This window comes from Cupressus sempervirens, chromosome 7 (assembly GCF_028749045.1).
Source record: "Cupressus sempervirens isolate cs-2001-9-10 chromosome 7, ASM2874904v1, whole genome shotgun sequence".
NCBI classification, from domain to species: Eukaryota; Viridiplantae; Streptophyta; class Pinopsida; order Cupressales; family Cupressaceae; genus Cupressus; species Cupressus sempervirens.
This window is the reverse complement of record NC_143124.1, coordinates 817599584-817671672: the sequence shown is the minus strand read 5'-3', so window position 1 is coordinate 817671672 and position 72089 is coordinate 817599584.

Here is a 72089-nt window from a genome sequence, read left to right as displayed (position 1 = left end):
CAGGGCTTATTGGAGTATGCCTATCTATTCTATAGTCATGGTTCCATATTCATACTTGGGAAAAATGATCTCTTTATCAAGGCTCACATATCCATATTGTATAACTTTGTCTACCTTTGATGAACTTGGGTGTGGCACTAAGATTTGCAAAGGAATTGCATCTATGCTTGGCTTCTAAAGAGTGTGAGTAGAAAGAGTGCTAGATACTGTTAAGGTTACCAAGGCTTGGATAGAAACTTACTCCTTCACCTTAGGTGTTAGTTCTTCCTCTTTAGGATTTCCCTATTCTACCACAATGACTTGGCTTGCACCTTGATCTTATGTTGTAGGTGCAGATAAATCTATCAGGCTAGTTTCTTGTTGTTCTACAATAGCAACTTGTGTTTCCACTATGCTCGTCTCTGCTATATCAATCTTGGAAATTGTATCGACCTTATAAGATGTATTTTCTAGTATTTGGACCAAAGGTTGTACATTAGTGACTGGACGGATTATAGAAGGTGTTCTTGTGGATTCACCTTTTTCCTTGTAGTATCAGTCACAATCTTATGTAGTTCATCCATACTGACCAATACAAGATTATTACAAAGTTTTTCCTATAATTTGGACTGATCTAATATCTTCTTGAGGTCTTCCTCAATAAGGGGATTGATGTTATGTTCTATGACATCAAAAAAATCCTTAACAGTTACTATTTTAGTATCCATACTAGTTATACATTGAGGACTGACAATCAACAATTGTGTGTCTTGCACACTTTGTTCTTATGCTTCTCTTATTCAACTATTCCCTTGTCATCTATTTTCATTTTTTTTCCTCCCTCAACTATATCATAATTTTTATCATCTTTTGTATCATCCTTCACTTCAATGGGTTCTTCCTCACCTTCCTTTGTTGTAGTCAACCCATAAGTTTCCACATCTGAGTGGTCTTCTTAACTACATCCTCAATGTTGGGTTTCAAAATGCTAAAGGCTTTATATTTAGTTGCAAAACTTACATACTTCTTTATAGCCTTAGCAATCTATGCCTTAGTTAGTTTAGAGATCACTTGTCCTAGTGAGGTTTCTCTAATTTGTCTCTCTAAGTTCAGACAATAGTGCCATTTTTTCTTAGCTCTGTCATATAAATTCTTTCCCATAGAGTTGGTAAGTTCTAGTGGAGTAGTCTTGAATTTTTCCATCATGGCATATATGGCTTCCTCCACTTGGTTTTTCTCCACTTTACCCAAATTATCAAAATCTATATGTGTAAATCTTGATAAGTCTACACTATTCTTAACATTTTCACATAAATTTTCTAAGTCTAAAAGAGGATTATGACTACCATCTTAAATTGGTTGTTGTCATCTGATTATGTTTTCTCTTCATTGGACTTAGCTTGTGCCACATATTTCCTTCTTGGTTTCTTCTATACTGGACCTCATTGTTCTATTGGTTTGGTCTTTTCTTTGGCCTTTTGAGTTGTTGCACATGTACTAGCTCTTATAGTAGGTCCAGTAGACTTGGCTTGTCTTGGTTTTGTAGTTTTCTTAGCCCTTGCCATAGATTGTTCCTTGGCCTTTCTATTCTTTGTATCAATGGGTGTAGGTGCTTCCTCAACACCTTCAACTACTTCAATCTCCTCCTCTTCTAGCTGATCTTCACCCATACCTTGAGTTAATGTAAGAGGTGCTTGTGTCTAAGAGTCTTCTTCCTCTTCATCCTCTTCTTCTTCTTGTTCTTCCTCCTACTTGACACACTCTCCAAATTTGGCCTTTAGTTTCTTCACTATCTTCTCCTTTTTCTTCATACCGGAGGCAATCTTCAATTCCATGGTAATTTTGGGCTTGACCATTTCATAGTTTCCAAATACCTTTGAACTTTTGTCCACCTCTTCTATAAGTAATACAATAATATTTGTAAAAGCTTCATCCACATTTATTTCATAACCTAAGGGTCTCAACCATCTCACCCTTGGTGTAGCAGCTTGTACAAAAGTATAGTAAACATCCACTAGAAAACATACATCATCATAGTGTTTCTCTACTAGTGACACTAGTATTCTCAACCTCTTCTTCATTGGCTACTTGAAGTATTCAAAATAACTTGTGATTAGAGAATCAAAATTCACACCTAATTGTTCAATATATTCACCAATTGGTACTACCACTGATCTATTTGTTTTCCATCCCATAGTGCCAAATGAAGGGAATGTGTTTTGAATGTAAAAGAATATGCATATCAATATAGAACCAAATCTACATTGTGCACTCTTTGTCTTTCTGATTGCTCCAAGGTTCTCCATCAATTGTTGAAGTTGAGGCTCTGCAAGATCATATGTGTGATCTTTCTTAACAATATTGTATTCAACATTCATAGCTATACAAGGCACACTATTTGATATACTAGATTGATAGACCTTGTGTGATATGAGCCTTACAACAAACTCTATCAATGGATCAGTGATTGTATCAATAGTCATACCTCTCATGTTCCATACAGCTCCGGTATTATTTTCATCACCTCCTTTGAATCACTTCTTGGTATCTTAGGCCGATCTAGGGTTGGGTAACTAGTAGCCCTAAGGATTATTCTCTTAGTAATTTTGATAGGTCCATTATCCAGCCATAATGAACAATTATGAATTTAGCTAAGCACTATCCTTATCCATTCTATTTTAAACATGTTTGGAAAATCTAGGGCTCATGTCAAACCTTTCCTCTCAATGATTTTGAACTCTTCCTTCAAGACACCATTATCACATAATTTGTTGTATGCTTTCATGATCTCCATATCACCAATGCTTCCTATCCTACAATTGTAGCATTTTCTTACATCTTGTACCATTAAAACATTCGGAGGTATCATAGTTAATGCTCTAGAAGGATCTTTCTTATAAGTGATATCAGGAATAGCTTTGAAAATGTGTTTCTTGACGTCATTACTCACTAAATGAACATTCAAAACTTCATTTCCATCTACATTCTTCAATCTTGATACCATAATGTGAAACTAGGGTTTGTGAAATTGTAAATTGTGTAGCTCAACTCTTGATAAATACTTTATGAGATGTGACAAACTGGTGATGAATTTTTGCTCAAACCTTCTACAATCACTTTGAATGTATTTCTAGATTGGCTTTTGCTCTCCTTTCTCTTTCTCAAATTTGAAATGATGTCAAACAAGATAAATTGATCAAATACCCTTTGAAAACCCTACAATAAATGTTAAGTTCTTACACATCTGTAAGCTCAGTATCAACCAATTTTAGGTTCACACGGCATCCATTACCATTCCACTTACTCAAAAACCACTATGAGCTTGGCATCAACTGGTTCATTTGTTAGCTCAACATCTTTTAGCATTCCACTTGACACACATAGGAAATACTTCATGCACAAGGAAACATTTTATGCTCAATAGTAATATGAAAAAATTAAAGATTTATCTTGGATTTCTAATAGCATCTTGCATCTTTATTCATGCTAATGTAATCTTTTTTAGTACTAACTCTGTTAGAACAAATGTATTATATGGCTTTTAAATATCACTACCACATACCTCTTGATTGCCTACTTTGATGAGTTGTGATCACTTGTTCCATTGGGCGAAGTGATCCCTTCTCCATTTGATGTTCTGCAATCATCTTTCTCCTTCCATGTCTTGTTTCATTTATAACATTTTCAACATATACCTTGCCTTTTCCTTTATCAAATTCACAACTTGATGCATTTGACCTTGTTGAACAAGACCTACTAATGTGACTAGTCTTCAAACAACTAAAACATGTGGTTTAACTCAACCACCTTTTGTAGTCACCTCTGAAGTGTGTCCTAATACAATTCTCATGAACATGTCCATATTCTTGACAATAATAATAGATATATCTTGTATTATAATCCTAGTTATAAGAGTTTCCATTGTTCCTTACCTTTGTTTTCCTATTTGATGACCATATGGGTTTGGATCTACACTCAAAAGCTCTATGTCTATACTTCTGATAGTTGTAAAAATATCCTTCATATCTTTGTGTATGCATGGTCTTGGTTCTACATTCATGTGCTTGATGACCTTTCTTATTGCACTTATGGCAATGAACCATGCTCTTAGGCTTGACATTCTAATTTGCAGTCTTGCTCCTACACACATTAGCAGTATGTCCTTTCTTACCACAATTATGACTAGTAGGTTTGGAATTCTTACCTTTGTTGTTCCTTTCTTTAGCACTTTTGGATGACTCTCCTTCTTCAATTCTTGTGTATTCCAATCCTAATGTGTCATTATTAGATCTAGGGCATCTCAACAACTGCTCAAAGTATTTAATGGCTTCACTTGGTCTATTGAAACTTTTAGAAAATTCCTTTTCTCTTTTTAGATCATTTTTGTACTGTTCATTCTATAATGTCAACATAGTTATCTCAATGTCCTTTAGATTTAGTTCATAATTGACATTCATCATTTGACTTAGAGTATCCAATTGCACGTTGGAAATCTTGGTTAGTTATGTTGACTTCTCTTCTAGTCTCTTGGCCAAAATTCTTCTATCTTCTTTAATCATTTCCTTGTCTTCCATGGATTTTTTTTTCTATTCAATCACCTCACATAGTAATATGGCTTGTGATTCTTGCTCTAACTTGAGATTTCTGATTTCCTCAGCTTGGGCTCTATTATTTTCCATTAGATCTACAACTATTACATCAAATTCATTGGAGTCTCCATCTACGAATACCTTAGTAGTTTCTATCCCTCTATATTGCATGTCATTCTCTACAATAGCAATTTCATTCCTTCTCTTCAATGATTTCTTTAGTTCTTCTCTTTCTTCAATTAGTTCATTTAGAATGAGATGTATTTCAATCTCCTAATTCTCAATATTCTCTCCCAACTTGAAGACTTCCATTTCAAGATCTTTCCTCAAAGATGCAAAGCTTCTCTTTAATAGAACAAGGCTCTAATACCAATTGTTGGAATTACAATAGTAAAGGTAAACTTTTGGGGAGGGTGAATCAATAGTTTAAATTTGGACCCATAAAAATTTCACCATACATCCATCTCATGTATTCAGTGAGTAAACTGAAATAACATGTAAAGCACATACATCTAAATAATGTAGTCAATTAAAAAATCACACACATAACACCAAATATGATTACCTAGAAACCCTCCAAGTGGGAAGGTAAAATAAGGGTGGGGATGACACCCACAAATCTTCACTATTGCCATAATAAAGTGTATCCAATGAAGGTTATAATTTTTTTATCATGAGACATGATCTACCCTATTAAAGGCTTACAAAGACTATTAGGTTTCACCTTGTTAGAGGATTTCAACACCCTGTTATAAGTGTGCCTTGATAAAGGACTTTAACTTAGAACTAAGCAAGCACCCCATTAAAGGATTTCAATATAGCATGTTAGGACTACTCTGTTGAGAGATTTTGACTGAAATCACTTGTTAGAATGTCTTAGCATTGATCTTGTGATCAGCACTTCTTTTCCTAATGATAGATGACCACTAAAAACTTATCTTATTGATCCTTCTTCATCAAATGTCTCTTCGTTGTATCCTTTTCCTTTCCTCTATTCTACTCTAACTAATTCTACAATGTTGTCTCACTTCATAACTCCTTGGTCACCATGAAGGCTCTATTTTCACATTAAAACTTCTCTCTTCACTCCTTCAACATTCATTCTTTGAGAGTTTATGGTTTTTCCTCCTTAAGAAGACTTAGGTGACTTAGGGTTAGGTATAAATCTATGGCTGAGATTCATCCAATTTACCACTTAATTCTTCTCTTTTTTTGATAGGATGCATTGAATTGCATTGGGAATCCAAATTGATATTTGTCTTTATCTCCAAAATATCATAATTGATCCTTAAGTTGGCTCAAAAAAGGTTCACATAGTTTTTTGTTCCATTACAAACAAATATTTTAAAACTGTTTCACTTAGCATCTAAAGTCTTTGATGCTTAGCATACACTAATCTTTCTATTGTGACTCAGTATTTGTATCACTTAGCATCCACTATTTACTCAGCACATGAGTGGCTTGGCACTCACTATGTACTTGTCATGTACTATAATATATATGTTATGCTCAACATGTGCTACTTGTTTGACATGAGCTAAGTAAATAACTTAAGTGTGTTGACACTCACTTGTCAAAACCAATATGAGATCAACAATCATTCTTAATGTTCTAAGAGATGGTGCTAAACAAGTTACCATCATGTTAAATTTGTGCCTTTGCTTCTACAACACTAAACATGTTAGTAAATTCTTTATCAAATGACTTCAACACTACATGTGCCCTTTGTTCTAGATCTGCTTCTATGTGTTGTACTACCAGAGTACTATGTAATCTATCAGTAAACTCCATCAACATCTTCTGGAGGTTTTTTATGTATATCAGCAATTTTAGTATGCTAATAGAAACCAAATTTAAATAAAGTTTCTACAAACTAAACAAAATCCATAAACTTCAAGATAGACTAAGATGAGCTCTCAATTGAGAATATGAGCCATTAATGGGCTCTCTTCAATGAGAATCTCTCTTGTTGAGTAGCTTTGTCTAAATAGATAGGATGTATGCTCAAGCTTTATGCTTCAAAAGGGGCTTCAAATAGAGTTGGAATTTGGGTGTGAGTGTATGGTTTTGATGTAAAATGGCTTCTTAAAATGGCATTATGACTTTACTTCATGGATTGTGTTGTTTTGCAAAGGGGAAGGATCCAATTTATAGGTAAGAGACTTGAGGGATCCAATGTACTTTCTAAAGGTTTTTAGGTGTATACATTTTTCCCCTCTTTGATGTGATGCCACAAGTGGCATGGCATCAAAGATAAAAAAATAAGATGCCCAAGGATAGAGCAGAAGAGGAGAGAATGGATTGTGAGATGCCCCCTCAAGAAGGTGGCGGGGAGAGAAAGCAAGGCTCGACAACTTCTTGAAATGTACAAGAATCTTGGCGGGTGGGAGGACGAAGAGTGGCTTAAGAGAAGAGGTTTAGTTAGCTCAAACTCTCACTATGGGAGAATGATAAAGGAGAATTGGAGGCACAAGAGGAAGCAAGCTTAAGATCTCAGGGATTGCAGAGGATGAAGGAGCGGAGCACTATAAAAAGGAATCCAAGATAGGGAGATGGATGATGGGATGATAAAGCTGATGCAACAGGATTTCAAAGAGTCAGATTGGCGAAAGATGGGTTTCAGAGATCCCTAGGACTAGGATTGTGGATCTTGAAAGTTGAGGCTTTGTGGATTGATTTGGATTGGTGGATCCCTAAGACTAGGATTGTGGATCCCTAAAGCTAAAGGTGAGGAGTGAGTCAAAGAGATACTAATGCATAAGCTAGCGTAGGAGAGATGGATGCTGGATATGGATGGGGGATAATGGAGATGAAGGAAAACCATTGAAGCTTTTTGAGCGGGGGGATACTTCAAAGAGAAGTACCACCATGTAGTTGAGCACTAGATTTGCTATAGGACTATTGGTTAATTTCCAAGGTTACCAAGAACATCAAGGCCTTTTCACCAACTACCCAGAGGATTGATGAACTGACTCAAAAAAAACATGCAAGGATTTCCCCAGTATCACACATGAATCTCGAAAGAATCAGAGTGGAACCAACACTAGGTAACCCACAACCAAAAAATAAAAACAAACAAAAGACTTGATCAAGACCCTACGCCCAGATTGCCCCATTCGTAGTATACCATGATATGGAAGATCTGGTAACTTTGAGGAGGGAACCAAAAGATTGTTTGGAAAAGATACTTCAAGACCCAAAAGGGAAGATTCCAAATCAAAAGAAAGTGAAAATCCAAAAGAGAAACATTTTCCAACGAGATGGGTAGGATGAGGTACTAACAGACCAAGATTAGACATGAGGAAAGCTATATCCTATAAGGATCTATTGGAGAGCACCTAAGCTGGTGGATCTGGATGAGTGATGCATCTAGCAAGCTGAACTAAGAAGGATAACACTTTGGTGATAGGAGATCTAGCAAAAGGATGCATTGGGATAGCTAACCAAGATGTGCGATGTGTGCAAGATGCTGATCAAGGAGGAACTAACACAAAAGCTGGATAGATACAATTGTACTAAGCTAAAGAGGATGTACAAGCTGATGGACCAAGATATTTACAAGTTGAAGCTGACCAAGATAGTTATAAGTAGGAAAAAGCTCAGGATGATAGGATAGCAGGATGGTTCGATGTTGTGCAAGATGCGAAAGCTAAGGGTGGGGTGATAGAAAAAGATATGGATTTGGCAGGATGCATCCAATGATGATGAGAGATTTTTTGACCAAGGATAGCTAGAGGAGCAGGATGAGATGGCTGGATAGGATGGTAGATAGCTAGGATTATGATGGATATAAAGAGATGACATTGGGTTTGCATGAGGATAGCCTAGAGCTAGATACCAATGACAAGGGAGGATGGACAAGACAAGATCTCCAAAGAATATAGTGCCCCCCATTAGAAGATAACATGCCGAAGGAGGTCTTATGATTTATTTGATAGGATTTAAGCTAGGATGGAAAAAGGTGAAGGGGCTAGGGAGATGGAGGGAGATGGATGATAGTTGGGATGGTTGGTTGAAGCTGCAGGAGATAAATTGATGGTGTGAGATGGAAGATGGAGGGTGGAGGATAGGTGGATAGATTGGAAGATGGAGTTGGATGTCAAGAGATGACCAAAAGCATGAGGGTGATAGGCTAAGTTGGGGATGGCGGGATTACGCATGATGCTTGCTTGCCAAGTTTTCATCATGGTACTTGTCCAAGGTGCTTGAATTGCCAAGTTTTCAATAGTGGATGCTTTCTTTTTTTTCTTTTTTTTTGACTTTTTGACTTTGGACTTAGCTGGAATGATTTTGGCTTTCTTTAGCTATTTTGGCTTTTTTTTGGGATTTTTCACTGGCTGTTCGAATGTTCAATTTTGTTGCTAGCTGTTGGTACACCGGATGTGTGATTTATGCAATAGATTGGATTAGATGGGATTGATGGTAGGAGATGGAGGGATGAAAACATTGAAAAGGAGCATGAGATGGGGATGCTTGCAAGAGCAACATTGGCACATGTTGGGACGAGTGTGAAAAGAGCATATGGGGGATAGATGGTAGATGCGAGCGTGATGGAGGATTTATGGAAGTGTGCTTAGGGATATAGGCACCCAAAATGGAGTTAGGAGATGGGGACATGAGTCACTGGATGGAGGATTAGCAATGGTGGATGCCATTATGCATTGGATTTCAAATTTTTTCTTTGGGATCCACATGGTTTTGGATTTTCTTTTCATAGGCTTTTGCATTATTTTGGATTCTTTGATTGGATTTTTCCTTTTTGGAGTATGTCTTTAGAATAGACATATGATTGCCTAGGATGTGGATTTTTAGCTTTATGCATTTTGAAGTTGGCATTTAAATTGTTGTGATAAGCTTTGGGAAGATGGTTAGGAGAAGCTTTGTGAGATGGAGAGGATATGGGAGAGCGTGTAGGGGGATGATGATGGATGATGTGCCTTGATATGTACCTTTGTTGATCTTGCATAGGAATGGAGGGAATAGGATTTGAATGATGGCTGATAGGAGGATGGTAGATTTTGGGACATAGGTACCCAAAATGGATTTAGCAGATGAAGGGGGGATATGGTAGGTTGTTTTAGGTTGCAAAGATGGTGGAGGGGGGATGACATAATATTTCTTAAAGGAGTGAAGGGAGGCTGGCATGGGGGGTTTGGAGATAGGCTTGGTTTGGGGGTGTGGTGTACCAACACCTTTAGATGGTGAGCCTTTGGATACATATCCAAGACCATGAAATCCTAGATTTTTTTGTGCAATAATAGGCTTTCTGATTCCTTGCTCTTGTGGTCCTAAACCTTGACCTTGATAATGCCATTGATTGAGCATTTGAACTAGCTGAGGATACTTTTTGCTTGCAGAAAATGGTGGAAGTGCTTTATCAGATGTACTCCAATAGAGAGATACTATTCTTAATTCTTTTGCTAAGAGGAGGCCACTATGGATGAATTTAAGTGAACCAAGAGGGTATATTATAGATGGTGAAAGAGCTTGGATAGGTGGTAAGATGGAAGCATGGAGTGGAGGAGATGGTAGGACAGGATCTTGATTTAGCTCATGGGATGAAAAGATATCCTGCAGTAGAGGAGGTATGGCTTGAGGTTTTGGAGATGGAGGGGATAGTGATGGCACTATGGATGGAAGACATGGTACAATAATATCTTCATTTATGCTTTGGGGGATGTCAACATGCTTTTGGGCAGGATCTTGATAGGATTGGTTTGGAGTGGATCGTGCGATAGGAGGTGAAGGGATGGACTCTTCAAAGACAACGGATGGATAGATGAGATATTCAGTAGTGGAGATGGGTGAGTAGAAGATGGATGTATAAGGGTCATTATGGGAGATTTGGGAAATGCTTGGAGGTGATGTGGATAGGATTTGGAGGGTTTTGATAGATGGTGGAATTTTGATGCTTGCGGGAAGTGGAAGGATTTTAAGCAATTTGATGGATGGTATGGGGATGATAGCTATGAGAGATGGAGATGATATTGTAGATGGGGAAGATTCATTACTGACTACTTCACATGGTTGGATTAGATGACATTGCTTATCGACTACTGGAGGTGACTTTTCTTGTATTTCCTCTAAGAGATTCCTTGGAGACTCATGTGTCAGAGGTGGAGGTGGATTGACAGGAATAGCTAGTGTGATGGGGGTGGAAGATTGGAAGCTTGGTTGATTGGGTGATGGAGGAGAAGCTGGGATATCAGATGGCATGACTAGATAGTTTGGAAGAATGCATGGGTTTTATGGGATGCTTGGGGGAATGTTTCTAAGGCTTTCAATATACCCATCATAGTCAACCAAATTCTCATCATCATTGGAATAGGAGGTGGCAGGAGCAAGGACAATACAACCGAACACATCATGATAGGGTTGGGATTTCATGTTTTGATGATGAGTCGGATGGGGATGGGGTCTTGCATATGGATGAACATGGAAGCTCGTGGTTGGATTTGGATTAAGCGCAGATTTTGGATTGGCTGATGAAGGATTTCCTAGGGAGAGTCAAAGCTATATGATAGACCTAAGGAGGATTGGCTGGAGATTTTTGGCTTTCCTATGGATGGAAGACTTCAAGGGCATGCTGTCAAAAAGTGAGAGTTTTGCTTTCCTATGCTTTGGATTGGTGGAGATTGTGTCAACTTAAGGATAGACTAATGATCCTATGGGCATGACACAAGATTGACCACTTGTGGATCCCAACCTTTAGCTCAAGGTGATGAGGGATAACAAGTGACAAAGCTAGATTACCCTAGACAAAGCTTTGTCAAAGGGATAACCTTGGTGAGGCTGGTGGATTGGTCGGATTGATTGGATAGCAAATTCTAGCAGAATGACAACAACTCTCTAAAGGCTTGGGTGTGATTTTGGATTGGGTTGCTAGCTAGCTAGGGGGGATGATTTGGAGAGACTTTGGATTTGGGATTGTTCTAAAGCAAGGAACTAGATGGATTTGGTTGTAGCGGGGGAGCTTGGATGATTTTATGATGAGGTAGTGACTATGCTAAGTATGCTTTGAGCTAGGAGATTTCTACTTTTTTTGGATTTTGACCAAAGTTGGCAAACATTCATTCAAAAGCTATGAACAAACAAGCAGACAAAATTTTGGAGCAAGCACGTCAAACACACCAACATCCTAGGAAGGTTTCTACAAGGATGAAATTTTTTATAGCTAGGGAGTCCTCGATATATGCAAGGTACGTGAGGCCCAAATCTGTAGATGAAACTAAAAAGATGTCACACAACTGAGAGGAGCGGTAACCCACTTCTCCTCTTTCACTTCTCAAGGGTATAAAGTTCCTTGAGGCTTAGCCTGAGTGACAAAATCTTGATTCCAAGAGAGGTGTCCTTGGATTCACCTCCCAATTTTTATACTCTGTCAAAACACTAGAGTTGAGGTCGTCCCAAGGGCTGATGAAATCCCCAAGCAAGCCTCCTAAAAAGTGTAAAACAAGACCACATACATGATCTTGGGCTTTAAAAGACACACGTTTATTCCAATTGATGGTTTAGATTTTGTAAGCATTGATTGAAGACACTTGTGATTATGGCAAACAATGTTCATTCCAATTTGACAGCATCATCAGCATAATGAAAGTCGAGAGATCGTCAACATAAGAAATGCGAGCGTCATTGAAAATGCGTCCAAACTATGCAATGTTCATTGATTGTTAGGCATTCAAGATTGAGTGTGAGTTTATTTTAAGCCCAAAACAAAGATATGTGAAACTCGATTGCTAAGCGCGCGCCTGGAGGCCCTCCACGTCAAGATTTGTCCAATTTTTAATGCCCAAATGAAGTGTGAGCGAGATTAATGCGCATTCAAGGAATTTTCTAACTTAGAAAAACCACTAAAGACCCCAAGTGAGTGGAGTTTGATCTTTGTGGAGCACTTAACACCCTCTTAGGTAGACCCATCCCCATAGATGGCTCTGAGATTGCAACCAATAGTTAAATTGATGGGTAATTAAAGAGGGTGAGTCCAACTAAAAACTTACTCAAAGTGTCTTTATTAGTTTTTATAACTTAGAAGATTTCAAAAATGTGGATTCTTTTTATGCCCCAAAAGATGATTATTTGATCTATGGCATTCAAGATTGGATTTGTTGTTTTAATCATGCATTCATAAAAAAACAAACTTGATTCTAATCCATGGCACTCAAGAGTGATTTTAGCAACATGCATTCAAAGACAAGTGATTAAACATCCAAGTTTTTTTCCTTTGAGCATTCAAGATTGAGATTTTGTGTGTTGTTTTAAGAACTTTGAAGTGCTTTATTTTAACCTTAGATCATTCAAGATTTTTTTGGACTCAAAAGTGAAAATGAATCTTTGGACTTTGGTTTTCATTCAAGATTTTGTGTTCTAGTTTTCATGTTTTAAACCCAAAAATGATATTCCTAGATTGTTTTGATGCATGAAAAACCTAAGAAACATTCAAGATTTTGCAACAAGACATTTGTTTGGAACAAATAACAAAGCTTTTAGGACAATTTTTGGCAACCATTTAGGACTCTTAGTTTTCATGAGATTTTTAAAAGAACTTTAAAATATTTGCAAATGAGGTTCATTTTATCCTTGATTGATGCTTTGAGTTTGATTTAGCTTTTAGTGTGCACTTAGTGTTGATTGTGAACCTTTTGAAATGGAAACTTGAAATTCTTTTTAAATTCCCAAAAATGAAGTGTTCTTAACTTTGCATGAATGCATCTAAAACCTTGATGTTGCAAGGATGCAAATGATTGGATTGGTTTAGTTTCACTTGTTAAAAGATATTTTATCTTTTGCAAATTTTTAATTTTTTAATGGATTTAAGTATGATTTGGGGGTTCATTTTAAGCACTAAAAAGAAGTGTGTATGATTTTTCTTCCTTAAAAAAAAAATGGCCAAGATCTCCCACAAGAAGAAGAAGAAGAAGTAGATGGAATAAGAAGAATATAGACAAGAAGAAGAAGAAGAATTCCAAGTGCTTTGTCCACCTATAAGCTTGAAAAATTTGAAAATACTATGAGATAGACTATGAGTTTCTTTGTCTTCTTCATGCTCATGTGGACCTAAAAAACCAATTTATACAATCCTACCAATCACAAAAACAAGAAAAATTAGCCAAAATTAGCAAATGACATACAAAACTTGACTAAAAAAAGCTAATGAAGATGACCCATGCGGGGTCCCACCGGGCATGCCAAAATGTATATGAGCAATGTTAGTATGCTAATAGAAACCAAATTTAAATAAATTTTCTACAAACTAAAAAAAATTCATAAACTTCAAGATAGACTAAGATGAGCTCTCAATTGAGAATATGAGCCATTAATGGGCTCTCTTCAATGAGAAGCTCTCTTGTTGAGTAGCTATGTCTAAATAGATAGGATGTATGCTCAAGCTTTATGCTTCAAAAAGGGCTTCAAATGGAGTTGGAATTTGGGTGTGAGTGTATGGTTTTGATGTAAAATGGCTTCTTAAAATGGCATTATGACTTTAGTTCATGGATTGTGTTGTTTTGCAAAGGGGAAGGATCAATTTATAGGCAAGAGACTTGAGGGATCCAATGTATTTTCTAAAGGTTTTTAGGTGTCTACATTTTATTGTTCTATTCTTTTGAATAAGCTTTGTCAAGGATGAGATCAAATTAGTTTGATCATCATCATCAGATGTTAAGTTGGTAAGTGAAAGCAACATAGATGAACTAGAAGGTTTAGTGTCATCCTCCCTTTCCTTCTTGGCTACCTCTTTTACTCTTTTCTCTTCTTCTTCTTTCTTTTCTTTTTCTTTTCTTTCATTTTCTTTCTTTTCTTCCTCTATTTTCTTTCTTATTTCTTCTTTTTCTATTATTATTTTTTCCTCCTCTTCCTTTCTTTTCTTCTCATCTTCAAGAAATTTATGCTTGGCCTTCTCCACTTTCTTCTTTTCTTCTTCAAGTAACATCTTTTATTCTTCAATTAGTCTTAGCTTTTTCTTCAATATCCTCATTATTAGGTTCCTTCAAATGGATTACTATCATCAATTTTGATGGTAAAATTGGTCTAATCTATCTTCAAAGTGTCACTTCTCACTAACACTTCCAAGGTTCTGGGTGTTGATGGAGATGTTGTCTTTGATTCTATCAACATCTAGTTTATTGTTGTTGTAGTCTCACTTCTTAATTTATCTTTCTTACCCACCATAAATAGAAATAGTCTTACTTTATTTCTCAAGTAAGGTGTGAGATTATTCAACAATCTCTTAATCTCTTCATCATCATCAGACTTGCAAATAGTTCTTAGCATAGACTTTTGAAGTTCTAAATTTTCTTCTCTTGTTGGTGGTTTCTTCTCAATAAGACTATTATAGACTTTCTAGCTCACTATTCTCTTAATATCTTTTAATTTCAACTTATTGGCTATAATGTATCTCATAGTAGAGATATCAATCTAATTTTTCTCAAAACTGTTATACGAATCATAAAATTTTTTCATCTAAACAAAGTTATCTTCAATAGCAATAGCTAAGTTAATCTTTTCCATCTTCAATTTCTAGGGTTGCTAGGCTTTTCCTATTGATTTCTTTGATGTTGTCACCTTCTCTACTTGCTTGAATTCTTGTTATTATTCTTCTTTATTGCTAGATTTGACAATTGTCAAAAATGTCTTTTGCCTCTTGCCTGGTCTAATGGCTTGTTGTTTGACCCTTTTTTTCTTTATGGTCACTACTTCCACTAATATCTTAGATTTTCTCTTCAGGTCACTAGGTTTCATATCTGACACTTCTACATATGGAATGCTCTATTTTGAAGATGTCTCTGCAGTAAATACTGACAAAGGTTGCACATATAGTATTCCTTGTTTCATGGTTTTCCTAACTGCCTCAAACTCACTCTTAGTCATACATGCCTCTGATAAGGTTTTCTTCATGTTTGACTCTATCTTCTTATGTGATGACTTCTCCAAGGTTGACTAATGAGTTGACTAGGTAATCTCATCATAGGTTCCAAATATGTATTCTACTTTATCCTTATCTAATTTCAGCAATAAATCAATATAACCAATTGCTATATCATCATTCAATTGATAACCCAAGGGATCAAGAAATATTTCCTAAGGTTCTACTGCTTGAATACAGGTATAATTTGTATCAACCATAATGCGAATGTCTTCTTTAAATCTATCTACAATTTCAGGTGCAATTTTGGATCTCTATCTCATTTTATTCTGAAATGTCTTCATTATTAAGTTCCCACTATCCAATATCTTATCTGCAGGATGTCTTCTGCATACTTCTATGATCTTCTCCATTGTAAATCTATCACTTCTTAGTATATCTATGACTAATAAATATAGAAATCTTTTAAGTACATGAAAGAATATGTGATTGATAAGTGATCGAAATCTAAACACACTACTCTTAGTCCTCTTAATGTTTTCTAGGTTCTCATGTAATTTCATTCTTCAAATATCACTAAGAATTACTTTATCCTTCTCTACACATATCTTATATGATGCATAGATGAATCCAGGGGATAATTCATCAATCTTTGAGCTTGCACATACAGAGTAGGAAATGGTTCTACTCAAGAATCTTACATCATCTAGCTTAATGGTGCTAATCACCATAGCCTTTCCATTATACACTGCTTTGGTATAACTCTCAACTATCTTCTTGACCATTTTCTCACCTATAGGTACAATGCATTGTTTACTAAGACTAGTTACCTCATGAATAAGGTTGGTAGAAATATCAATTACACTATCTTGCATCCATAGTTTTCCATCATGTATCCTACTTAATATGATTTGAGTCCATTAATCTATGTCCAATTCATGGTAGAAATGATATTTGAATAGGTTAAGTTCCTTGAAAATTTCAAATCTAGGCTTCACAATCATGTCGTGATTGAAAACTAAGCCCATATCCATGTTTATGTATTCACTCCTAATAGATTCAAATTTACTATTTAGATAGCTCCCTACATCTTCCAAATATACTACATTGTTCAAAGTAATGGATAACACTAAGTTAGGGTTTCCTTCAATAGGTTTTATGGAAACAACCTTCAACTTAGGTCTATCCTCATTCTCAACATTGTGCACTACTGACATATCCATGCTTCTATCGAATATGAACTTTTACTAAATAAATTTGTGGAAAAATGATAAAATACCTTTTCTCAAAAATAGGGTTTTCTTTGAAATCACCTTGACAAGTTTCTTTTGAGTGCTCTTCACTTCATATGTATTCACAACAAAGTGAAAATTAATTTTGTACTCCATTTATTCCATCAACTTGAACTTTCATTAATTACACACTTTGCAAACACAAAAAAAGCTGGCAATTATGTTCTATAATCAAATAACTACTCAAGGTCATCTTTCCAATCTTGAAATTCCATGCAAGGTTTACTATAACCTCCTTCCATCATGTTAATGCTCCTCAAGACATCTCTTCATGAAATTCTCTACAAAACATAGTTTCCATCTTCTACTATAGAATTAACCTTTTCTTTAATACTGATAACTCTTAATTCCTTCATAACTTGTTTAGACAAGCTCCAAATTACAATAGAGCTTAGGTACTATCTAAACTTAACTAGATACACCTTTTCCCAACTTCACTACCTTTAATTCAATCTCAGAATGAAGTTCTCAAATTCTGATGTTGTGAACAAGTTTAATTCAACTTAGTTGAATCAAACTTAACAACTAACTTTGATATTCCCATCTCATCATCATCTAGCTTTTCATTTGAGATATCTACTCCTTTATAAATGCCTTATTAAGTTCTTCACAAATTTCACCGACTACATTTCTTTATTCCTCATGGTCTCTATTAGTTCCAAATTTCCTTTCATGGTTCCTTCCACCATTTTTGACATTCTTTCTATTATTCCTTCTATTCCTAAAGTTTCTTCCATTATTCCTTCTATCTCTGAAGTTTATGTCAATTCTACAATACTTTGTTGTATGTTTGAAGTTGTTGCATAATTGACATACTAGTGCTTTGCTTGTAGGATTTTGTTGATCATTAGGTACATGACAATTCCAAGCAATGTATCCAAAATTGTTACACTTATAACACACAATCTATCTTCTATCTTCATACGATCTTCCTTCTCTCGATGTCCTTTCATTAGATCTTCTTCTATCTACAGGGTTAGTATTTATAGACATTCTACTATTTCTTCTATTATTATCATACTTAGGTTTCCTCTAATCAATTTCTTTATGACCCATACCATGATAATTATGACAATAGAAGTCCTTAAAATTATTAAATGACTTATTTGTACAATCTCTTTTCATATGACCTATTTCATTACATCAAAAACACTTACCTCTAAATTCATACCTAGTTTCCTTAGGAGATTCCTTTTGCTTTGGTTCATCCAAAATTTCAACTTCCTTGTCTTGTCCAACTTCTTTAGGTTTATCAAAAGATTGACTAGATTCAATCTTATAATCAGACTTACCTTTTTCTTTCAGATCTGATCTAATCTCAAGTTTCTTCACAGACATGTTAATTCAATAACCAAGACCAGTCTTACCATAAGTAGATCTCTATAATGAAATTGAATCATCAAGATTTTCTCTACTAGAATAAAGCTTTTGAAGCTATTGCTTGCACTGAGTTAATCCATATTTCACAATAGTGTTGTACTTATGAAGTTGTTCATGATCTTCTTTTAATGTTTCAAATTCATATGTTTTATTTTCCAAACTTTCTCTTAGATCTACATTCTTAGTCTTTAAATTATATTCAACTTTTCTAGGATCATTTCCCAAAGTCAACTTCAGATTTGTAATCTTTAATTCATGCTTCAAGAGCTTCTACTCTGTCTTTAGCTTTGAATAATCATCATCACAAGTTCCAAATTCAGTAGATTCAAGCTTGGATTTGAGATGTTCAATCTTTTTCTTTAATTGTCCAATGTATACTTTGGAGTCTTCATATCTATCCTTCAACTTATCTCTTTCTTCGGTAAGGAGATCAATTTGTTCAACTTCATCTTCAAGATTCTTCATCAAGTGTTCCATATCCATAGGAATCTTAATTAAGTTGTTAATCCTCTTCAAAATAACTATGCTCTAATACCAATTTTTAGCAATAAGAATTACTGAGAGGGGGGTGAATTAGTAATCTACAAACCTTAGTCAACAACTAGATATTATTTCTTACTTTAAACCATGCATAAAAAAGTATTAATGTAATGCTGAATAGCAATAGTAATCATGCACAAAGATAACTCATAACACCATATTTTATTAACTAGGGAAACCCTAGCCAAGAGAAAACCCTGGTGGGGATGATACCCACTAGATAATATAATGATATATAAGTTCCTTGTTAGAGTATGGACCCTATTAGGAGTCAATAAGGAAATTTAGTATAAGCAATCCCTATTAAGAGACTTTGAATCCCTATTAGGAGTTGTAGTACAATAGATGCAAGATGACCCCACTACCCAAACATGAATATAAAATTACCAAAAGACCTCACTACCCAAACAAGTAATCAAACTTTTGGAGTATAGGTACTGTAACTTCTTCCTTGACCAATCTCAAATCTTTAGCTCAATCTCAAAACACAAAATAGCTTTCACAAAACTTCACATATATTGCTTTCATAGTAAGTTAGAATTTCACAATACTCACATAACTTACATTCTTCAATTTAAAATGTCCTTTGCATAAATACCATGTTTATACACAAATTTCTACTAGATTAGCTAAGACTAAAATATGCTTTTCCAACTTAGAGTAAACATCTAGGATGTTAGCCCTAATTATACAAGTAATTATTTTGTAAATAAAATAATCCTTTCCTTTAATTTCACTGTCCTATTTTGCTAAAACATGATTATCTATGTTTTGTATAGTTTGTATTGACTTCCAAGGTTATACACGTCATCACCAACATGTATACTATCTCCATCTAACTTCACTAGTCATAATATGACATTAGAAACAAGTTATAAACAAAATAATACACTATTGTATACCAAATTCTATACTTAGACAATTTTCTAATTCCCAAAAGCTAAGTATCTTTATTTCTAAGGTTTCTTGTAAGCATGTACATAATGTGTTTCCATAAATGACAATAATTACATACATCCATTAACCAATTTTCAACAAGAACATCACCTAAAGAAGAAGGAACCTTCACAAGTTGGGATACAAAAATGAATAAAAATTGGTCAAGACTTATTAACCCACCCCTCTTATATTCAAAAGCTAATGTACAAGCATGTAAACAATCTAAGTGGGTACCCGATTTCGTCCCCGTACAAGAGTTGGTTTAAACTTAACTTTGATGGAGCCTCACAAGGAGACCCTAGAGTAACAAGTCTAGGGAAAATCGTAACTAGCTTATCAAATGATCTAGACCTCTAGGTACCCTCACCAAAAACTTAGCAGAATTGGAAGCTCTCAAGGAAGGCTTGACTATCTATCTAGAACTCTAGATCAAGAAATTAGTAATTGAAGGAGACTCACATATTATTCTGAATTCCCTAAGGAAAAGAAATACTTCAAATTAGAGAATAACCTCTAGGTTGGAATCTATTATTAACCTAGTTGACTCAATCAAAGAGGTAAGTTTCCAACATATATTTAGAGAAGGCAACTTGGCAATTGATCATCTTGAAAATCTAGGAAAAGATGGAATAGACATTAAATTAAGTATCTCAAACCTTTTAAAGGAATAAAATTACTTCTTTATACCTTCCTCACATTTAATAACTATGGTAATTATAGGATCATGAGACTTAAAAGACCCTTGTTAATACCTTTCCCTATAACTTTTAGAATATTTCATATCAATATCTTAATAATAGACCCCTTTGGATATCACTCATATCTCAGTATCATGACCTGACAAATCACCCACCTTACTAGCCCATCCTTTGATGTAATTCGAGGTAAATATTATAGCTTTTGAACATTTTAGATTATCCTAGAATTTTCATGACCCTAATAAGGAAAAAACTTGGCCTTAATAAATTGATTTACTCATTTTTTTTATATGGAATGTTAATCATTTATAGAAATTTCATATACAGACCCATTGGTAGAACCTAAAACATAGCCACATAAGTACTAATACAATATAATTAAAATATTCCTACAACAAGCACATTTATAATTTAAGACAAAACCATGTTAAAATGTAAATCAATAATTTTTATTTTTTTATGAAGCTCTAACATACCATGGTATCATCTAGATGGAAGGATGAATCATTGTATGTCTTAATATGGTAAGACTACTTTTAGCAATACTTGAGTTCATGAGATTTATAAAAAATTGCAATCTCAATTTATTTCCAAACTTAGCATAATAGATCTTAGACCCAAGACTTAATCCTTTCACCTAGTTGGCCTCTCTCATGCAGAGTATATGACTTTCAACCCTTATTCATACTAACATCATACTAACATTGGTTCACTTTAGTTTAAGCCTATAGATTTCTTCCTTGTACTAGCAAAGGCCTAAGCTTGCCCTATTCCACTTTAATTTGAGTAATCACATTTATAAAATTGCCCCTCAGATATTTGGATTTTAGGTTGAGTTAGATCAATTTAGCTAGATACCCACTCATTAGAATAGTAGGGAACTAACTAACTAAAATCTATAACTCCATAGAATCCCCTCCCACCCTGCAGGAGGCCTCACAAATAGGGTGGGAGGGCAATGGCTGATTCGTTGGGGTTTAGCACCAACCCTTGTTCAAAAAATAGTGTCACTTGGAAATTCTAGATGAGGGAGAGAATCCTTCACTGGGCCCCAATAGGCCCTACTACTATTTTCAAGGCAAGGATCTATTTAGGGGGAATTGTATGGCTAGGGGTTCCAGAAGTGCCATAACTCGATAAGGGGTTCATCTAGAATAATCTATTTGAGGGGCCACCATAGAATTGTAGGGGGCACCCTAGAGCACTACTATTCACCAGGGGTCATTGTGGGAGCTTAGGAGAACTATATCTCCCACTGCAGGGGGTGGGAGGACTTATCCTATATCCATGCATGTAGGGGTAAGATTTCCAAATGAATAGTAGGGGCTTGTGCTTGGGAATAGTTATTGTGGGTGGCCCTTCCCACTAAATCCATGTGGTTCAGACTCTGCATGCATGAACCAACAATGATATATAACCCTCTACATACATTAGCAATAGATAAGAACCCTCTACATGAACTAGCAATAGATAAGAACCCTCTGCATGCATGAATCTGCAAGAACAAGCACCACTCTTCATCTAGATCTTGCTTATCATAAGGACCAGAATCATAAGCTGGATCATGATCACTATCTTGATATGGAAATGAAACTACTTAACTGACAGAATCTAAAGAAAGCTAGATCTAAATATCTATTAGGATGCTACTAAAGTGACCCACTTTGGAAGAGCAAGAAAGTAGTTTTGCAGTGGTATGGAACTGGTACTTGAATGGGGAAGGACATATAGAGATGGATCCAGCTAGCCAATACCAAAATAAGGTAAGGGATCTCAATCATGGAGACTAGAATCATAAGCTCCATTCATAACAATCATTAGGGTATGATGGGGAAAATGGATATGCTTGTGGATGTTATGGGTAAAGCACTAGATTTGCTACTAGAGCACATGCCCTTGCTTATGGCTTACCTCATGGCTTTTCTTCTATTGGTGCACCTACCCTTGTGAGGAGATAGAGAGGGGGTACTACTACTGCTAGGTTGTCCCTTCAATTACCTCTTATAGTAGGCTAATCTTATTAGTTTATTTTGGAAGTTTTTATATTCAAGAAGGATTTCCTAGACATCGTTGACCTTCACCATTATATCTCATTAATCTATGGAGGTTTATAGAATAAAATTCCTTTTGTTAATATCTTATGAGATATATCAAGCTAACAATCTAATTTCTAGAATTGTTGTTTGCTAAATTTTGTAGAGTATAAGGAAACATGAAGTTCATGTCGGCAAGACACTACCACCCTGTCACACTAGGAATGAACAAGTGCTCACAAATTACCTTGATGCAATAATCCTCAATTCAGCATGATATTTTCCAATGGTTTTGTATTCAAACAAAAGGAAAATGAATGTTCTGAAACTGGGGTATGCCCCTTTTATTCATGTAATAATAAAGGACTATGGTCTTGAGAAAGATTGGAAATTTTCTTCTCTATTCTTTCTTACCAGTGCCCATCTGAATGGTAGTACTAAAACTTATATTCTTTTTTATAAATATACCTTATAAGGCTATGGTCATTTATCGATCAAAATAATAATAATAATAATATATAGATGTCCAATTGTGTGTTGTCTTTGATGTTACACAAATGTCATACAAGTCATCTGTTAACTCTTACCAAGCTCAGTTGGTTTGCAAGAATATTTACAGTGTCTATTGAGTGTTCTCAAAATTTACCTTGTGCAGATAGTTGTTACCAAGTTTACAAGGCTAACAAAGGAAATTTAGTGTCTACCGAGCTTACTTGGTCATCAAAGGAAAATGTGGCAGAAAATAGTTCTTACCGAGCTCTCATGGTCAATGAAAGAAATTCTATTCTTATTGAGTTCACTTGGCAGCCAATGGATTTTGCAGAATTTGTAGTGTTAACCGAGTTGAGATGGTCAACTCAGGAAATTTTTTCTGAAGCAATGTTTACTGAGCACGGTCGGCCAGTAAAGGAATTTTTTAATTTATGATTTAATGCTTAATTGTTTTAAGTATTATTTCCAGCCGACTATGGTAATGATTATAGATTATTGTAACTTGTAATTGAGTTGACTTGATAATCTGAATGGTATATATAAGAGGTCAAGTTTTGAATTTTAAGTGTGGTGAATTTGATGTGATATGAATGCGGAGGAGGTCTAATTATTGTGAGAATAAATTTTGAAGGATGATCATAGATCATTAAGGAGCAACAAAGCTATATTTGATCAAGGAGGATCTAATGGTGTAGAATAGAGATCTATAATCAAAAAATTTAGTTGCATATTATTCAAGTCATTTCATTATTACTTTCTATCCATTGTAGCAGTGATTCCAAAATCTCTTAATAGAGTTGGTTTGACAGCCATTTTGTAAATCCTCTAACAAGGTGGATAGTTCTACTAAATTGTTCTAAAGACCTCTAACAAGGCCACTCCTAACAGGGTGATTAAATCCTCTAACCAAGTCACACCTAACAGTGTGTTTTGTAACCTTTAATAGGGTTGGCTCCTAACAGGAACCACTTTAGAAGAGTGAAAATTAGTAGCTAGTTACTTGGTGGTTTTTCCCATATTGGGTTTCCATGTTAAATCTAGTGTCTCTTGTGTTCATGTTATTTACTTTTGCATGCATGTTAATAATTGTGAATGCATAAAGATCAGTGACAAGTTAATCTCTCGAGTTATAGCATTTTTGTGAATGTTTACCAAGTGACTATAGTAACTTGTTTGACATCTAAGGGATCTATGGATTTGTTTTTCTGGTAACTAATTCACCCCCACACCTTAGTTACTCCATGTACATTTCCAACAGTACTATGATACTAATATACTATCTAATCATATTTAATACCATATATAATATTATAACAATAAAATTTATTGTTTAATATCTAATAATAAAATTAAAATAAATAATATTCAAATCTCATTATATACTAAATGTAAAACTTATTTAAATATGTTTGTAATACTTTTGGTTTAAAATGTACAATTGGTCTCAAATATCTCAAATGAAATTGTGTATTTGTCAGTACATTTTGGGTACCTGATTTAAACTAGGTACATGATTAGGCTTGGTATTTACCAAACTTGTTTGGTCAACTCAAAAAATGAGTTTGAGCCATGCTTTCTTGACATTCAAACTTTGACTAGCCATCTAACAACATTTTTCATCCAAATTCAATGAAACAAAAAGGGTTTCTTGAGAACACTCTCAAGATTCCATCAATATTATTGTTGTCAAATTATCAGTTTGATAAGTATTCATTAGTTAATTTCTAATGAAGATGTTTGTAAAGTGTCGATTGACATACTAATTGAAAAATAACTATAACTTTCAAATGGTATAACATTTTTGAAATCCAAAATTTGTGTCATAGTCTATGCTTTTCCTAGTATAAGACAAAACAAAAAAAATAAAACTAATTTTGTAAATTTTTTAATTAGCTAAGGTGGTTAGATACAAGAGTTTTTATATTCTAAAATGTTATAGTAGAAATTTCATATTTAATTATTTAATTGGAATAAAAATACCCAAAAATATGTGTCACATTTGAGCATGATTCTACTTCTTATATCTGTAATTTTATTAAAAAATATTATCATTTGATTTTGATTAAGGTGGTCATACATACACCTACTTTTTATTTTTTCCCTAAAATTTTTGTAGTACTACATTAAAATCTAAATATTTTATCAATCAAATAATTTTTCATCTAGATAAGGCCTTCTAGTTTACAAACTACATTCAATTTTCTATAGATTATTTACATACAACTTTTTGATATATAGTTCATAAGTACTTTGAAATAATGTTTCAAATTGGCATGGCCCTAATTTGCTAATTTTTCATTGTCACTCAAGGCCATAGTTTGGTTGACCATGATCCTACATATACCCTAGTGTGGTTTGCTTCTAAATTGACAAGGTATAACTCATTCCCTAAAGTTTCCCATAAGGATTTGTAAAAATCAATGAGGAAACCATCACACCCTAGAGAGATTTGTCTTAAGACATTGAGAATAAAGCTTATGTAAGGTCTTTCCTAGATACAAGATTTTATCATAGAAGACAAATTAGAAAGGAGCGAGATGATTGGAGACACATGCCAAACAATCTAAAAGATGTTGCTAGGAAGCAAGAGTGGGTTCCTAAGTAGTGAATACTTTCTTATAATGAGAAACAAAAATTTGAAGACTATCCATAAGTTTAGTATCGATAAAGTCTAGTTCCTTGATCCTTTTAATCCTTGAATAAGAATTCTTTGGGTGGAATGAAAAAAAATCCTTAATAGTACAATAACCCACTTTGATCTAGTGCAACCATGCCTTAACTTGAGACCCTCTAGTGGTGTAAGTGTCAACAATTTACTTTGCATGATGAATTTCAGCTACCTTAAGTTGTAGCTCATATGAAAAGGAATGATCTACTAGTTTCTCAACAACTGCATGTAATCTTTGGTATTTCTTTCATAGGACTAAGAGTAGAAAAAAGGTAGTTGTTTGCCAAAGAGAAGTAAAAAATGTACAATCTAGAAGAAAGCACAATTAAATACAACTTGATAATTGGGATGATCTTTCTTGAAGGTTCTAAACAAAGAGTGTTAGGATGGTAAAGAAATGATGTGTTAATTCAAAAACTTGGTGAAGAGAAACATGGCTAGCGAACTACTCACTAAATAGAAAATTGAATGGGACAGTGGTTTAACAAAGTCACATATAATAAAGGCATAAAAAATAATTCTTGAAAATTCCTAAAAGATAAAATAATTGAGAAGATAATAACATGATCAAGCCTCTTAACTACTCTATTAGACCTACTCAAAAATCTCACCAAGCAACCCTAGCCACATGTGTGATGAAAATTTTTAAATTGGGGACTGTAAAGGCCCAATTTATTACACAAGTAGAACCAAGATTCCCTCTCACTAGCTATCCAAAAAAATGGTGAAATTATATCATTACCAAAGGCCACTTCAACCAGATCAAAATCACCACACAATAACCAAGTTGTATCCATGAGACAAAATAAAGTTCTTCCAATGTGGAGTAATCAAGTAACAACACCTCCTTTGCTAGCCTCATTCAAATAGGGAAAAAATAAATTGTGAGGCCAAATCACTTTGGAAATAAAAGAGAGAAGAAAGTATGAACCTTGATCTCATGAAAAAAAAAAATTATATTCGAGGAAATGAAAATTGAACATCTTGGGCTAAGTATTTTAAGGGTACGTCAATAAGACCTTAAAGATTCCAAGAAAGAAAATCTACCAAAAACCACCATTTGTTATTTCCCTAGTCCCTTGAGAGGAGAAATTGTTATGAAATAACACATAATTAAAGTTGAATGATAGTTAAAGGTGTCCATGGAATAATTATTTCTTAGTGGTTCCTTCATTGTCAAATTCATTATGCCTTGAAGGGCTACAAGAATGAAAGTAGAGGGAACCAGTAAGCTCCATTGTGATTGAAACTAGACTTATAGAAACTAGAGGTGCTAAGGAAGATGGTGATTGAATTTTTGGTGTATCTAGAGGAGCTAGAACATTGCATATAGATATTGGGTTTCAGACCGCAGTGGCAACATTTTTTGTCAAAGATGAAATTGGAGGAGATGAAGTAATTATTTTTGAAGCATTGGATTTATCCTTATGAACCAAGGTTGTCTAGTTTACCTCATCCTTTGGACTATCTAAGGGATGAGAAGCAGTTAAATCCTTTATTAGGGAAAATCTAGTGAAAAAGCTAGGACTTGGAAACCCAATCCATGAGAACACTTTCAAAAGGAATTCTTCCAACAAAATATCCAATTAGAGTATGGATTTTCAATCTACTCATGAGCTTGATCAAAATAAAAAATTGTAATATGACATTTGATTTAGAAGGCCTGCCTCATGGAATACCTTAGGATTGAGTTTCTTATGATTCCTTCTTAGAGGAGGATAGGACTTCGAAACCCAATCCATGAACACACTTTCAAAAGGAATTCTTCCCACAAAATATCCAATGAGAGTATGGCTTTTCAATCTACTCGTGAGCTTGATCAAAATAAAAATAATTAATATGGCATTTGAGTTAGAATGCCTACCTTGAGGAATACCTTGGGATTGAGTTTCTTATGATTCCTTCTTAGAGGAGGAGCCATCAACACCAGTAGCCGATACTTCAATGATAATATTAGTGAATTTTCCTAGAGTGACAATAGCCATTTTAAAAAAACCAAAATAATCTTGTAGTAAATGTGGAATTTATGACAACCCTAACTGGAGAATCCAATAAAGGGAGGGAACCTAAGAGGCACATGTAGGGAGACATTTAAAACATTTAACCATCGAAAACATCATCTCAATCATTTCAATTTTATTTTTTATTTTGTACCTAGTGAATCTATACTGAATTTGGAAGGGAAATTTTTTTGTTAAGAAAATCATGGTGCCTAAGGTCTCAATTTGATGGATGAATATTGTCTCTAATGAAACGGGGCCTTTTGGGCATCTTGTTAAATCTTGTGCATAGATGGAAAGAGCATTGCATTTTACGTAAACATAGTTTAATATCATAAATGTAATTATATTAATATATTTATTTAATTTTATTTTATTTAGTAATATCTTTCTCGTTGATAATAATAAATAAATTTGACAATCAAGTGAGAGAAAATAAAATGTTTCACTTTGAGAATAATAATTGAGAGTTACTAAATTAGATGAATAAGAACTTTTAAATAACATTTTCCTCTTCATTTCTAGTATTTAAATTTATGTAAGAATGGTATAATACTCCTTGGTTTTTTTGTTATTAATGAAAAATATTTGGTTAATAAATAAACAATAGTAAATAAATACAATAATCAATTGTGAGGCATTAGGTGTTCTGTTTTGACAATGATAGTAGTGAATTAAATTTTTTTTATTTTTTTGGCAAAAGTGTCAACATACTATACTTTATTAATTAACATTATTTGAAAAGCTCAAGGAGCAAATAACTAGAAAGAAAACCCCATGTCCTTTCTTAATACAATATTAATAAAATCTAAGATAAAAGCCTCCACTACAAACAAAACCAAAATTGATCAATGAAAAAGGATCATTGAGCATTCAACAACCCCCAAATTGTGATGGTTCTACAAGAAATCTCCTAGCTCCCTTACAATAGTATAAATTTAGTTCATGGAGCCAAATTGAAAGAATCCAATTATCTAGGTACATTAATGAGTTCTAGCTTTTTGAACATCTTGATTTCTTAATTAACTCATAAATTTTTGTATTGAGATCTTGGGAATTGAACCCAAACTTCATAGATTTAAAACCGATTTTAAATGCATAAATTATTTTTATTTTTGTAATTTTTTAAAAATAACTACTTTACCTTCATCTTTGATATCTAAAATTTGTATAATTTCACCCAATTTTAAAATGTTAATTAATTGTTGGATATGTTTTTTTATTAAGGTAAAAGAAGGGACTTGAAATGCTTTACAACATCATTTCTTGAGGATAGGCATTAAAGAATGACATAGATAGACCTAAGACCCTAAAACATCAAGGTAGGGTGCTAACCTTAAAAGAGATGTATAGCCAACACAACACTAGAGACTAACAAAAACCTAAAATAAAGGCATAGAGAGAACAACAAGAAACAAAAAATAAGCTATTTATTTCAAGGATCTAGTCTACTTCTACTTCTAGTTAATCCATTTTGGTATAAATACTCTTAACATCCTCAATCTAGTTGTTAGTCTTCAATTCTTCTTCTTCATTCTTGCATTACTTCTTTTTCCAAATGCAACAACCTACTTAGAGCCAACATCCAGTATCACCTTCAATCTTCACCACAACCTAATCTTGATTGATTTTCTCTAGATCCTTGACAAAGATCCTCTTGTGTTTTAGATAATCTTTAAGGATCTTAAAGCTCTACTCTCTTATATTCTTCAAGGTACCCTCCAAACTAGGAACCCTGGTATCAATTTCCCCAAATTTCTTATCATAGTCAGTCATCATGGTTATAATTTCCTTCACTACTAGATTAAGGTCCTTGAAATCTTCATGAAAAATCATAATCTTATCCACACTTAAGTCTTTAAGATCTTCAAGCTTTCTAGTAAGGGCCCTTTGTTAAATGTTGATTTATTTCACTTCATGGAACACCCATATGATTATCTTGTAGAAATCCACTAAAACCTCTTTGGTAATTTGGAAAACATCAATGGAAGGTTATTTTTTGTAACAATGTATCTCACTAAGATCTTCTTAGGTGTCCTTGACATTGGCTTCAAATTATTGGGAACTAACTAGGGAAATAGGGACATCCTCCTCAAAGGAAACATTTCACTTTTGTCTATCTCTAGAATGGGCTTTTCTATCCATGTTTATAGCTAAAATAGGTAAAGTGCCATGTGATTTACCCTTGTTTCAACCCACAATAAAAATAGAGGAGCTCTCACTTTTCTATGATTTCTTCATAGGAGGGGAAAATCGTGGGTCAACATAACAATAGTGTCTCAACCATTGTCTTCATTATCACCTTCTTCAGGAAAGTCATCCTCATCCATATTTTTTATATTTTTAAATTCAAGATGGGGCTTACCTCTCTTATTAGAAGTCAATGAGGGAAATGAGGTAGGAGATTCACCTTCCTTTCCTTCAAACATCTCTTCCTCAAAGTCCATGTTGCCAAGAACATGGTGATCAATAGAAGTAGAATTATTTTATTCACAAATTAAAAGCATGAAAACCTCATGGAGAGAAGAATTCCTCCCTAGGTTATTCCTAAAATCTGTTATACTTGTAATCATAGAAAAAAGAAGATAATCTTTGGATATGTTTCATCAATACAAACTCAATTTTATTTAGGGGAAAACTAGATTATATTCAAGAAGTATAGACATAATACAAATAAAAAATATTTACATATGGTCATTTCCAAACTAATATGTACCTCATAAAACTAATCCACTAATGAAGTCTATAAACTAACTATCAACATTCATGGAGGGATAGAGAAAAAATTAGTAGTTATACCCCATCAAGTTGATACCATCCTTCATGATCCTTGTGAATAATATTAAAAAATCATAAGATCTCTCATGACCTAAATCTCTCCAATTGTCAAAACTATACCTTTGAATTCTTTTAGAATCCCACTTAGAAAAGAAAAATAGTTGCAATATTATATTTTATTGAGATATGGACGACAAAAAAATCACCTCAAAGTTTATGATTTTAAGCACATGGTCTATATATTCAATGAATGCAACTAATCTCCAAGAGATCTCTTAGAAATTATTATATTTTGGAATAATAATGAACATGATTGATCTATTATCACATAAGATATTATTTTGTCCCATAAGATAAGTTGTTTTCTGAATTCTTAAGAACTTCATATGATTTCATTTTATTATTAGAATGACATCTCATAAAAAATAAAGAAAATAAAGTGGATCATGCATTTACTATCTTAATGCATGTTCTTAATATCCATGTGTATTAAATTTCCTTTAGAGGGACAATTAATATTAATATGAAAAACTACATTAGGCATAGGAGTTTATTTTCAAGACCTATTAACCTTCATATAAATTTTATTCCTATCACTATATCTATGTTGGATAGATGAAGAAAAACAAAGCACAAAGTTCATGAAAAACTACTAATTTAAGAAAGTTCTCAAGAAGTATCTATATGCAAAATTCAGATTTAATTGTCTACTTAAATCATTTTTTTAACTTTAAACCATACCTATAGAACTCTGCAATATCAATCCTACAAGACTCTATAATTCCACTCATACTAAATCTACATATAAAGATGAACAAAGGTTCAATGTTCCAAGAAAAAAGAATAATAGAGGTTATAAGGAGAGGGTGAACCAAACTATCCAAAAATATAGATATAAAGTAGCACAAATAATAGATCTTTTCTAAAGCTTTTACCATATATCTTATATCATTCCTCATTTCTACTATAGAGAAAGCATGTAGAAAGTTCTTGAAGAGCTCTTATCCAAATATTATCTCAATTGGAGTGTTCCCTTTGACTCAATATTCATAAAATATTTCTCTTGGGTCATTTAAATTGGTTCTAAATAATCCTCCACTAAGAAAGAAAACATATACCATCACTTAATAACACCCACTTCTATTTACACTTTTTCCACTCAAGCAACAATATAATAAAATGTGCTTGAATTTTAGAATATGTATGCATACATACACATATAAAAACTAAATAATTTTTGTATAGAAAATAATTAATAATTAAAAATCAATTTAGAATTTAGCATAAGAAATTCTAACTTAGTGAGATCTCACACACACACACACACACACACACACATAAAGAGAGAGAGAGAGAGAGAGAGAGAGAGAGAGAGAGAGAGAGAGAGAGAGAGAGAGAGAGAGAGAGAGAGAGAGAGAGAGAGTATTCTTTATAAGGAAAGCATTGACAATCATAGAGCTTCACAAATTCCTCCACATTTCAACCTTTTTGTTATATATTGATCACACATTCAGAGAGATAAAGGTAACATGTAGAGATAGAATTTATAAGAATAAAGAATCATGTTCAAGGTGGAAAACAAAGATAAAGATATAAATATTCATATATAAAGTAGGTAATATACAAAAGGGGATGGAATGGAGTTAGGGTCTACATTTGATATTCATGTATTTTTTTATAATAAAAGATAATCAACATTTTCTAAAAAAACATGTTACATATATATGGAGAGATTTTAGATATACTCTTAATCTTTTTGTTTTTTTTGATAGGATCATGAGAATTTTTTTATAAATAGGCATAGACAAATAGATTATGAAATCTATGTCTAGCTTTAGTAATTTATTTATCTTAAATTATTTAATATAAATATTTTTAAAAATATATATTAGAGAAATATTTAATTTGAAGATATTGTTAAACAATAAAATTATAATTAAAATTTTCTCTTTCCAAGTATAAATTAATTCTAGGGAAAAAATGAACAAATAATTAGTTCACATGATCTTTATTTTTTTAAAATATTTTTTTGTATAACTATTAAATGTATTGAATGTTAAAAATTGTTGATTTTTATGACATAATTGTTATCATGAATGTTGATGGTATTCCTTTGTGGGAGTGTCCTATGTTGGAAATATATATGATAGGCTAAGTTACTGAGAGGGGAGGGGTGAATCAGTAACTAATAAAACTTAATCTTTATTTACCACTTAATCCTTCATGTGAATTTTGATCTAATTCCATGCATAAGAAACTAAAAGCATTAAAACATTGATAACACTTTGACACACAATATGGTCGCCTAGAAACCTTCCAAATAGAAAGTAAAACTGGGGTGGGGATGATACACCCACAATCTTTAGTGTTGCAATATAAAGTTGTCTTGTTAAGTCTTACAATGATCACTTCTAATCATCTACCCTGTTAGGAGCAATAAGGACTACTAGGTCCACCTTGAAAAAATATTTATAAACATACAACAAAGTATGCACTTGATAAAGAGATTTAAAAAAGACTATTAAGTCTACCTTGTAAAAGGATTTAATTGATCCACTTGTTAGGATGAAAAATGGTTGATCTTGATCCGCAACCTAGTTTGCTGAATGAGATTCCTTTGAGTGTAATGATCACCTTGTTGTGATAGATAAATCTTTGTTGCTCCTTATACTATTGTAGCCTTTTTTACTTCACACTTCTTCTCTTCAAATTCACATTATACTTCTTGTCATATTATTCTTCATTCATTTGGATGTGATACAAAACATTACATATATAAAAATCCAAATTATAATTCAACAAAGTCAGCTACAATATAGGTTTACACAAAATACACAAAGTCAGCCCAATTGTAGGAATGTGCATTTTGAAGAGTAGCTCGGTGAAGTTCTGATACTCCACATCCAATGTCAATGCCCAACATCATCATGCATTTGATAGACATAGAAGTTCGATCCATATTGATCACTTCCAAGTAGTCTAAACTTGTTCTGCACTAGTGACTTGGTGAATATTGTGAAACTTGGCATATAAATTTAATCACTTGATTCACATTACATAGCTTGGTCAATACTATCACAACGAACTTGGTATAAACTAAATCACTTGGTTAACACCAAGTGGCTCAGTTAACATTGGATTCACATCACTATATGTGCAAACTCGCTAACCACTAGACAACTCAATTTGCACTGAGGAACTCGGTAAACCTTATGAACTTGGTAGCAATTGTACAACTCAATAAAGCTTGAAATTCTTGGTTAATACTATTAACTATATAATAAACTTGGCAGATATTATCTATCTAAATAAGTGTGTGTCACTAATAAAAAACTTAACAGCAATATCAACAATCTACCCCTTTGGCATTAGTGACAAAAACACTTATCAAACAAAACTAAATTCTCAAAAGTTTCAAAAAACAATCTTCTATTCTCCATCTTGTGTCTCCAACTCGGTAAAGTATACTAATTTTGAAATTTTTCAAAATTATTTTTGTAAGAAATGTTTCTTTGAGCATCTGTACATATGTATTATATGATGTTTCTCCCCCATACATATATATATAATATACTTTATATCTTCTCACATACTTTCCCCTTTACATATACATTTTCTTCCCCTTTTCTTCTATACTACCTCTTAGGTTATATCTTCTCCCCCTTTTTGACATTAATGTCAAAGGTATATGTTATATACCATATAGTAATGCCAAAATGTGACAAGAAATATGAATGTACCTTTAGAATCAGTGCCATTGTCTTGTCCCAATTTTCTTGCAACACCTTGCATGTGTGTAGTGCAACTTAAACTTCTACTAAAAGTTTTGTCATGTGGTCTACAATAGAGAAGTTGTTATCATGGATGAGTGTTTTAGCATGTGCAATATGTTTCTCTAATGCATCCATGTTTGGGACAATCATGTCTTGTATGTCTACCAGTGTGGCTTTTATCTTGGTTTCTTCTCTTAGTAATTTTGCATGCATATTAATTAAGAATTTGATTTTTGTGTAGTGGGAAAAGTTTTAACTTGAGTCAAGTTGCAACTGTTGTGTACTTTCCTTTAGATCTTCATCAATCTTAAAAAGCTTATCTTTAATTTCTTTGGTGAAATTTGAAGTATTACAAAGTTTACCAAATAATCAAGTCATATTGTTGCAAGAGTCTCCAATGAGCTTAGAATAGTAGACAAGTCTACTTGATGAATTGCAATCTTTTGTGAAATTAGCTCCAATATCTTATTCTCAAATTTCTTCTCTACTTTCTACAACAATTTCTCCTATCCATTCAAATCTTCATTGAATTTCTAGACTACCTTTCCTAACTGAGCCAAAATTGGTTGAGAAGTGTCAACCTCTGTGCTAAGTGCCTCTGTTAGAATATTCTTTGCATCTTCAACCACTTGAAATTCTTTATTCCTTTCTCCTCTAAGCCTCTACTACTTAGCTTTCTTTTGAAGAAGCTCTCCAATGATGTGCATTTGATCAGCATTAAGATTGGAGATATCCCAGTTTGGGATAACTATCTCCTCATCAAGATCAATTTCTTCTTCCTTTTCTTTTCCTTTACTCAAAAAATTTGTACCCAATTGAGGCTTGGTCTCAACTATCCTTGTACTTATTAATTGCATGCTTGAAATGGAAACAATGGTAGAAATAGTAGGACTACCAAAAAAATTAGATACTGCACTTATTGAAGAAATATGTTGTGTAACCAAAACTGATGGAGGAGGAAGTGTTGTCTCCTTGGTAGATGAACTGCTTGTCACTTCTATCAATAAAATATTGAGCTAAATAGGTGCAAAATTTGATTGAGTTCTTATACTTGCAATGTTTGACACAATCAATTATGTAGTGGCTTTCTCTAAGCTTGATGTTTTCAATGCTTCACTTTGAGAATGAGGAAGTAAGACTATAATCATTACTGCAATTTTCTTTGGGTCAATCTCCTCAATGTTCTAAATTTTAGGTAGATCTTCCTTGGTAGCTTCCTGTTCCTATTCCTCATCATCAATATTGTCATTATTTGTTTCCTCTTCATCATTATTTCCTTCTTCTTCCTTTTCATCACTATCATCATCATCATCCTTGTCACTGACATTAACAACAAAATCAATCTTCTTATGAAGATTATAAATGTTCTTCCATGTGTTGTTTGCATTCCTTACCACATGTTCAATGTCATTGATTAATATTAGATAAGTGTTAAACTTCAAGGTAAGTTTCTCTTCATTCTGCTTGATGGACTCATTAACTTCTCTATCACTCAAGCTAGGCATGAGTTGCCTCAAGGTCTACTCATATATGTCTTTAGCAGTTTTCTTGGCTTGTTCCCATCTTGGCTTAATTTTCTCCATCAATTCAATTAGAATCTGCTAAACAAGGTTGTCTAGAGAATATTTTCATTTTCCCATCTTAGACATAACCATGTATTCAATTTTCTTATGCTCCTTTGTAGTTCTTAGTTCATACTTAGGGATTGAAAATTTTCCATAACAACTCTAGTGTCAATTTCCTTCAACTTTTCTTGGAATGAAGGTGGTGGCCTTTTGAAGATTATATCTCCTCCTTGTTTCCTCCTGGATGCCCTCCTTGTGAACACTGCAGTTGATGGTTTTATAGGTTTGGTTATAATAACCTTACCTTACTTCTTTACTAGCTCTTCATGTTAGAAATAAATAATACTGAGGGGGGGGGGGGTTTGTGAATTAGTATTTCCAATCTTTTTGCCCACAACTAAATATTATTAATTACTTTACCACATGAATAAGAAAGAGAACAAATAATGCTAAACAATGTAAACAACCATACATAAAGAGAACTCATAACACCATATTTTGTTAACTAGGGAAACCCTGGCCAAGGGAAAACCCCAGTGGGCATGAAACTCACAAGGTAATTCACTATATAAAGAATCTAGTTAACAATATTGACCCTATTAGGAGTCTATGAAGAATGTATATAGTCTTGAGTCCCTATTAGGAGACAAGGCCTTGTTGGAAGCCTCAACCCTATTAGGAGTTGCTTCAACCCTATTAGGAGTTGGTGGATCATATACAAATGTGTCCAAGAAGAGCCTACTTCCCTAACATGCAACTATACAATAAATTCTTCAAGATAATAGATATAAATACAAAACTAGATCACTTGTTGTACTTCATAATTCTTCTGATTATCAGTCCTACACACAAGGGGTAACTTCACATATACCAATTTGCATCATATCTCACATCACATAACATTACTTTGCATCACATAGTATCTCATCGCATTCACATTTTAACTTTTCAATTAAAGCTCTTTACTTATATCAAACATATAAATAAATTCTTCCTTAGTCGGCTCACATATCATCCATAGAGTTAGCTCATCAAGATTTGATAATTAAACCAATTCTTCAAGTCATTCAACATAGTTTATTGGCATGCTCTATTCTACACTATGAAATAACTACATTAGTATTTCCTCCATAGCTTGAACTAAGTTACTCATATAGACATGCACATTGGTATGCATCATCAAGATGATGTCATGCATATAGGGTTAATTGTGCAAGAGAATATTCCTAGTGAATATTCCACTACCAACAAATCTTGTCATGTTGTTGTAACATTGTCCAATACTTAGACAATTTTATTTCACAAATAATCATAACTAAACTACAAAACATATGTTTCCATAAATGACAACCACATATCTCACCTTATTTGATTAATTGGTCATATTTCCAACAATCTCCCTCTTTGGCATTGATGGAAAATTTTTGGGAAAATTGGCTAAGTCCCAACCATGTTGTCATACAAATCAAAGTAAATAACCATAACACAGTAAAAACATTGTATTCATGTTTTGAAAAAAGGCTACATCTCTTATAGTTCTGATTACAAGGTTTTCTTGAATAAAAGCTTACTACTATACAACTATATAACTTACATTTACAATTGCAATTACAATTTTCTCTATTTCTCCCCCTTTTACATCAATGACCAAGGTGTCAACAAAAGAAAATTCTCTCAAAATCTGAAAGTTTCATCAAAACTTGGAGAAAAAATCACTAAAGTTAGTTTTCAACTATGCTAGGTGTTTCTTCCAACTATCTTTTAGTTCATTATATACATTGATTAGCGCACATAGAGAGTATGCGACTAACTCTGCTACATTCAAATCTATAGCCACAAACTTGTCATATGAGGTCTTGGCTGCCAAGCATTCCTCCAACTCAATTTGTAAAAATGTAATCTATGGGGATAAATGGTTCCTCAAAAGAGTAAGTCTTTTTAGAACTTTCTCCTTTTTTGCTTGTATATCCTGGATGCTATCATGAAGTGCTTGCATTGTATGCTCAAAGGTTTCTAATTTCTAAATCTATTTCAGAAATTTATCAGTGAGCATTTGAAGTTTAGTTATCTTTAATTTGATTTGTTCATCAAAACTATGAAGATGAAGGTATGCCATGTTGCACTTATCATATATCTACTTCCCTTCCTCGATACTTTGTCTTAATTCCTTAATGCATACATTTAATTTTTCTATATCATTTATTATATTTATACACATATTGTTAAGAGGTTTACCATCATGCTTAGTCTATACTTGAAATGTAGCCACATTGGTAAGCATTGTAAACTCATTATCAAAAGTTTTCACAAAATTATTACTCTCTATTGAATGTCTACAGGTGTATCAATAGAACTTACTTTCTTTTCCAATATGTACAAAATTGAGATTAAAGTCTTCTAAATAGACTTGACTAATTTCTTCTTTTCAAGGAATTTAGTTAAAGAAGATATAAGGTTATGTGCCTCATCTTCTTCATCTGACTATACTGTTGTTGTAGTGACCATTGTTGCTTCTATAGGTGGTGTAGATGGTTTTACTACTTTTGTGGTTGTAGGTGCACTTATAGTAGCTACTTCAATGCTAGATTCAAATTTCTTTACTAAAGGTGCATCCTCTTCCTTTTGCTCCTATTCTTTTTCCTCATTAGATAAGCTGCTATAATAAAAAAATATTGCCAATAATGTTGGGGCCAAAATCTTTAAATGGGTTTTTAGTTCTATCCACTATCACATTGGTGTTATCTACTTACATAGATTTTCTGCCAATGGTAATGTGAAGTGAATCACTTGGAATTGAAGTTTTAGTTGGTTGCTTAGAACTGTGAAGTGGACTAACTTACCATAGTAGGACTTGTCTCCTCTATCTATGCACTCTTCTTGGTCTCCTTAGGCATAGTAGACATGTATGTAACTATAGCCTTTTGAGTTTCCATATTCACTTCTTCATAATTTCCTCCCATAAGAAGAATTGATCTCTTCGTATTCCTCAAAAATGGTGCTATTCCTTTAATAATTTCCATTATCTCCTCTTCATTATTTACTATACATAACTTTTCACCATATTTATCCTTATTTGCTTATCTTTCTCAATTACTCTACTTTTCCTATTTCTTAGACTATTGTAAAAATCTTCAAGTATTTGACCTATTATTCTATCAAACCTTTTATCTTTTAGGATCATATTTCTAACTACATCATTCTCTAGCTATCCTCTATCCATATTATTATACAAGTCATAATACTTATTCAATTGCACGAAATTATTGTCATTAATAATTTGCATGTTAAGATTTTCTACCTTTGGTTTCCATGCTTTTCTTCCTACTAAAGTCTTCACTTCCTAATCTTCTAGTTCTACTAATCTATCACTAATCTCTTCTTTAGATTTAGAGGAACTAATTTACAAGGTTCTTCTCCTCTTACTTTGTCCACTTGTAGTTTGCTTGACTCTCTTCACAATAGGGGGTTTGTTTTTCTCAAGCCTTGTGGACTTCCTTGATGCTTCCTCTATTTTCTTTGGATTCCTTAGAGGTTACTATTGCACAACTATTGCATATGGCATTATAGGTGCTTGCGCACTTGTCTCTACAACTATGACCTCTTTAGTAGGTCCAACCACTATAGTTGTAGGGGTCAATAATTTAGATTGATCAATGGCCTTCATTTTTGAGGCTATCCCTTTCACCTCTTCAAATAACTTTCTTGACATCCTTGATTCCTTTAAGATAGAATTAATTACTTTTTATACCTTCTTCTTAGAGTCCTTGACTATTTGACTTGTTTTGACTTCGATCATCTTCTCAGTATATGTCCACTATCTAGGGTATTCATAATCAACTTCAGAGTGTAGAATTATCTACGCATATCCTTCAATTAGTTCATCACTCATTTGATTAGAAATAGATAATACTAAGAGGGGAGGTGAATTAGTACTTTAACTCTTTTTACCCACAACTAAATATTATTATTTACTTCATCACGTGCATAATAAAATAAACCAATAGTACCAAATAGTGTAAACAACCACACACAAAGAGAGATCATGACACCATATTTTGTTAACTATGGAAACCCTAGCCAAGGGAAAACCCCAGTGGGGGTGGAACCCACTAGATGATCCACTTTAAGAATTTGGTTAAGGATATTAACCTTCTAAGGATTCTATAAAATATGTATAGTGTCTCGAGTCCCTGTTAGGAGACTAGGCCTTGTTAGAAGCCTCAACCCTATTAGGAGTTGCTTCAACCTTGTTAGGAGTTGGTGGATTACATACAAATGTGTGCAAGAAAAGCCCACTATCCTAACATACAACTATAAAATAAATTCTTTAATAAAATTCACAAATCTTCTGATTGATGATTCTTCACACAAGAGTGATTGCGCACATATCAAAATGCATAATATCTTTGCATCATATAGAAAAGTATCAAATTCACTTGTTACTTGCATTTCACAAGATCATATCAACTTCACATTTACTGATCATTGAATCATCATTCACTTTCACATTCCTTTTGTGCACACCCTTACTTCACAAATAAATTTCTTTACTTATATACTTTTTGATAATTTCTTCCTTAGTCAACTCATACAACATTATTAGAGTCAACTCAATCAACAATTCATAACCCAAAATAATAAATCAATTTGTTAAACTCATTCTACTAATGTAATCTATTCTGTGTTGTATCATTACTGCATCACTATTTTCTTCATAACTTGAACTCAATTGATTGTATAGACATGCACACTAATATACGTTATCATTATGACATCATGCATCTCTGGTCAACTGCACAAGAAAATATTCCAATGGAATATTTTGTTATCATCAAAACTATCTTGTTGTTGTAACACTGTCTAATACTTAGTCAATTTTCTTCTACAATTGAATGAGGCTAATCTGCAAAACAAATATGTTGCCATAAATGACTACCATAACATATCTTATCTAATTGTTTGGACATATCACCAAAAATCTCCCCTTTTGGCATTGATGGCACTCAGTCCCAAACATTTTGTCATGCCAATCAAAACAAATAGCCATAACATAAGAACATAAAAAAACATTTGTATTTATGTTATGAAAGACTACATTCCTTATTTCTTCCTATTACAACTTATTGCTCCCCCTTACATATTATACATATTATAGTTTCCTACAATACAATTTTCCATACATCTTCCCCTTTGACATCAATGAAAAAGGTATCAAAAACTATCAAAAAAATGGTAGTTGCATATCAAAATGTGGAAAAATAATTGCTGAAATTGGTCTTCAACTGCTCAAATTGTTTCTTCCAACTGTCCTTCAATGCATCAGATACACTGATAAGCACATATAAAGCATATGCTACCAATTTTGTTGCATTCAAATTTGTAGCCACAAATTTGTCATATGAAGACTTTGCAAACAAGCATTCTTCTAATTGATTTTCCAGTAATTTTATTTGAGGGAGTAAGTGTACTCTCAAAAGAGTGAACCTCTTTAGAATTTTCTCCTTCTCCACTTGTATTTCCCTTATATTGTCATGAAGTAGTTGAATTGTATTCTCAATGGTGTCCACAATCTAATTCTACTTCATAAAGTTTTTAGTGACTGCCTGAAGCTTAGTCACTTTATCCTTGATCTGATCATCATATTCTTTCAGATCAATGTATGCTAAGTTACACTTAGCATATGCTTATTTTCCTTCCTATATGCACTACCTTAGTGCTTTAATACATATGTTGAGAGTTTCTATATCATTTCTCATATTAGTGCACATGGTGTTTAGAAGATTACCATCATGCTTAGTCTGTGCTTGAATGGTAGCCACATTCATGAGTGTAGTGAACTCATTATCAAAAGTCTTGCACAAAATTTTTGTGTACTATTGAATATCAACTAGGGTGTCAATAGGGCGTATTACCTTTTCCATCTTGTCCAAAACTATGTTCAAAGTCTTCTCAAGTGACTTGACTGATTTCTTCTTTTCAAGAAGTTTTCTTAGAGAAGATATAAGATTCTTCACCTCGTCTTCTTCATCAAATTGAGCTAGATCTATTGTTGCTGCTATCTGGGTAGGAGGACTGGAAGTTCCTACTATTACTATTCCTATCAAAGGCACACTTGACATACCTACTACAGTGTTGGTCTCCATTTTTTGTGTAACTTCTTTAGTAGTCTTCTGAAGCTCTTCTTGATTAGAACTACTATAATCCACAATATTGCCAACAATGCTGGCACCAAAGTCCTTGAATGGATCTTTTGATTTGTCAATAGTCACTTTGGTGTTGTCTAAATTCATAAAGTCACTGCCAATAGTGATGTTAGGAGGAGAACTTGGTGTAGCTACTAGTTCAGTACTATGAGGAGGGCTATAAGCTACAGGACTATCCTCCTTTGTATATGCACTCTCCTTGGATCTCTGGCTGGCTTCTACTGACTGTGCACTTACTTCAGACTTCTTGCTTGTCTCTTGTACCTATGCACTTGCTCTAGGCATCTACACACTATCTCTAGGTATTTGGCTTGCCTTCTTATTCTACGCACTATCCTTAGGCATAGTGGACATGAAAGAAACTATGGCCTCTTGAGTTTCTTTATCGACTTCCTCATAATATCCTCCCATAATAAGAATGGATCTTTTCTTATGCCTTAGTAATGGTGCTATTCCTTTCAAAATTTCTTTTATGTCTTCTTCACTATTTATAGTGGATAACTTTCTCACCATGTTTATTCTTATCTAGTTATCCTCTTCTATAACTCTACTCTTCCTATTTAGCAATCTATTATACAAATCTTTAGGTATTTTCCCTTTTATAGTATCAAACCTCTTATCTTTCAAAATCATGTGTCTAACTACAACATTTTCTAGTTGTCTCCTATCCATGTTATTATACAAGTCATAGTATTTATTTAACTATACAAAAAATTTATCATTAATAATTGGCATGTTAAGGTTTTCTACCTTTGGCTTCCATGCTCTGCGTCCTACTGATGTCTTGGCTTGCTAATCAGTTGCTTCAACTAGTTTGTCACCAATCTCTTCCTCGGACTTAGATGAGCTAATCTCTAGAGTTTTCCTTCTTTTTCTTGGGGCACTAATGGTCTACTTTATTCTCCTTTTTAGGAGGGATTTCTATCCTCATGGATTTTCTTGATGCAGATGTTTCCTCCATCTTCATAGGTTTTCTTGAAAGTTGTTGTTGCACAACTACTACATAAGGCATAGAAGAAGTCTATGTAGTTGCTTGGGCAATTGTGACCTCTTCAATAGGTCTTGTCACTGCAATGGTTGTAGGGGATAAGAGATTAGTTTAGCCACTAGCCTTCATTTCCATAAAAATTTCCTTAGCCTCATCAAACTCTTTCCTTGTCATTCCAGATTCTTCCAAGATAGAATCAATAGCTTTCTCTACCTTTTTCTTAGAGTCCTTCATGACTTGACTAGTTTTCACTTCTCTCATTTTCTTTGAATGCGTTCCCCATTTGGGACAGTTAGAATCAACTTCAAAATGAAGGATTATCTGTGCATACCCTTCAAGTAGATCCTCACTCATCTCATATCCCATAGGTTCAATAAATTTCATGAGGGGAACTACTACCTCCATGCATGTAAAATTAGTCTCAACCATGGAACATAACTCATCCTTGTATTTTTCCACTAGTGTTGGAGGTATTCTATACCTTTTCTTCATTTATGTTTGGAAAGATTTCATGACTCTTTCCATGTCATTGTCTCTGATCACTTCAGGTCTTAACCTATAAGCTCAAGTGATTTTCTACATAGCACACTCATTTCATTCCAAACTATGATACTAGGAAACTTCTTGATAGCATAGAAGAATATGTGTGTGAGAAGGGATTCAAATTTGAATACTACACTTCTTCATTTCTTGATTCTTGAGATATTATCCAATAGTTGTGTTATGACAATATCACACATGTTCACTTCTTCACCTCTTAGGTAAGCTGCATGAAGAAATCCTATAGGTAGTGAATCTATACTTGATCCATAATTATACTTGTAACCCAAAATCTTGCAAATTATTCTAACTCCATCATCTTGGATTGAGTTGACTTTCATGTTCCTTCCATAAAAATATGTATTGAGGTTTGCCTCAACAAGTTTGCACACATTCTTGATGTTTACTAGATTGTCGCCCTAGTTGCGCAATCATGTGACCTTGTGAATTAGGTCATTATCAATGCTAATGATAGAATCTCCCAGCCATAGAAGATCATCATGTGCTCTGCTAAGGATTATTCTTGTCTAATCATTATTATCAAAATCTATGTAGAACATATGCTTAACTAGGTTAAAACATTATAGATATCTATGTTCAAATTTCAATGATAAATCATTGTTGCACATCTTCTCCAAATCCTTGTGAATCTGAATCACCTATACTTTCAATCTTGCAGTGTATATAACTTCTGATATATTCCACATGAAGAACATTTTCTAGAACTCGCAAAAATTCTCCAATGGGGTCATCGAGCAAAGAAACAAATGGGTGTTTCTTGAAATTATACCTAGGTTATAAACTTTTTTCCTTGCCATTCTTGAAGGATTATGCCCAACAATTCAAAAAAATACCTCAAATTTTGCATTCTAGGGTTTTTTGGTGACTTCACATGCTTGTAGGGCTCTTTAATTCTCCAAATCTCACTTCAATCTCACACACAAACTTTGCACAAGAAAATTATGTGTGCAAGTCAATTCACATCCTTTAAATCTTTTGCAATCTGTACTGCACAATAAATGCATATCTGCCACTAGTTTAGTATATTATCTCTATGCAATAGAGAGTTTGATTCTTCCATATATCCTCATCCTGATCATATAAAGCAATGTACACTTTACTATAGAATTTTCTTAATGTCAATTACCTATTATTAATTATGCAACCCTTAATATTTCCTCTAGCATCAATTATCAAGAACTAATAATCTGTTCCACTAAGAATACTCAATTCTAGTGAGAGGAGTCATAGATAATAAATGACTTCATTATCTTGTTAGGTACATTTTCTATAGATATATGATATATTTCTAGTTCCTTTTCCTTCACAAATGATTCTTTCAATTCATTTGGTTGTTCTTTTACTTCATTTCTTCTAATGTTCCTTCTATAATTTTGATTCTTGTTCAAATCTCTTCTGTCCATTCTGCAAAACTTTGTTGTGTGTCCAAAGATGTTACACAACTAACATACAAGTACATATCTTTTTTGTTCATTTAGTTTTTCATCAGGTGTTTTTGTAATTCCTTGCAATGTGTCCAAGATTGTTGCATCTATAGCAAACAATCTGTCTTCTTTCACTACTATCATTATTGTGGGATCTTCTTTTGTTTCTTGCATGGTTAGTGTTCCTATGTATCCTACTATTTACATCATCACTATCAAATTTAGGTCTCTTACAATCTATTGCATAGTGACCATATCCATGACAATTACGACAATAAAATTTTGAAATAGGTTTGAAAGACTTACCTTCGCAATTGACTTCAGTGTCTTCAAGTTCATCACACCAGGAAAAAGATTCCTTTCTTTTGGTATTCATATCTTGATTAGATTCGTTGTCTTTCTTAGAGTGAGAAACATTCACTTTTCCTTTAGATGTATCAACTGTCTTGCCTAGCTCCTTGTTGACTTTAGGAGTAATAGGTTCTTTTGTTTCAACATATTTCTTGGTGGATTGACCAAGAAAGAATCCAAGTCTAGTCTTATCATAACTAGGTCTTTGTGCACATATGTGTTCTTTAATTTTATCACTACTAGTATATAATTTATCAAGTTGTTGCTTGGTTTGTATCAACTCACCTTTCACAATGGTGTTGTAATTTTCTAATTCTACATGTTCTAACTTAATAGATTCTAGTTTTGATGTTACCTTGCTTAACTAGGATCTTAGATCTACATTTTCAACTTTTATTTCAAAGTCAATCTTACCTCCATTTTTCTTTAGACTCAACTTGAGTTCAACTATCTTTAATTCATGTTTTAGGATCTCATTTTCTTTCTTCAAATCTTCAATATCATCATCACTAGTCTAAGAGAGATCATGAAGCCATAGTTTTTTAACTAAGGAAACCCTCGCTAAGGGAAAACCTCAGTGGGGATGGAACCCACTAGATGATCCACTATATCAAGAATCCGGTTAAGGATATTGGCCCTGTTAGGAGTCTATTAAACATGTATAGTTTCTTGAGTCCCTGTTAGGAGACTAGGCTTTGTTAGAAGCCTCAACCCTATTAGGAGTTGCTTCAACCCTGTTAGGAGTTGGTGGATTACATACAAATGTGTGTAAGCAGAGCCCACTACCCTAACATGCAACTATACAATAAGTTCTTCAAGAAATAGGTATACATATAATACTAAGTAGTTTTTTGTACTTCACAAATCTTATGATTGATGATTCTTCACACAAGAGTGACTACTCACATATCAAACTGCATCATATCTTTGCATACTATAGAAAAGTATCACATTCACTTGTTACTCATATTTCACAAGATCATATCGACTTTGCATTTACTAATCATTGAATCATCATTCTCTTTCACATTACTTTTTCACACACCCTTACTTCACAAATAAAGTTCTTTACTTATACAAATCTTTTTGATAAATTCTTCCTTAGTCAACTCATATAACATTATTAGAGTCATCTCAATCAACAATTCATAACCCAAAATAATAAATCAATTTGTTAAACTCATTTTGCTAATCTGCTCTATTCTACACTATGTCATTACAACATCAATATTTTCTTCATAACTTGAACTCAATTGATTGTATGGACATGCACACTGGTATAAATTATCATTATGATGTCATGCATCTTTGGTCAACTACGGAAGAGAATATTCCAAGGGAATATTATTTTATCATCAAAATTGTCATGTTCTTGTAACACTATTTGATACTTAGACAATTTTCTTCTACAATTGAATGAGGTTAATTTGCATTACAAATATGTTGCCATAAATGAAAACCATAACTTACCTTATCTGATTATTTGGACATATTACCAACACATTTCATAACCCATAGGTTCAATGAACTTTTCTCGAGGAACTACTACCTCCATGCATGTGAGATCTGTTTCTACCATAAAACATAGTTCATCCTTATATTTTTCTACCAGTGTAGGAGGTATACTATACCTTTGCTTCATTTTAGCTTTGAATGATTTCGTCATTTTGTCAATATCATTATCTTTGATTGTTTCTAGTTTAGTTCTATATGCATGAGTGATAGTTTGCATTGTGCACTCACTTCCATCCCAATTTGAAATGCCAAGAAACTTCTTTGCTGCGTAGAAGAATATTTGAGTTAGTAGGGATTCAAGCCTAAAGACTGCACTCCTAGATTTCTTGATTTTTGAAATGTTATCCAAAGGCTAAGTTTGGATAATATCACATAGATTGACCTTTTCATCATTTACTTCCATCAGATAAGCTACATGAGGAAATTTGGCAGGGATTGAATCTATCCTAGATCTATGGTTGAACTTATATCCCAAAATTTTATTGACAAGTCTCACTCCATCATCTTGAATGGTGTTGATCTTCATGTTTCTAACATCAAAACTTGTGTTGAGATTTTTTTCAACTAATCTACACACATTCTTTATCTTGACGGGATTGCATCCTTCATTGCTCAAACTTGTGACCTTGTGAATTAGGTCATTATCGATGCATATAATAGAATCTCCCAACCATAGAAGGTCATCATGAACTCTTCTTAGAATGATTTTTGTCCATTCATGATTATCAAAGTCTGTATGAACATGTGCTTAACTAGGTTAAGTTGTTCTAGGTATGCACATATTGGTTTCAATGACAAATCATTGTTGCACATTTTCTCCAATTCCTTATGAATCTCGGTATCTACTATGCTTTCTATTTTGCAGTGGATATAACCTCTTATTTCCTTGACATGAAGAACATTTTCTAGTACTTGTAAAAATGCTCCAATAGGGACATCAAGCAGCGAAAAAAATGGGTATTTCTTGAAGTTATATCTAGGTCTATTACTAATATTAAACACTTCTTGTCTTTACATTTCTAAAAATATGCTCAACAAATTTGAAAAATACCATAATTTTGTGTTTTAGGGTTTTCAGTGATTTCACATATCTCCAAACTTCTTCAACACTTCAAATCTCTCTTCAATCTTGCACTTAATATTTCACACAAGAAAATCATGTTTGTAAATCAATTTGTGTCCTTCAAATCTTTCACAATCTATACTTTGCATTAAATGTGTATCTACCACTAGTTTGATATATTATCTCTGTATAATAGAGAGTTATTCTTCTTATGTATCCTTATACTGATCATATTAAGCAATGCGCACTTCACTATAGACTTCTCTCAATGTCTAGTATATACTGTTAACTGCACAACTTGTGATATTCTTTCTAACATAAGTTATTATTAACTGGCACACTGCTTTACTGAGAATTCTTAATGCGGGTAAGATGGGTCACAAACAATAAGTGACTTTATTGTCTTATTAGGTACATTAGGATTTTCTTCTTCATGAATTGTATGATAACTTCCAGTTTCTTTTGCCTTTACAAATGTTTCCTTAAATTTTTTTGTCAGTTCCTTCATTTTTTCCTTCGGACTGTCATCATTTCTTCTATTTTTCCTTCTATAGTTATGATTACTGTTAAGGTTTCTTCTATCCATTCTGTAAAACTTTGTTGTGTGTCCAAATTTATTACATAATTGACATATAGGTATATTTCTTCTTTGTTCATTATTATGATTGTCAGGTGCTCTGCAATTACTTGTGATGTGTCCAAGATTGTTGCATCTATAACAAACAATTTGTCTTCTTTCTCCACTTTCATTTTTGTGACATCTTCTTTTTTTACCTCACATGGTTAGTGTTCCTAAACATTCTACTATTTTCATTATCTTCATCAAATTTAGGTTTCTTACAATCTACTACATGATGTCCATATCCATGACAATTATGATAATAAAAATTTGAAATAGGTCTAAATGACTTACCTTTGCAATCATCTCCAGCATGTTCAAGTTCATTACACCTAGCATGAGATTCCTTTCTTCTATTATCATCATCTTGATCAGATTCTTTAGATTTCTCAGTAACACTCTCTTTAGATGTATCATTTATTTTTCTTATGTTTAGATCCTTTTTGACTTCAGGAGTATCGGGTTCTTTTCTCTCAATAGATTTCTTGGTGGATTATCCAGGAAAAAATTGAAGTCCAGTATTGTCATAACTAGGTCTCTATATAGATATTTATTCTTCAATCTTTTCACTGTTGGTATATAATTTGTCTAGTTGTTGTTTGGTTTACACCAATTCACTTTTCACAATAGTGTTGTATTTCTCTAATTTTGCATGCTCCAACTTAATAGATTCTAATTCAAATGTAACTTTTCTTAACTGAGATCTCATATCTACATTTTTAGTTTTTATTTCAGAGTCATTCTTTCCTCTATTTTTCTTAAGACTTAGCTTGTGTTCAACTATTTCTAACTCATGTTTTAAGATCTCATTTTCTTTCTTTAGATCTTCAATATCATCATCACTACTTTTCTCACTAGATCCTTTTTGCTTTAGGTCATCTATCATGTCCTTTAGTTCACTAATGTAAGATTTTGCATCTTTATATCTGTCTTTTAGGCCATCTCTTTCATCAGTAAGGAGATCAATTTGTTCAAGAGCTTCTTCAAGATTCTTCTTCAACAGTTCCATATCCATAGGGATCTTATTCAAGTTGTTAAGCCTCTTCTGAATAACTAGGCTTTGCTACCAATTTTTAGAAATAGATAATATTGAGAGAGGAGGTGAATCAATATTTTCAATCCTTTTGCCCATAATTGAGTATTATTAATTACTTTTCCACATGCATAAGAAAGAGAACCAACAATTATAAACAGTGTAAACAACCATACATAAAGAGAACTCATAACACCATATTTTGTTAACTAGGGGAACCCTAGCCAAGGGAAAACCCTAGTGGGGATGAAACCCACAAGATGATTCACTATATAAAGAATCTGGTTAAGGATATTGACCCTATTAGGAGTTTATGAAGAATGTATAGTGTCTTGATTCCCTATTAGGAGACTAGGCCTTGTTAGAAGCCTCAACCCTATTAGGAGTTGCTTCAACCCTATTAGGAGTTGGTGGATCATATACAGATGTGTGCAAGAAGAGCCCACTACCCTAACATGCAACTATACAATAAGTTCTTCAAAAGAATAAATATACATACAAAACTATATCACTTGTTGTACTTTTTAATTCTTTTGATTTTCAATTCTTCATACAAGGGGTAACTATGCATATATCAATTTTTATCATATCTCACACCACATAATGTTACTTCACATCACATAGTATCTCATCACATTCACATTTTAACTTTGCAATTGAAGTTCTTTACTTATATCAAACATATTAACAAATTCTTCCTTAGTCGGCTCACATATCATCCTTAGAGTCAGCTCATCAAGATTTGATAATTAAACCAATTCTTCAAGTCATTTAACATAGTTTACTGACATGCTCTATTCTGCACTATGAAATAACTGCGTTAGTATTTCCTCCATAACTTGAACTAGGTTGCTCATACGGACATGTGCACTAGTATGCATCATCAGGATGACATCATGCATCTAGGGTTAATTGTGCAAGATAATATTCCAAGGGAATATTCTAATACCAACAAATCTTGTCATGCTACTGTAACATTGTCCAATACTTAGACAAATTTCCTTCACAAATAATCATAACTAAACTACAAAACATATGTTGCCATAAATGACAACCACACATCTCACCTTATTTGATTGATTGGTCATATTGCCAACTCTTCTTCCTCTCACTCCTTTTCATCTTTTGCATCATCTTCCCCAATGTCATCACCTTTTCCTTCAATCAACAGACGAGTGGAGCTAAATTGTTTTAATTTTGCTATCCTATTCTTCCCTTTTTTAACTACCTAGGCAATTTTATTTCAAGTTATATTCTTGCTTTAAAGCTTCATCATAAGTGCCAAAGTATGTATCTTTTGGGTCAACAAGCTCATTTAACAGTGCTTCAATAATGTCCTTGGTTTCATTAATGTTAACCTCATAACCTAGAGGCTTGACCCATACAATTATCAGTCTAACTACTTGTATATACACTTTATCACTATCAACCATGAAACACATATGATCTTTGTAGTCATCAACAAGTCTCTTAGGTATCCTATATCTATTATTCATCTTGTCCTTAAATGCATGAAAGTAGTTATCTATAATACTAACATAGTTTTCTCCCATTTTTTATTTATGTATTCATTAATTTGGTAAAGAATACGTACATCCTTCCTCCATACAACTGTACCTTTCAATGGAAAGAACTTTTTTACATAGAAAAATAGACAGGTTAAGAGTAACTTAACTTACAAGGATTATTCTTTGAAGTCCTTATGCTCTCCATATTTTTTTTGAAGTAATTTAGCATCAACTTGGCAAGCTCAAGTGGCATGTTATTCTTAACCACTTTGTATGCGAGATCCACAGGTTCACATGATACACTATTGAGTCTACTCAAGCTATATATTTTATGTGCAATGATATGTATCTCAAATTTCAATTCCATATCTATAACACAACTGATCTTCATTCCCTTTCCATCCCATTTGGCTAGGGTTTTCTTTTCTAACTCAACTCAACTTAGGGTTTTGGTCATCTTTGCCTTAGTTAGCATTGGGAGACTTGTGATCCTATGAATCATTTTCTTCATTATCACAATAGGTTGCTCCGATCACAACTGACCATTATGCACATGGATAAGAATAAATCTTATCCATTTAATTTGAAAGTCTCGTGGCATGTAAGGAATGTGTGTCAAACCCTTCGCTTCAAGGTGTTGATGGTTTAGTTTTAATGACATTCACACATAGCTTCTCCAAGGTTTCATCCATTTTCAAGGTTTAAATATCTTGAATAGCACATGGAAAATGCTAATGAATATCATTAATCAATAGTACCTTGGATGGAAATTGAGATCATGCTCCACTTGGATCTAGGGTTTCTATGACAACTAGAATCAGCTTGAAGTTTGGTACCTTCCATTCCATGCCTCCAACTAACATCTCTAACCCTTTCTTAGTCTTGCTACTAGAGGATGCCATTTGCTCAATAGAGTTTACAAGGATACAAAAATATTCAATAGTAATTCACTTAGATTGCTTAGATGAACTAAAATAGCTCTATACAGATAGCTCTGGAAAATTCATGGTGACAAATGAATTTGAGTTTTCCTTTTTATCAAATTTCACCTTTTGATTGCGATAGATGCCTGGTACAATCATTCGCTCAAATGAAAGACTATCTTCCATTTGGTCTACATTGAATGCTTGGTAAGAATATCCATAACTCAATTTCCACACAATAACGAGTTACTCCCAAGCTTTCTCGATAGGGTCTTGCAACCCGACCTCGCTTAGTAAGGTTTACAACCCAACCTCACTTAGTAATGACTAGCATCTTCTTGAATGCTTGGTGATCCCTTTGCATCTTGAATGCTAATATGGATCTTTTATTCTACTGACTAGAGCTGATGTGAGATGTTTTCTTCAGAATCCTAGTTCCAGTTCTCCTTACGAGAGATCAAGTGGAAATTCTTGAGTTGCTCAATTCTTGAGTGATAATTGCTTCATTTCTTAGACTTACATTCTCAAAAGATTTTGGAATCCATTGCTATCTCAGTTTCTTCCTAATGTTATTTGCCTTGGCTTTCTTTTCATCTTCAATTCTTCTAGTATTCATATATTTCTTTGCAAGATGACCAAGTTCTATACAAATAAAACATCTTCTAGTAGTATCCCTTGTCCTCATGTGATGTTTTACACAATTCATTCCAATGTGTCCTAGTTCTCCATAGGTAATGACATCTACACCAAGTGAGGTAATGACATCTGCACCAAGTGTTATAGTCCCAATGAAATATAGATTTTAGAATTTGTTCAACTGGGTTCAATATCTTAGTTTTGCATTCTGAGGATTTGTGCCTATTCTTTTTACATTTTCCTTCAAACTTAGGTTTCTCTTTGCATTCATTAGCTCTATGACTATGCTGATTGCAATTGTAGCAATTTTCATTGAATTTAGTCTTCCCATTGCTCCAACATTTGTTTGATGTATGAGCTATCTTACCATAGTGATTGCAAGTAGGTCTTTGATTCTTTTGAGCTCCTTGCTTTGATGATTCACCTTCTTTTGTATATCCAATTCCTACTTTTCCTTTTTGTTTGTATTGGATTTACTCATGTACTTTACCCATTTGTGCTTGAGATTTCATCATCCTTTCATTGTTTTTCCTTTCAATGTTTAGGTCATTCTACAATCTTCCATTTTCTAATCTTAGAGTCATGATTTCTTCATTTGCATTGGTGAGTTCATTAATGTGAAGTCTGCCTGCTAAAGGGATAGGTGTTGAATTTCATTTTTCTTTCTTTCTATCTCTTCTTTTATCTTATTTTTCTCTGTAATGACTTCACACAATCTTACTGATTGAATTTCTTGCTCTCTTATCATCTTTCTTACTTCTTCTTGAAGTGTACCATTCATTTCCAATAGTTCTTTGATTAGCTCATTAGCTTCATTTGATTTACTTTCTGAATGGATGTCTTCAATTCTTTCTTCAATGTAGAGTGTGTCATTCATCTAGATTTCAAGATCTTATCTTCTTTTCAATGATTGAGAGAGTTGCTCCTTTTCTTTCTTGAGTTGTCCAATAGCTAATTCCAAATCCAACTTTTCATTGTCAATAGCCTTGTCAAGTCTAAATACCTCCATAGCCTCTGATCTTTGCTCAAGTTGTTAAACTTCTTTCCTAAGAAGCACAAAGCTCTAATACCAATTGTTGGAAATATATATGATAGGCTAAGTTACTAAGAGGGGAGGGGTGAATTAGTAAATAATAAAAATTAATCTTATTTACCAATTAATCCTTCATGTGAATTTTGATCTAATTCCATGTATAAGAAACTAAAATCATTAAAAAATTCATAACACTTTGACACACAATATGGTGACCCAAAAACCTTCCAAATAGAAAGTAAAATTAGGGTGGGGATGATACCCACAAGCTTTAGTACTGTAGTATAAAGTTGGCCTGTTAAGAATTACAATGATCACTTTTGATGATCTACTCTATTAGGATCAATAAGGACTACTAGGTCCACCTTGCAAAAGGATTTAAAAACATACAATAAAGTATGCACTCGGTAAAGAGATTTACAGAAGACTATTAAGTCTACCTTGTGAAAGGATTTAACTGATCCACCTGTTAGGATGAAACACTGGTTGATCTCTGATTTGCAACTTGGTTTGTTGAATGAGATTCCTTTGAGTGTAATGACCATCTTGTTGTGATAGATAAATCTTTGTTACTCCTTATACTGATGGAGCTTTTTTTACTTCACACTTCTTCTCTTCAAATTCACATTATACTTCTTGTCATATTATTCTTCATTCATTTGGATGTGATACAGAACATTACATATATACCAATCCAAATTATAATTCAACAAAGTTGGCTACAATAAAAGCTTACACAAAATACACAAAGTCAGTCCAACCGTAGGAACTCGGGTTTTGAAGACTAGCTTGGTGAAGTTCTGATACTCAACATCCACTATCAATTCCCGACATCATCATGCATTTGGTAGACATAGAAGCTTGGTCCATACTAATCACTTCCAAGTAGTCTAAACTCAGTTTGTATTGGTGACTTGGTGAATACTACGAAACTTGGCATATAAACTGAATCACTTGATTCACACTACATAGCTCGATCAATGCTATCACAACAAGCTCATTATAAACTGAATCACTTAGTTAAAAATGAGTGGCTTAGTCAACACTAGATTCACATCACTATAACTACAAACTCAGTAAGCACTACATAACTCAGTTTGCACTAAGGAACTCAATAAAACTTATGAAGCTCGGTTTACACTACTAATCACCATCATGGTAGAAACTGCTTGGTGCAAATTGAATACTGTTGCTTGAACTCGATAGCAATTGTAGAATTCAGTAAAGCCTGAAATGCTTGGTTAACACTATTAACTGTACAATAAGCTCAGTAGATACTATCTTCTAAATAAGTGTGTGTCACTAATAAAAAGCTTGACTACAATGTCAACATCCTAAGCATTGGATAGATGGATAGCATGATTGACATGTTGCATTCATGACTATATTTGTCATTGATGTAAACATAGTATTGTTTCTATAAGGACTAATCGAGTAGAAGGAAGAGAATGAGGTTGTAGGGATTGTGTATTAAGGATCGGGTCAATTGCAGTTAAGGATGTATTCTACGTTGTGTCTTGATGAAGTGGAAAAATGTGTGTATAAAGAGTAAAAGATATACAAGAGTTATTCAAGAATTACATAAGACAGTAAGCAGATAGAGTTCCTGATAAATGATCTTTGATGATTGATTTGTATCTCTTAACTGGGATAGAATTGTGATGAGTGAAATTAGATAGTGATAGAAGACAGCCTAAGGATGACATCAATAAGTGTGCAAGGTTAGTAGTTGCACATGTGAGAAGTTTTAAAGACTGAGCTGACAGTGACTTGCAATTGCAAAAAGATGCAATGTTTTGTTAGATCTCAATGAGGTCCTATTATAATTATTTGGGAAAGCCTCAAGGCCAACTCAAGGAATTATTTTGAGGATATGGTATAAAGGAAGGTTATTCTCCTTGTTATGAAGTACGCATTCAAGTGTGATATGCAATGTATTTGTAAATGTGCGTAAGTGATCCAAGCGATTATTTGGATGCAAAGTTGGTGATCTAGTATTAAGATCAAAAGAGGATGAGTCCAGTCAAGAGGAAATAGGAGTTAGAGATCATTCATTTCTAAAATTCTACAAGGAATAATATAGAGGCCAGTTGGACTATGAGTTCAGTGGTCTTGCCCCTTGTTGGGACTAAAAATTACATGGTCAATTTTGAGTATCATTGAGAAAATCAACCCCTATGAATGCCCATAAATGCATATGTACCCGACTGTACCTCTGAGCCCCGTGAGGTCTTTAATTTTTCTAACACCCTTCATTTAGTGTGTCCAAGCATTTCATGATGATAAATTGACATTTTGAGTCATTTGGCGAAGTCCTATTTTGAGCCAGTGTCATTTCTGCATTTTTACCCTAAGTGTCAAACAACGACAGGAGGTTGTGTTTGCAAGTGAATATCTTGCACCTAGAAACATTTTGTGATTTTTCACTTTGAGAATGTCTAGTGTCCATACTTGAGAACCTGTGTTTTAGATTTTGAGTTGTTTTGAGTTTATTTGGCTGGGTTTTGAATCCCTCAAAGTTGGTCAATTATCAATGTCATGCTGATATGAAATGTTCAGAATTTGGGGAAGCCCTATTTGACGTGCTATAACTTTGACCTAGTTAGCCCAAATGTTGAAATTCCTATTACGTTGCATTGTAGATGTTAGATACTTGTTATGTTTCAAGTTTTAGCTTATGAAAAATCCATTTGCACATTTTTCAAACGTGATTCCAAACGTAATTTTTAAAGTTTTACTAGTGTCAGCATTTTCAGATTTGTAAGGACCTCTGTTCGTGATGTTATAACTTGAGATCCATGATTGGTAAGATCAAATGGATTGTATCACTATGTTTTCCTCTGAAAATACTTTAAGTGTGTTAGTTTGTAAGTCATGACGAATCCGTATGCACACTTTTTCAAGTCAATTCCATTTGCAAAAAATGTTTTCTGTCCGTGTTTCCAGTTTGCAAAATTCGAGTAGCCCACTTTGACTGATTTCCATTTGTACCCTATTATTCATCATGAGCCCAAATCGCAAGTTCATACTCACCTCATGATAGAGAACGAATGTCCCAATTTTTGTTTTCCCAAGTGCCCATTTGCCTAGTTTTCAAGGTCAAATCTGAACCCAGTTTAGTGTTTTCTGACATGTTTTCTTACAGGCAATTTTAAAGGAGCAACCTTGAAAGTCAATATCTTTTGACTGAGGATACATAATGAGACAAGATTTGGTAGGGTGCAAGTATGTGGAACAAAGAATCAATGTGCCAGTTTTCAGAGCCGGGTTACCTATTTGGATCAGTTTTTAAAGCCAGTCAAAGGACCTCCTGGCACGAGGTTGATAGTCTGCAGATAGGTGTAAAAGTGAGTTGTAAATTTATTTCTCTGGTGTAAATTGACTTCATATAGTAACTTGAGTGCAGTGGATCAATTTGAAGATTCAGTTGTCCAAAAATGAAAAGTTTCTTAGCTGAACCCACTTTGGGGCCCGACTAATCCCATCAAATTGATTTCACAAAGTTAAGGAAAAGCTTGCAAGTGTAAGGCCAGATAAATGGGAGCTATACAAGGATTATATGTGAGAGTTCCCATGAATTATACAGGGAAACTTGGCAACATCCTTTTATAGTTAAATGTCTTGCAAATTGTTTAAATTTGATGATTTATAATGATAGTGAGATCAAATATAGTTAGGGAGACACTAAAGACAACTAAAATGGGACTTGACAGTTACAAACATTTTTAAATTGGGGATACATTTATTGAAGTTTTTACAATTGCCTAAAATTGGTGTGTAGAAAAGCATCCAAAAAGTTCTTGATGAACTTTATAATCTATAAAAGGGAGTACTTAAGGAATATATGTATACAAAATGGATAACATAATAGACCAATTGAAAGGAGTTCCCTGTATGGCATGAGAGCCCACCAATCTTCTAATCAAGTAACACTACAATAAGCCATTCTGTTGATGTTTATCCCACGTGGGAGAGGTTTTTTTTTTTTTTTTTTTAAATACTCAAACACACAAAAGCCATTGTGTATTAAGAATAAGTAGCTTTTGGAAGCCGCTTGGTGCAATGTGGTCGACTAGCTAGCAGGCGACCTATTCAAAATTTTGAATGACATGCATCGAAAATTGGTGACATCAACAGAATTCAAACTCGTCAAAAAAGGTCCAAAATCTGGTGATTCGTTATCTTGCCATCAAAAAATGGTGAGTTTTTTCGATAGCGACATAGCCAGTCACTGAAAAACCTCAAAAATTTGGCAAAAGTCGAATAAGCCTGTGGGTCCCATTTCCAATGCAATCAGCAAACCAGGGAATGACAAGTGGCAACTAGACAACAATGGCAATGATGTGGTGGTGATGTGGAGTTCTTTATCAACCACAAGGTGCCATGTGGCACAAATTTCAAGGCAAGATGATGTGGTGGTAGGTATCTCAGATGAACCAGATGGTGACACGTGGCACATCTGACGATCGTTGCTATCTTGCCAAGGAGAAGTTGCTCACATGATAACATAGTGACATAGTGATCTTTAATGTGGTGATGACATGTGGCAGCAAAGATGAGCTCACCAAAAAATCATAAAGTGACACGTGGCACTGTTGGATGGTCAGAGCAAATCAAAGGTTAACAAGTGGCATTACCTGATTGATCAAAGGAGGAAAGTGAGATTTTAATTAAATATAAAAGTAATGTTATGCACTCATTCAAAGGAGATTTGAAGAATTTAATTTTAAAAGGTGAGTATTTTATAGTCTAAACTATAGAACTTTTTGAAAAATTTCAAAATCTTTGGTTTTTTATGCACACCATGAAGCAAAGGCCTGATTTTCAAAAGGTCATAACTGGGACGATTTTTATCAAAAATAGGCACTCTGATATACCACTAGAACCGGAACAAGATGAATTTTCTGAATATGAGGTCAATTTTTGTGTAGGTCTTCACCGGTTCGCACTATAGGCCAATTTGTATAATCTGGGGCATTGGTGGCAAAATAAGCAAATCTGATCACTGATCATTAGAATTAGTCATGAGGCAGATATAAAGGCTTGGTGAAGTGTAAAAGTGAAGAAAATCAATTTTAATCAATTTTCTTGTATTCTTGAGTCCATTTCAACTAATTTTTACCTTTTACCTTGAGTTCACTTTTACCTCAAAATTAGTTATAATCTTTCATCATGATGTTTCTGAGATATTTGATGCCTCTAAAAGTAAATTGAAAAAGGGATCTGATAGGTAGTTGAGGAGAGAGATTAGAGAGAGTCTTTGCATGGCAAAGAGAGGGAATTTCATGTGGACAAATGTCAATTGCAGATTCAATCTGAGAATTCCTTCCTCTATATCAATCTCATTCTTTCTCATTGTACAGGTTCTAGTTTCTAGGAAGAAAAAGTTCATTGTTGTGAGACCATTAGTTCTAGTATTTTGACATGTTTCCTTGACTGTGACACCATTCTTTAGCATAATCCTCTCATGTGAACAATAGTAGTGCAGATAATATAGCAAGTTCTGATATGTTAGGTGTTTTCATGTTTTAATTTTATGCATTTGAATGTATAGTTTCAAGGAAATGAATACATATGAGCAATAATTTCACTAGTTTCATTCTAATTCTTGTCTCTTGTCTCAGCAATCTATAAGTCTTATGTGGTTTTGAAACAAAGATCTAAGATCCATTTGCACCCCCTTCAGATTGTATGTTTGATGTATTTTGCTATTGGACCAAAGCGCCAAGTAAATTCTTGATATGTTTAACAAGGTTACTAGTTACTTGAGAAGGATATTTTGTGAGAATGAGATTTGAATGAACACTGATGTCTGAATCACAAGGTGATTAGATAGATCTGATGTCTGGGTATATGAAAATATGTCCTGATGTCACAGATGTATGTTTTGAATTCATGGAATTGCCCAATGGATTAGGCACTAATCAGGATCACTTGTTATACTTCTGCATATTTGAGATTGTGTTGAATCAACATCATTAATCAAAAGTTCCCCCTTTCATGTTGAAAGTTATTCAATGTAAACTCTCACTTAGCTAGCCATTTTCATGAGTTATGTTCTTAGCTATTTCATGCTTGTGATTTCTTGGTTAAGTATAAAAGAATTAGGGGTTTTATCTGTTATTCTAGATTTTGATTATGCTCATTGCATTGGTCACATAATTGGATACTAAGAGGTTCACCCACCTAGGTTTTGTAGAGCCTGAAGTGAAGGAGTGTAGCATTATAGTTGGCTTGGGTTCTTGGTGAATTGTGTCCATTATTGGAGATAGCTTCCCATAGATGCAATCTTACCCAATATACTTGGTTATTAAAAAACTGCTAAATTAGGAGCCAACACCCCTGAAGCTGTTTGGATAGAGGGTCCTTCCTTTGACAACTCCTAACAGCATTGGTAGAACTCCTAACAGGGTTGCAATCTCTTAACAGTGATTCAAAGTCTCCTAACAAGAACTAATATGTATTGAATGTATTTCATTGGCTCCTAACATATATGGTGTTATTGCGTATGTATATCTTCTTATGGTTTCTTGTTATATTGTTTACATGGTTAAGGATTAATAAGGCTGATAAATGTTTTAATATTTAGGATAACTGATTCACCCCCCTAGCTATCTTGGTGGACTTTACCTTCTAACAATAATACAATTGAAAAAGAAATTGGGTGAGACCTTAGAATGCAATGATAAGTTGTGAGTCTCTTATTTAGGAGGCCCTAGGTTTGAGTCTATTTGAGTCTCATGTTGATCTCAACTTTGACCCATTACTTCTAGAATTTTTTTATCGAAATACAAAATAACTACTACAATTTTATCTCCTTTCATTATTATTTAAGAGAATATTAATAACAAATAATATAAAATTAAATCAAAATATAATTTTATCCTTAATTGTAGTAAACATAAACTACACTCACTATAAAGAAATAATTATTTAAGGTTGATCAGTGTCTTAGTAATATGGCAACTTAAAAACATACCAAAGGTCAAGTAGATCCAATTTTGGCTTAATCTATACTTTTCTTGTCAAAATCTAGGAACCTTATGCACTCATCATAGGTTCAAGTGGAGGTGTTTAAAAATGACCTATACCCAAACCATAACACTAAAAAATTATAAATTAATTTTAGAAAAATAATGAGACATCATGTACTTTGAATTCTTCATAATTGGTTTAGTATAACTACAAAATGTATTGAATGTTGAAATGTATTGGTCTTGATAGGATGCACTATGAAAAGGAAATGGAGCATTGCGTTTTGTCCCATTATAATATTATTTTGTATTGGTAGCTTAGGGAAAGGACATATCACACATGTAGCCCCATAACTTATTTTATATATAAATCTTAGTTTTATAGGAGCAACTTGTGAAACTAGTAGCCCAATGAAACTACTATTTTTTTCTAATCATTCATTTTGATTGTAAATGAAAAAAGAGACAATCTAGTGACAATTAAACTTTGATGAAAATAAAATTATGAGGCAACCCAACATTTTTTTCAATAAGAAGCTACTTAGTTAATTTAATCTCATATTTAAATCCTATAGGGTATGTGTAGGATCATCGCGTGCCAAAAAGTGGCGACCTAAAAATTATGTAGTTCTAAATTGCCTCAAAGCATTTCAAAATATATTCCAACTCTTTTCCCACTCATCCTAATACAAAATAGAAAAAACTAATACCTTTATAAGGCCTATTATATCTTTGGATAGCAACCCTACATGGTCAACTTGAAAATTTTCCCAAAATGTGTTTTTGGCATGTTCTTGTGTGCTTTTTACTTCAAACATGTAGCTGACGACATTTTTCACCCAAATTTGATGAAACAAAAAGGGTTTCTTAAAAATGTTCTTGGCTTTCCATAAATGTAACATTTGTCAAACTACGAGTTCAGTAAGTAATTATTATAACTATAACTTTCAAATGGTACAACATTTTTAAAATTCAAAAGATGCACCACATTCTATGCTTCTTCTACTATAAGGAAAAATAATAATTTAGTTTTGTAGAGTTTTGAATTAGTTAATGTGGTTAGACACGAGATTTTTTTAATTCTAAAAATACTATAGAATTAATAATTAATTGTATATTTAGAATAAAAAAATCCAAAAATATGTGTCACACCTATGAATGAGTCTAATTATATATCTTGAATCTTATTACAAAATATTATCATTTCATTTTGATTATGGTGGTTGGACATACATCTACTTCTTATTTTTGTCTTGAAATTTTTGTAATACTGCATTAAAATTCAAATTTTTTACAAATCAATTTTTTTTTTTTTTAGATAAGGCATAGTAGTTAAGAAACTAAATTAAATTTCCTAGAGATTTTTTTCTATCAACTTTTTGATAGAAATTTCATAACAAGGTGAAAATTGCACGTCAAGTTGATAGCTCTGATTTGTTGATTTTTCATTGCCACTTAAGGGCATAGTTTGGTTGACCATGATCCTCCACATACCCTATATCCTATTTTTATTTCTTAAGTAATAGATGCTCCACTAAAATAGGAAAAGATTATATATTATCCAAAAGTCCACAATTTTAATTTTTCATGGAAACTATGTAAGCATAACACACACTTAAGAAAACACTGAGAAACATGGGTTTAGAAATTTAACACCTCAAAAAATATATGGAGGTCAAATATATTAAAGTTTGAACTAATTCATACCTTTATTTTATAGAATATTAGAGTCAAAATCTCAAACACTCATAATATAATTCATCTATAGATGTGTAAGAAATGAACTATACCTAAACCATAAAAGAAAATTAATAAAAAATACAAAGACAATACTTAAATAATAAAATATGTTCTCAAATCCATACTCTTTTTATATGGTTTCAGATTTAGAAGCTAGGAATATTGAACTCTCCTAATATAACTTAAGGGAAGATGTCTAAGAGATGAACTACATCTAAACTATAGAAGAATCAATCACAAAATAAATTAACAACTAAATAATAAAATTATGCTCTCAATAAATAAAATGTTCTAAATACAAAATGAAACTATATATATATATATATATATATATATATATATATATATATATATATATATAATGATACACAAATATTGAAAATGAGAATGGGCTATTGCACTGTCATGTCATTACAATATTATGTATGAAATATCATAAATAGTAATAATAATAAAATAAAATTATATTTTTTATTCGTAATTTGTAGTAGAAATAAGCCATAGTCAAATTGCAAAAGAATTGATCAAGGGGTGGAACGGAAGAATTGTAATAGGACACTTATAAAAGATATGACAAGTCAAATAAATGTAATTTGAGTTTGTGTGTGCATTCGGGTGCACACACACACAATATATATCAAAGCCAAAATCTAAGAGAGCCTAGAGAACGCATAATGTGATAAAGTGGAAGTATTTAAGAAATGAACTATACCTAAACTATACCATTGAAAAGTTAAAAAAATTGATTTAGACATCACCCTTAAATTCTTCACATTTGATTTGGTATAGCTATAAAATTAATTGAATGTTGAAAATTATTGATTTTGACACATTGATCTTTCAAAAAGGGATGAACTATTGTGATTTCATCCCATTACAATCTCACTTATTAGAAAATTTTATTTAACAACAATATAAAAATTAAATATATTATATTTTATTTTTTTTCAAACAATAAGTACTTTAGTAATAAGGTACCATAAAAACACCCAGAAGTTCAAGTGGATTCAAGTGTGAGCTAATTCATAATTTTTTTGTTAAAATTGTTGATTTTTATGATATATAATAAGAGTGAAAAATAAAATTGGGGAACACTGTACAATACAATGGTAAGTTGTGAGCCTCTTATTTGGGAGGTCTTAGGATTGATCTACTTGAACACCATGTTGATCTTGCCTTCAACCCATTACCTATAGGAACAAAATTTTGAAAAAAAAAATAGTTGTTGTAATTTCATCACTTTTCATTATTACTTATAAATACATTTATAAATTATTAAATTCAATTATAATTTTATCCTCAATTTATAGTTGAAATAAGCCAACACTCATTGTAAAGAAATAATTAAAAGGTGGACTTAGTAATATAATAGGTCTTTAAAACACATGAGAGGTCAAGTAGATCCAATTTTGTTTTTGTCCATACCTTTTTTTCTATATGATATCAAAGTCAAAATCTAAGAACCTTGGGCACTCATCATATGGTTAAGCGGAGGTGTTGAAAAATGAACTATACCTAAATCATAGCATTAAAATATTATAAATTGGTTTTCAAACAATAATGAGGTATCATATTTAAATTCTTCATAATTGATTTAGTATAATTATAAAATGTATTGATTGTTGAAATCTATGATAGTTTGATAGAATAAACTATGAAAAAGGTAATTGAGCTCATTGTTTTTTGTTCCATTATAGTAATATTTGAGATGATTTAAAAATTATAATATAAAAATCAAATTGATAAATATTTAAATGATGTAATATTTCTTTTTATAAAAATGGATTCGTAGTTCAAGGAAAGGATTTGTCACACATGTAGTCCCTTAGCTTATTTTGGATAATAATAGATTAATTTTAGTAGGACTAGTAGCCTCATGCAATAGTTTCTTTTCTCATCATTTTTTTTATATCAATTTTTCACATGAAATATGAAGGAAAAATTTCATGGTAAATGAGAAAAAGAAAATTAAGTGATGTAAATAAATTTATATGAAAAAAAAATTATGAAGAGACCCAACATTGTTTTTCAATAAGAAACTATTTATTTGATTTAGTCTTTCCTTTTCCCATAGTCTATTTTCATTTCTTAAATAATAGATGCTCCACTAGAATAGGAAAAAAAACTTATATTATCCAAAATTTCACAATTTTGATTTTTAATGAGAACAATATAAACGTATTAAAATACGCTTGAACAATAACATAGAAACAATGGCATTCACAATAAAACATCTTTAAAATGTATGAAGGTCAAACAAATTAAATTTTGAGCTAATCCATACTTTTGTTTTATATTGTATCAAAGTAAAAAAATTAAAAACCTCAAACACTCCTAATGTAATTTGAATATATATATAGATGTTAAAGACATGAACTATACCTAAACTATAAAATAAAATCAATAAAAATACAAAACTAATAACTAAATAATAAAATATCATCTCAAATTTATACTTTTTTAATATGGTATCAAATTTAGAAGCTAGGAATTTTGAACACTCCTAATATGATTCAAAGAAAGTATCTAATAAATGAATTATATCTAAACTATAAAAGAAACAATCAAGAAATAAATCAAAAACTAAATAATACAAGTATGCTCTAAACAAATAAAATGTTCTAAATACACAATCTAACTAATCATACAAAAGTTTACATATTTAAAAACATAAACCAACATTAATAAAAATATTGAACAATTATCAATTTTTATGACACAAGAAGATTTAAGAGGGCAATGAATTATTGCACTTTCATCCCATTACAATATTAATTATTAAAACAGTCATAAACAACAATATAAAAATAAATAAATTATAATTTTCATTCTTAATTTGTAGTAGTAATAAGCCATAGTCAAATTGAAAAATAATAGATCAAGAGGTGGAATGATAGAATGGTAGTAGGGCACCTTGAAAAAGACATGTGAGATTGAATAAATTCAATTTTGAGTTAATCAAATTTTTTTAAAATTGTATCAAAGTCAAAATCTAGGAGAGTGTGGAGCACTAATAATGTGAGGGAGAGTAGATTTCAACAATTCATATCTATATCCTAGTAATGTTTCTAGATTCAATTGTGTAAGAATTTTCCTTAGGGAAAAATAACACCAAGATCGAAAAGCTCAAACACTAGCACAATATGGACCAATAATGGATGATCAGAATAACAATAATGAGAATATCATATGTGTACATACACACTAGAAGTGCATGTATATGAAGCCATCTAGAATGACTAGGAGTTAGCAAAGTGATAAGCCTCACAACTAAGCACATGTCCACCAAGAGTGGATTATCCTCCATTGAGCACAGAAGTTAGTGCGATGATGAGAGGATAAGATTACATAAGTGTATCTCATAAAGAGATGTTGTAGACACCATGTGCTCAATTGGAGTGAAAACAACTGTGTTTTCTACATGACAACTCAGATGAATACGCAAACTCATATGTTCTCAACAAGAAAACTCATATAACTATGCATACTCCTAGGTGTCTATATGATAAATAATAAAATAATGCATTTAACCTATGTGAACTTAAGTAAAGTGTAATAATAATTAATTATTTACACTAATAAATTGTGTCAATGAATTTTGCATCAACATTTCGGATCACATTCTATGATGCATCACCAAGATGAATGATAGAGAACATAAATGATGGCTACTTTTATCATTTATGTTCTCTACAATTCATCTTGATGATGGAACATAGGGTGTGATCTGAAATGTTGATCCAGCAATCAATGACTCAATTACATCTAGAACAATTACTAAGAGACTTATAATGTGATAAAGTGGAAGTATATAAGAAATTGACTATACCTAAACCATAACACTAAAAAATTTTAAATGATTGAAAACATCAGCTTTAAAATTTTCATGATTTGTTTGGTATAGCTATACAATCTATTAAATGTTGAAAATTATTGATTTTGACATATTTATCTTTGAAAAAAGGAATGAACTATTGTACTTTCAACCCCATTACAATATTACTTATTAGATAGTTTCAAAATAATAATATAAAAAATAATTATATTATATTATTTTTTTCAAACAATAAGTAGCTTAGTAATAGGGCACCTTAAAAAGACCTAAGAGCTCAAGTAGATTCAAGTGTGAGGTAATCCATATTTTGTTTTATATGATATCAAATAATGTTAGAAACTCGAAACACTCTAATGTGATTCAAGTTAAGGTGTTTAAGAAATAAACTACACTTAAACACACAACGACTAATAAAGAAATAACTCAATAACTAAATTAAAAACTATTTTCTCAATTTTGTACTCTTTTTGTACTTGTTGTAGGCAATACTATTGTATTCAGTTGCACCAACTAGTTAATTAATTTTCACCAATCAAGTCACTTTATTTTTTAAGTTTGAGAAATAATAATAGTTTTCTTGTAAATTTAGTATTTAATATTTTAATTTTTTCTAATAAAAGTGTCATTTATTTGAAAGCTCATTGGTCGAAAAAAAAATTGTGTTATGGGACCCCTTTTTTTGGGGCTTTCTCCGTACTCCAATTTTTTGCCTTTTTTCACAAGCATGATGTTATTTACATATTTAAAATATATATTTAATTATGAAAAATAATGTGTATCAATATTTTTTTTTTATATTAATTTTAATTTATTGTTCTTTACTTTGATATATATATTTTTGCTAATTTTTTAAATTTTTCATCAAAAAATTGACTTATTTAAAACAAAAACTAAATTAATTTACAATGCATGTGTAATATATTTTTATTTTTATTTTAATTATAACTGTATTAAAACCATAAAAAGAGTGATTATTTTTCTCATTCTATTTTCTATTTTTATTATAATGAAATTCTTCTTATTATTTTTGAATATTTAGAATTAAAGATATTTTTATAATTTTGAAGATTTTATTCATATTCTAATTACTACTATTGGTTGTACAAAAAAATTTATGATATTTCATATTATATTTTTTCACTATTGAATTGTATATCATATTATATTATTATATTATTTTGATTACTATATTATTATAATTAAATACTACATTTAAATAGCAAGTACTAGCCACTATGTGGCACTTGTTTTATATGGTATCAAATTTGCAAGTTAGGAACCTTGAGTATTCCTAATATGTTGCTAATGTTCTAGTGTTTAAGGATTGAAATATACCTCAACCATAAAAGAATCAATAAATTTTATTTTTTCAAAAACCACTAACTCGATAATAAAATGTTCAATCAATAAATAATATTCCAAATTTAGATTCCCACTAATCATATAATTTCGTACACAAATACCAAAACTAAACTAATGTCTATAATATATTGAACAACTTCAAAACTATAATAATACATTCTAGTATACTTCATAACAATTTAATTAATGATAAATAAATTCATCAAAAATATGATATAACACATAAATTATTAGTGATTTTTTTTAGTCTTCCAAATTAAAACAAAATAAGCTGATGTAATAGTATCTTTGATGAGATAGATGCAAATCATGTGATTGTAAATAAACTCTTCATAAAGATGACAAAGCACATCAATTCTTAATAACTTTTTCATTTTTCACATTTAAAATAAAATAAATTGATTTGAGAGCATTTTTTACACGACACACAATAGATCTTACCTTCAAATGATTAGCATGAAAAATAATATCAAATTTTGATGGATGATAAAGCACATAAAATATGAATAATTTTTTTATTCTTCATATTTTAAATAAAGTAAATTGATGTAAGAGTATTTTTGATAGGGGAACAATACACTTTAACTACAAATAATTAGTATAAAAAACTGATACAAATTTCAATAGATGACAAAAGATATAAAATTTTCAGTTCTTCACATTTAAATGGGAGAATATTTTTGATAAAGAGACAATAAATCTCAACTTCAAATAATTAAATTGAAAAAATAATATCAAATTTGAATAAATGACAAAGCACATAAATTATGAATAAATTATCTGTATAAAAGTAAAACAAATTGATGTGAGAGCATTTTCTATAGGGCAGACAATAAACTTCAAATAATTATCCTGAAAAAACAATATTAAACAGATTAACATCACACAAAATTAATGTCAACAAATAATTAGTTTATTATTATTTTTAACATAAGCTATTTCAAAAGCATACGTTGCAGCGTGGACTACAGAAGGTGGTCGGTCGGGTCATTTTCATGCGTTAACTGGTGTTTTCAGTTTACTTGTTTGTCGTCCAGAAAACACAGCTGACGTCATGTGAGGGTGACAAGTCGTGGCATGCGCCGCGCTTTCGTACCCCTGCAAGTTGGGTTAATAATGAAATAACAATGCCACGTCGCTCTCAGCGGGCCCTACATTTCTCCACTATCATCTCTAATGTTTTAATGCTTGTAAGCCACTTCAACTCTGACCTTTCGATTATATTTGCTTGTTTATTTCTTTTTTCAAATATGTTTGGTAAAATGTAAAATTCCTGAGCCACATCTCTTTACAGCGACCGCCCACCCAAACATGCGTTAATTTGTGAAAGGAACTACACTTGGAAAGAATAAAGCAGATATTTGTTTTTTTAATAATAACCGGAGCCTCACTTTCCTTCATGCTTTTCTCTGTAGAAGGGTGCTTCAGCATCATTTTAAGTTAATTATTTTTCAATTATTATATCACTTTTTATAATTTCCTTTTTAAAATTATGGATCATTGTCTATGATCGAAATGTGGGAATTATAAAGCTCGGTCCTCCTTTTTCTACACAATGTACATTCATCATATTGTTTTTTCAATTATAGACCTCTGGGTTCAATTCATCGCTTTTCCTTTTCAATAATAGACCAGTGTCTTCTTTTCATTGAAAATTACAGGGCTACATCTTTCATTTTTCTTTTTCTGAATCACTTTTTCTTATTCAGAATTTAGTTAATTTCTTTTTTTTGGATGACGAATCATTGAATATGATCAAAATTGAAAAATATATAACATTAATTTTACAGAAAATATAAGATTATAGAAATCTTTAGTCCTTGTATTTGTCTATCTTGTATACTATTCAATTAATGAACCCTTTTTAATGATGGATCAGTAAGCATGATTCAAATATGATTTATAAAATGTATCATTCTTCAAACACAACTCAATTCATCACTTTTCTCTTCACACAATTCAATTCATACTTCGTTTCTAAATAATAAATCACTGAATGCCATTTAATTTACACAATTATATTTCATCTCTCTTTTTTCCCTTGTGATCACATCACTTCTTTAAGACAATTGAACTTGTCACTCTCCTCTTAAAAATAGACAAAATAGACTAATTATAAACAAAACAATAATAAAAATAGAAATATAATCAATTTGACTCAACTCTGTACTTGACCTTATAATAAAATGGAAATCTTGTTGGGCAGGTAGTGTAAGGTGTAGATTCATTTCAGATGTTGAGCAGGGAATGTATGGTAGAGAACTTAAAGTGCATGTACAACGTCCAGTTATCTGAGGAGTTTCTACTTGTCCAAAGACAACTGGACAGAATGATTGTATGATTTAGAAAGTGTCAGATGATGGTATAATATCATAGAAAACAAGAAATATTTCTACTGTTCACGTAGCGAATTCTCCATCAAGAATACATTTATGAGGTGAATCTGATAATGGATAGGAGTAGCGAAATAATATTCTCTGCTGCTTTTTGCCATCTTCCCATGTCAGTAATAGGGCTACCCGTTTGAGATAAACTTTGAATTTCTACTTTTTATGTCAAGTAGATAGATGATAATAATGGGCTTCCTACAAACTATATAGTTGATCTGTATAGTTTGTAGTCGAAAATAATAAAAAATTTGAAAAAAAATCATTATATTTTAGTGAACATGGAAAAAAATGTGATCTTTAGTACATTTTGTATGGAGATTAGCCTGTCCCAATAATAATGCCATGGACAAGGAAAAAAAAAGTTTGGGATTGTTTAAAATTGAAGTTGTCGAGTGTAAGATTATGATATAAATGAACTATGAATTTGGGGAATACATATTTCTTAGTCTTTGGTTTTTAGTCGAGAAGGTTCAACTAAACTGACTCGTACTCTATATTTTATAGTTAAAAAGATTTTGTAAAGAAGAAAGATTTTGTAAATGCCCTCTATTAATAAAAACATAAGCTATTGATACTCCATTCCATCCACTGGGAGCCACAGATTCTCCCATATCCAGAGATTCCTTATCAAAGCCTAAAAGTAGCTGCGCTGGTCATAAGCATCCAAGCTTTACAGCTCCAAGTCACTATAAATACAAGCATTTTCTAAAGCTTAAAATGCCTTAAGTCATGATTTATGGGACTGATTCTGCCAATATATGTCCAACCCATGTTAAGGAAAGTGATGAAGTCTGTAGTTTAAAATAATAAATAATTCCCCAAGATCATATTATATACTATTTGTATAGGGAAATTCAAAGTGGATTTTACAATAGTCAATTTTTGAAAGGGAGAGCGATTAGGAGAAGATTGATTTGTTATCATTGAATTCTGTATTTTTTAAAAATGAATTTTATGTAAGTTCATTTCGTTTTGTTTAGGTTTAACGGAAAAAAAATAGGATTTTATAATGATTGTTAATCAAAATAAAAAAATTAAGACTAGCAGATGTCCATAGATGAAAAATTAGAAGTACTGATTATAAGATTACAAATTCTGAAATAACTATTACAAGATATAATATTATATATTTAAAAAAATTCAATAATGACATCAAGTTTTGGCAATTTATTAATATTATTTTTTAATTTTATAATACTATTATTTTTTACCTTCAAACTTTCCGAATCACATTCACTGAACTCTCATTCAGATTTGTCATACCTGATAACAAAAACTTCACTATCTGAATGACAAATTCTGATTGATAAAACAGTGAAAATAATAATTATCAAATTGAATTAAACATCACTACCAAATTCCCTGTTTAAAAGAAAATAAAAAATAGAAGAATACGGAAAGCAATTAAAAGGTCGGTTTGACCGGCTTGGGCAGAACATGAGGCTAATCAGTATGGTGTTCACCGGCCAGAAAGATTGATGTAAGAAACCTGAGATGAAAAATGTTAAGAATGTTTTTTCTTTCTTTTAAGGAATGTAGTGATTAATAATTCGATGACTTAGACGTGACGCACACCACCCGGTAAACCGTACTCCTGAGTAAACGACATGTCTACCATGACGTGGATAAAATAATCGTATGCTTTTAAGACAAAGATAATCAAATCTAATTTTTTAATTCAATACCTCATTTTCTGTCTTAATACCTAAAGGACAGTACAAAGAAAAGTCTTTTCGCTGCCTTCCTTTGTATAGATAATTCAACTTAAAAGGCAATCTATGCGAAGATTATTAATAATAGAAAAATATGCTAAAAGCATTCTTTATGACCAGGTCCCCATGTATTAGAGATTCCAAAGCATAAACCTTTTTAGATGATTTTTTAAAGATAAGCTAGCCTGGATTCTAAAGTTTCTATAGGAGTGATAACATTAGCTTTAAAATACATATTTTTATCTTTTATATTTTCAATGTTTCAAATAAATAAGTTGTGTGATACTTTGCATGGATTTGATTGTGCAAAACTTTAAATAAAATTTTCATATATTGTGTGAATATCTTTTATAAAATATAGATATTAAGAGAGAGTATTTATTTTTATAGTTTATGAGAGTGCTTATGAGGGTTTTAGTTTAGACAATATAGTTGTCTTTGACATTAATCGTTTGAATCAAGTTGTCATTACATTTTGGACAAGGAAAACTTTCATGCTTGTTACCCGGTCATAAAGTGTTTCAATTTTTGAACTTGTTAATCCCCTGGTTATGTGTGAAATACGTCCCATTTTGATCATTGAAATGGCCATTTTATCTCTAAGTTTTCGTGAGTTCTTGAATCTTCAT